The sequence below is a fragment of the Peromyscus eremicus genome, chromosome 5 (genome assembly GCF_949786415.1).
Source record: "Peromyscus eremicus chromosome 5, PerEre_H2_v1, whole genome shotgun sequence".
NCBI lineage: Eukaryota > Metazoa > Chordata > Mammalia > Rodentia > Cricetidae > Peromyscus > Peromyscus eremicus.
Window position 1 is genome coordinate 12880506 of NC_081420.1, and position 71849 is coordinate 12952354.

Here is a 71849-nt window from a genome sequence, read left to right on the forward strand (position 1 = left end):
CCCAAGAGATGCTCAGCCTTTAATCTTGGTAGACATGTCTCTTCTTGTCAATCATAAAACCTAAAACTCTGTTCAAAACAAAGCCACGCCCCTCTATGATCCCTGGAGACACTGGCTTGCTCAGCCTGCTGCTCAATGTCCCTTCTTTCTGGAACAAATGATTCAGGTAACCTTCCAGGTGTGAGGGATCTGGTCCCTCCTCAGCCCAGTGTGAAAAAGGATCCTGAGGCCAATTCTAGGCAGAGACACACTGGTGGTCATGTGTACTGTCCCCTCCTCTAGACACTGCCTGACACCTACTCACCCATCTGGCCAATGCACACTAACCACACCTGCAGCAGCATCATACCTTTGCAAAGGAATTCTTTTATGAAATATTTTCACTGTTATATTTGAGGTGTGGCTTCAGCCACAATAAACTGCCCAGTCCCTTGCCTTGTCGATGCTTCCTGGATCTTCCCTGAAGTCTGGATTTGTCAGGCCCTGTCTGTGTCCTAATGCAATCATACACTTGAGGTTGCAGTGGACGTTATGCCAGGGAGTGTGCTCATTAAGATTTCCTGTTCAGCCAGGTGGCACATGCCTCTAATTCCAGCACTCAGGAGGCAGAGGCAGAGGCAGGAGGATTTCTCTTTGAGGCCAGCCTGGTCTACAAAGCAGCCAGGGCTATACAGAGAAACCCTGTCTGGAAAGAAGAAAAAAGAAATCGCTGTTTAGCTGCAACAAGAGTGGGCACTGCACCGGCACCTGTGCTCAGTGTGGTGTTCATCCCTGCGACCCTGGTGCCATGGGCACCCTTGGCACAGTGGAGGCCGAGGGAGACTAGCTGACTTCATCGAAAGCACTGGCCTCAGCGAGAGTTCTCTACTGCTAACAAAGTGAGGACACAACCTTGGTGCCACAGGAGGGGACCTGGTGAGGTCAAATGGGAAGGACTTCTAGAAGCAGAATGAGAAGAGCCTGGGCTCTTGCATGGGCCAGAAGCCTAGATTAGCAAACATATACCACAGATAAGCAACCTCAGGGCAGAAGGCCCTCAGATCAGGAGACATTTCAGATCATTTTTTGTACTATCAAATTTCAGAATTCTATCTGCTGAATGTAGCTGGCAGGGTACTTTAAAAAATCCCCATAAACTAATTTCACAGCTTTTCTCCTCAAATAATCTATTTCCAAACTTCCTACAACCAATTTGCTGCCTACTGACATGGATGGGAAAAGACAAAGTCCTCCCTGTCCTGCTGACCTGGACATCAAATCCATTCCCACACTGAAACGGAGTGTCAACAGAGGGCCTGAACCGACCCGAGCTCCAGATGGCAGTCGGTGCTTACTGCAGCAAGCTCAGGCCACACGGCCAGCGCTGTGTTAGCGCACCACTTCTGACTCAGTCTCTGCTTCCACTTCTCATCACAGATCACTCACTTCTCGGAGACAACGTTAGTGCACCTGATTTCAGCCAACACAATTCCCAAAGCCAGTACGTGTTTCTTGGCAGGCAGATAGTAAAAGAAATCTTTCCTGACACAGGGCAGACTTGGCCAAAGAGACACAAGCAAAGGTCTGAGGATTCGGCAGTTCCTGGTTCTGGGGCTGGGTATGGTGACTGTACCTGTCAGACCTTAGTAGGGTCAAAGAGGAACAAGTCAGTAAGGAATTCCAGTGGGAATAACCAGTGAAACTGACGTCACTGACCTAAGATCACCAGAGTCTGAGATGAAATTAAATAATCACTCTTTATTCAAAATAAATAAGCCCTCTCACTTGCAGAGAAAATAAGCAAGCAAGCTCTGTCCTCTAAGACAGAAACCATATTCATTGTATGTTCATTAAAAAGATTTGTAGATACCAAACTGAAATCTACAAATTTGATATATACTGCTTCTTTGGAAAATAAAAACTAAAAGGATTAATTTATGTCAAAATGTCATGTTAGAAACTAGTTTTCTTCTGAGGCTCATTTTAGCACATCCTTGGCAGCACAAAGTGGCAGGGCCCCAAGCCCTGAGAAAGGGCCTTCCACAGTCCCCACAGGGAACATCACCCTTGTCCCACCTCCCCTCACCGATTCAGTGGCTCTGTAATGCAGTGTTTCCTAGGCAGCCACAGCAGCCAGGACCCCGTACTCCAGCATTTTCCAGGTCCAGTGTGCAGAGAGAAGCAAAGCTGAATCACAGGCTCTTAGGAAAGGCTCTCACCAGTCTATCTGTGTCCACCTGATGGACTCACAGCCTACACCAGCTGCTTCCTTTGCCCTTAGGCCAGTGAGTTTCCAATTCAACAGTCACATAAACTACATCAGGTCAGTAAAGAATTGAGAAGGAAGTCTTTTTCCTGCCTCCCCCATCCTTACCCAATACACAGACACACAGGCAAGAACTCTTCTTATAAATTCAAGTTCATCATCTGAGAAGTTGACGCCTCCAGTGAGTCTTCCAGCTCCAAGGCACGCTGACTGTATGCTTCCAGGTGCTTTCGCCAAATCTCAACTGAAACAGGAAAACAGGCCAAGTGACAGACACTGAGAGGTCACAGAACTCCAGCAGAGGCAGCAAGGAGGTGGCACGAGTTACAGATGTTACCAGCTGTTCCCTCTGCTCAGATGTCCCTGGCCAGCTCTACTCACTCTTCCCCACTTACTAGGCTGGCTCTCCCCTTAATGACCAGTATCAATCACAGCCCCCAAAGAGCATACCTCAGTGAACAGTGGCACAGAGAATTCACTTGCCCTCCCAAGTTGGTCTTAGGTATAGCTGTCCTTAAACCACCTTTAGCTCAGGTGACATTTAGCTCAAAGTGTAAGACCATCAATGATAACCTTGCAGCTTCTGACATCTGATGATTAAGATCTCAGAAGCAATGGGCAAGAATGATGGATTCAGGGCTGGAGAGATGGCTCAGAGGTTAAGAGCACTGGCTGCTCTTCCAGAAGTCCTGAGTTCAATTCCCAGCAACCACATGGTGGCTCACAACCATCTGTAATGAGATCTGGTGCCCTCTTCTGGCCTGCAGTCATACATGCTGTATACACAGTAAATAAATAAATCTTAAAAAAAAAAAAGAATGATGGATTCAGTCCTGCCTGGACCTACCATGGCCCACTGCAGGTGGTCCAAAGGCATCAGTGCCATGCTGCTCTCCTAACCCCCTGAGGCTCTGATTAACACGGAACTCAGAGGTCCCCTCCCTAGAGCACTCACTATAGTGTGGTTCTTTTCCAGTGGAGGCTAGGGTGTCTTCTTCAGTGGACTGGATGGGGCCCTGTATAGGTGGGCTGGGAGGGGTCTGAGGCCCAGGCTGTCCTGCCAGCTCCTGCTGTCCTGCCAGCTCCTGCTGTCCTGCCAGCTCCTGCTGTCCTGCCAGCTCCTGCTGTCCTGCCAGCTCCTGCCGCACCGTCTCCAACATGGTCTTGTATGCCTGCCGGGCTGCCATGGTCAGCTCAACCATCTTGTGGAACTGGTCCTTGAGCACAAGAGAGCACATTGTAGGACAGTTAGGTGGTGGTAACATGGGTTGTGGGTCTCTGCCTGTGAGTGCTGCCAGGAGATGAAGAGCCTGGACAAATCTTGAGGTATGTGGTGCCTCTTGGTTGGCGATAAACCTAGAGTCAAATTCAGGACCTTCACTTGGTGCTATTATGGAGACAAAGGCTTCTGCTTTCTGTGAAGGTTCTGCTTGGAGATAAATTCTCCTTAAGGCCAACCTAACAGAGGCTATGGTCTGCCTGTTGGTAGGCTTACATTATAGGCCATGACCCCAACTTCTTCCCATGGACAAGGAGCTAAGAGGCTGGGGCCCAACTCACCTGGGCCCCGTCGTAGCTGAAGATCCCCACGATGCTGACAGGCACTGCTTTGTTCAGACTGCGCCCCAGCGCCTTGCGGTTCAGTGCAAACACGAAGGGGATGTTCTGCTCACAGGCGCAATCGATGATGGTGTGCAGCGTGTCGTCCAGTCCACCTGGCCAGATAAGCACAGGTCCACAGACGTGCGGTTGATGCTAACTCTTTCAACAGCAACCTACCCCATCTAGGGTCACAATAAGGTCAGCTGCTCATACCAAATCCCACCAGGACAGAGCGTGTCCCGACCACAAGCAAGAATCAATTCTCTAAGCCGGACACCTCCAAAATGTAAGACTGCACAATTCCCGCTGTGCTCAGGGAAAACCAAGAGTTAGCTAACACCACTCTGCGACAGACTGCTGACTGACTGCCTCACACGTATCAGCTCTGTGTCATCTCCAGAGTCCTTAAAAGACAATTGCTAAGTCCCCACTTACAGACTGAAAAGCAGAGGCGCAGAGAGGCTAGGGTGCCTACCACACTGTGCAGGCCCAGATGCCTGGCTTGCATGGGCTCCTGGCTCCTTACTACCTTGGGCCTGCTTCTGATGAGGTACCAACAAGGCCAACACAGGAAGGAGATGAAGAAGCACCTTGCACAGATGACAGACCTGGTCACTGGGAGCCCAACAGAAGGGAGGTCAGCCAGGGTGCTGGTGTCACACACCTCTATGCTCCAATAACAAGAAGGAAATGAAGAAATTACCCATTTACCTCAGAAATAGAAGACCACAGGGGTAAACTCACAAAGCCCATGAACAAATTTCAGAACACTAGCATGCTAACAGAGCAGAACACCTTGACCCCTGCTCTTTTACATGCTTACCTGAAGTGACTAAACGTCAACTCTACATTGACCTTGAACCTGACCCCTGCTCTTGGTACAGCATGATCTAAAGAGATCAAATGTTCACTCCACATTAACCTTGAACTTTAAAATATTACAGCTTCCTACAACTGTGATTTGAGAAATTTTGAAAACAGTGTGGGTATGGGGAGGGGACACAGGAAACATGCTGCGCATCCTGCCCTGTGCAGCTCTTCTTGGATAGCGGGAAGTGTGGTCCTGGGTTCGCAGGCTCCCCACATGCCTATTCTCACACTGCCATTGCCTTAACCTCAGGAGACTACAGAAGCACAGAGACAGCTCTCTGCAAAGGCAGGGCCAGACATGCAGAACCCCAGGCCACACCTCCGATAGCAGCGTGAGAATGGGCTGAGAGAGAGCTGACAGCCGAGCCTGCCCTGCAAGCAGGAAGCAGAAAGCCTCCTAGGGGCATACGATTAGCCTCTATTGGGAAGTGGAGGTGTTAGGAAGCTAAAAACACACCAGGCAGTGGTACCCAAACCACTTACTTGGAGCTGTGGAAGTAAATACTCCAAGGTCTGCCTATGGGTCAACTGCTGAGGTCGCTAGAGAGCAGGAAGCCCAGCCTCGCCTTTCCCATAAGCAGGCTTTGTGTGACCACTTCACAGTTTAGTCTGTATAGATGTACACTGTAGACAAGAGCCAGAAAACAGTCTTCTCCTCCTCTCCCATGACCTGGAGAGGCCATCTAGCACTACCAAACACACTGCCAGCCTGGCAGGTCACTATAACCCTGCCATGTTTTGGCTGGTGGTAACGGTGGAGCAGCAATGAGCCAGCACAGAGGTGAACTGCTGGGCTGCACATGAAGAGGTCTAAGATTGTTGCTCCAAGGTCTGGGATGTAAATGGTAATCTGAGATCATGGCTCAGGACTTGGCATCAGGATCTGGACCTGGTACCTCAGAGTGTGACTTTGGCTGAGTTGACGGTTACACACAGGAGAAAGGAATGGGACGGGGGACAGCTCATGTGTTCTAAGATATTCCCTTCCCTTCCTGTGTGCCATGCCAGGCTGAAGAGGGTGTGTGGGACATTCTTTCTCATGACTCCTTCCACCACTGAACCCAGGGCACAACATGGAGAGGCAAATGTCTATGATAGGAGGATAGACAAGTTCACTATCACCTCACACACAGCCTTCTTCCAGCCCAGGCCAACTGCTGGACTACTGTGACACCCCCACATTAGCAAGGATGCACAGAGGAGTGAAACAGAGAGAGAACAAATGCAAACAGGATCAAAGCCCCGCCAGGTCTCCGGCAATCCCACTGAGCTCTAGAGCAGCGGCTTGCATGGCAGAGGCTCCCTCTACCCTGCCGTCGTCAGAGGAAAGCCGGCTTGCTGGCCTCAGAGGCGGTTCCCTGGTCAGAAGGGGGGTTAGAGTCAGTATTTGATAGGTGCTCAGTTCACAGGACACTGGGAAATGACTGCTCTGTTAAAGCTGGAAGCAAGCTGCCAACAGCCCACTGACCCTGTGCTGGCTGACCGTGAGGGCGGAATACTCGGTACTGGCACAGGAGCCTGTGATATGGGGTTCTGTCTGTCACCTTTGGACTGTGTCTTCTCACAGTTGGGAGAGATGATGACGCACTTCAGCTTCTTGAGCTTCAGGTGTTTCAGGACTTCCCGCAGCCCCAGCACAAGCCGGCGTTTGGTCTTGGCCTTGACAGGATCTTTCTGGTACATCCGGTCTTGGAAGCGCACCAGTTCCTTGAGCAGACCCGTGACACAAGCATCTACTTCTTTACTAAGCATCTGGCTGCAGTAGCTGAAAGGAACCCCAGGCACAGGGAATGCAGACAGCATCAGACAGAAGCCATGGAGAGACACCAGCTCTCAGCAGGAACATGCAATTCCTGATCTGCTTGCGACACAAAGGGTGGATGCAGCCCTCTCCAAGGGGAATGCCAGCGGAGGCCCTGCCCTGCATGCCTTATGCAGCCCTATCTGGCATTTCCTCTGTGTCACCCTGCTCTGAACACAGGCACCTGGATAAGCTGCCCTGAGGAGCCCTGTGAGCTATGAGCAATGTTGAATGCATCATACCCTGGGAACTCAACTGAAGCCAGGTATGGTGGCTCATACCTGTAACCCCAATATTCAGAGACTGAGGAAATAAGAGTATGAGTTCAAGGCCAAGGCTAGCCTGGGCCACACAGTAAGTCTGTCTCAAAAAAAGGTAAGTAAAACACAAAAAGGAAAAAAGAAAGAAAGACAAGTAAGAGAAAAGAATGGAGGGAAAAGAAACTTCTACGAAACTGAAACATGGAAGGACCCAGTTATTATCACTGCTACTTCACCCCACCCCAACTTCAAAAACAGACTAAGGATACCTCTTCAATCACCACCAGCAAGACAGAACCACAGTACACAGAACCAGCAGATACGCACACGAATAGGATGTCCTCACCCCACCCTACTGCATTACGAGCTCCCCAGTTGATTTCAAGCACAGGATTAAAACACTGTGGCCGACACTCTAGCCTGTGCCATCATACCTCTGCAGGGGGAGAAGTCAGAGTCAGCCCCAACCCGAGCCCCAGCAGCCAATGCTCACTCACTCCCGGAACCTGCGGCTGTGGATCTTGGGGAAGGTGGCACTGTCAGGGGTAGGATGGCAGGCCTCTTGGTCCCTCTTGAAGTCTGTGCCAGTCGGCTCTTCTGACTCACCCTCAATCACAGGTGTAGAAGACACTGATTCTTCGGTCTTCTCTGGACCTTCAGAGAGGGAAACAGAAAAAAACACAATCACTGTGCACCCCTGCAAGGCCTGGCACACAGAGAGCAGCCCACAGAGCAGATGTGTCTTGATGCCAGAGACATACCAGTAATCCACCAACTTGTAGAGCCAGTCAAAAAGAACAAATACAGCCTTAGAGGGAGCAGGAAGACTGGTGTGGACTGTCAGAGCAGCTTTATGGTCTTTCCTATGCCTCCTTCCCCTTCCCAAGTCTGTTCACTCACTCATTTTCATTGTGTTTATTAAAATACAGGAAAGTTACCATTAAGTGTAGAGTTCAGTAGTAAACTCTACCTTTTATGTTTGGAATCTAAAGACTAGCATATTAGGAAATTGTATAAAAAGCAGGGTTAGTTGCCAAGCTAACAGAGCATGCTTTTAATCCTAGCACTCTGGAGGAAGAGGCAGGAGATCTCTGTGTGTTCAGGGCCAAATGGTCTACATACTAAATTCCAGGCTAGCTAGGGCTACATAGTGAGACTATGCTTCAAACAAAAAACCCTAGGGTTAGCAGCATGCACGAGGCTGAGGCCATGGCCAGGCTCAAGGAAGGCCTAAGGTACAGTCAGCTTAAGGCTAATATGAGACACAAGTATGAGACTCTCTCTCAAAAACCAAACAACGCAGTGTTAGAGTTCTGAGTTTTTATGTTAAATACCTGAGCTATATTCCTTTATCAAATAACCTTCTAAAAACAACTAACTTGCCGGGCGGTGGTGGCACACGCCTTTAATCCCAGCACTTGGGAGGCACAGGCAGGAGGAAATCTCTGTGAGTTCAAGGCCAGCCTGGTCTACAGAGCGAGATCCAGGCCAGGCACCAAAACTACACATAGAAACTCTGTCTCAAAAAAACTAAAGAAAAACAAAACAAACAAACAAACAAACAAACAAAAAACCCAACTAACTCCTGCATCTAACTATGGGAGCACTGGGCCTGGGGTGCAGTGCTAGTCTGCCGTGGGTTTGATCCCTAGCACTGCCAAAAATACCCAAAACAAAAAAAACCAACACAACACAGAAAACCAAAACAACTAACACAAACCACAATAAAACACCTGTGAGTGTTGGACTGGGGCTATGTGTAACATACCAAATGGAGTCAGCAATAACTTGGCATGTCCAACCAGTTACTTCCACAGAGCACCAGAATGAAAGCAAGGTAACATCACTAGGGATGGAATTCAAGACCACACTCTCACAAAAAGACACTGCTCTGGACAAGGCCGGGAGCACCCACAAGGCTTAACCACGCAGGTGCTGACTGCAGAATACCTGGAGATGTGTGGCAGGGGCCCCAGCAGCAAGCCCACTCCAGGAAGTGAGTGCTCACGTCTTCCTAGAGACACCAACAACACTGCCCTGGGCACACTCATTTCTACCAACTACTTTGATGTCCTCCCACACGGGGCACACTTACCCAGGCAAATACTACACAGTACTGAGCAGTGTACTGCTCTACATGCAGAAAAGGAGGTGGAGTCAGCATGGCACATACCACAGCTGCACTGTGCTAGGTCATAGCTCTGTGGCTGGTACCATGCTGGGGCAGTATTCCTGGGGCAGGCCTCTAACTAGATGACCTGGGGAGGGTCACTGGGTGGTTTTCTCATGCTGTGAAAAGTTCTTTAGCTACACACATTTGCACTATGTACACTCCCTGACGTACAACTCTGTACAAAGTCTCCTGGAAAACCATACACATTAATTTTTTATGACACCAGGTTTCCCACACTTGGTAAATATAAATAGCCTTGTGGTTGGAGCTCCCAGCATCACACAGGACCAAACCTTGGAAAGGGGCTCCTCTGCCTATAAAACTAGGTTGTGGAAACCACATGCTCCAGGCTCCATGTTAACTTGCATTTTACCACAAGGCCCATGTGGGCTGGCAGAGTCCCAGTTTCTACCACAGCTCACCAGCTCACGGTAGCTCCCACCTGAAGGATTATTTCAGATGCATGCACACAGAAACTGGTACCTGTGGAGTGGCCCTGCTTGGGGGCCTGGTCACTGCTCTCTACATCCTGTGCATCATCATTGGCCACAGTCAGACCCACAGCATTTTCTTGGAGTCGCTGCTGCATTCTCTCTTGCCGTTCTTTTAAAATTATCTTAAAATTAAAAAGAAGCAAACAACTGATTAAAACACCGAAATACTTGTACCTAAAAGAAAGGCTCTTCTGCCTAAGAAATACCCAAGTTCAGATTGCTGAACATGCCTTTGGAGTGATGACAGCGCCCCCATGCCACATCTCTCTGGAGACACAAGGCTCTGAGGCCAGTTGTGTGGTAGAAGGTCATCCACCACAGACTTTTTTTTTTCTTTCTGAGACAGGGTTTCTCAGTGTAGCCCTGGCTGTCCTGGAACTCATTCTGTAGACCAGGCTGGCCTTGAACTCAAAGAGATCCACGCACCTCTGCTTCCCTAGTGCTGGAATTAAAGGTGTGCGCCACCTCCACCCGGCCTACCACGAACATTTAAACAGACAGAGGGCACATAGCACAGGGCCAAGTGGTGAACAGAAGGCCTGCAAAGAAGCCTTCATAGTCTGGCCGAGCAACAGGGGAGAAGCAGCATGTGTGAGGAAGGAAACGCAACTCCCCACGTCTGGGTTTCTGTAGCACCACGAAGGAATAAGAAGAGATTTTTTTTTTTTTTGTCCACACACTCTGTCTTGTTAAAAGGAGAGGGTGAAGGATCATTTGTCAGAGAAAACTGACACAATTTGGTGCAACATTGGTCTATAATATAAACCTTAAAAGTCAAAGATGTGGGCTTGGGATATGGATCAGTGGTGGAATGCTTGCCTACATAAGCAATGCTCTAGTTTCAGTCCCCAGAACCACCGAAAAGCTGAAGGGCTGAGAGAGGCAGGCATAGGGCAGAGTTCATCAGTCTTCCAGGACTTTGCTTCCATGGAAACAGTCCACATACCTTCTTCAGTGAGGTGGGCTTCTTGGCCTTAGGGATCTCCCTCTGCTTTCCCTTCTTCATTAGGGGGGCACTGGAGTCCAAGGGGTTGTGTGGGGTCTTCACCTGACTGGAGCGGCGACCCCTCTCACCCAAGGAGGCATCCTTGGAAAGGACCGGCACTGCTCCAACTGCAACACAGTGGGGAAGCCACAAGGGCCCTGCCTGGAGGCCTGGCCAGCTCAGAGCAGGCTGAGGGTCTGGAGGCCTCTCCCATGCACACTCTGATGCACAGCCTTTCTGGCCTTTGTCAAACCCCCTTTGACACCTTCTCCCAGGCATGGATTCCAAACAGTATTTACTCTTTACTTGGGATCACTTTGGGAAGGTCTGTCTAAAACTGCAAAGATCACACTGCTTGATTTGTGCTATTTTTGAGGTGGTTTGTGTTTACTACTGGTGGCTCCTACGAAGGTGTTTATCACCACACACTCAGCTGGTACTGCCTCCTGTACATGTTGTTTACTGGTTTCTTAGTAACCCCGTTTGTCTAGCTATATTACAATGGCTCTTATAAAATTCTAGTCATGCTTCTAGTGGATTCTTGAGTTTTTAGGACATGTTTAGGCTCTGAATCCTACCACGGGCAGTTGATCTCTCCAATCAATATCTTTGATAACTATTCAACACTGGAGTTTACATTCCCACTCTACCCCACTTCCTGCCATAGCACTATTCCAAGGAAACAGTTTTTCTGTACTCTACTCCCTTCATGTTTTATAGCCTGTTAACATGGCTAATTTCATATGTTGAGCATATTTCTCCTTCACACTCCCTTTTCTTGCCCCTCCCTGCTCCTGTCAGTCCCTTTAATCCCCCTAGATGATTTTACGATTTCTAAAATTCCAAAGGAAAAGGAATGGTAACCAATAAACCCCCATGTGCCCACCACCTTGTTCCGAGAAGTCTCAGAATGTGTCCAAGCACGTCTTGGACACTCATTTATGGAGTGTCATCTTAAAGTAACTAGTGTTGATCTATCCAACCTCACTCATACAATACCTGAGTCACCTACACAACCTGTCCAGGTCAGTGACACTATCTTTTCTAGGTGGCTTCTCATTCTACAACACAGCAGCTTGCATCTACGTTATTCTCACACGGTGTTTGGAACAGGTATGTGGCTAGGCGGCCCCTATCTACACCTGCTTGCTTGCCTGGCACCTAATGGTACCACTGAATCCAGCCCCTCATCTAGACTCCTAAATTGTATAGTTGAAAAAGTTTAACTTCTATAAATTTCTTATCAACAAACCAAAGGGGCTGGAGAGATGGCTCAGCATTTGAATGCTTGCTCTGTAATCATGAGGACTGCAGTTTGGATCCTAGCACCCATGTACCAAGTCAGGCATCCTGTGCACACCTGTAATCCCAGCTCCAAGAGGATCAGAGAGGAAGACAGCTGAGGCTTGATAGTTTCCAGCCTAGCTGAGAAGGAAAGGGCCCCAGGTTCAGGGAGAAACCCTGCCTCAAAAGGAATGGACAGAGTAACAGATAATATCCAATATCATCTTCTAGCCTCCATGTACATGTGCATGTATCTGCACATCCACAGACCTGTCAGAGGAGAGTCCCATTAGTACTGACTGTACCCTGTCCACAGTAGTGCCTGTGGTGGTTTGACTGAGAAGTGCTCCCATAGACTCATATATCTGAATGTTTGGTCCCTAGCTAAGTGGAATTGTTTGGGAAAGATTAGGAGGTGTGGCCTTTCTGGAGGAAGTGTCACTGGAGTGGGCTTTGAGGTCTCAAAAGTCCATGCAGGTCTAGTGTCTCTCTCTGCTTGTTGCCTGTGGATCAGGATGTAAAGCTCTCAGCTACTTCTCCAGCACCATGTCTGCCTGCTTCCCCCGTGATTATGGACTAATCCTCTAAAACTCTAAGTAAGGCTCCAATTAAATACTTTTATAAGAGTTGCTTTGGTCAAAGTGTCTCTTTATACCATAGAACAGTAACTTAGACAATATCCCCACCCCACCCCGACACACAAGGGGGATTCACCCATGCATGCAGAATGCAATATGTATGCATTATGCAGAATGCAGTGAAGGCCCTGGGAACACAGCCCCTCACAAGAGAGTTTCTGCCACAGAATCTCATCATAGAAAGGAGAACTGGGCCAGCCAGTATGAGCACTTGCTCTGCAAGCCTGACCCTGGAACCCTCCATCCCTGAAACCCATGGTAGGATTAAGAGGGATACCTCTTTAACTTTAAACAGATGGTTCTTGATTCTTAAAGACCATATTTAAATGTATTTGGGAGTTTTTGAGACAAGACTCTCACCATGTAGCCCTGGCTAGCCCAGATCTCCCTATGAAGACCACACTAGTCCATTTGAGCTTGTTTCCATCTATGGGGTGAGCAGACTCATTCTTCTGCACCACATTATTCTCTGAAGAAAATGTTCTGTTTTCTAGTGGACTTGGCACAAATGTTCAGGTTCATTTCTGCATTCTCTATTCTCCCTTCACTGTGCATGTCCATGTTTATCTTAGTACCTTTCGTGAAGAAGGAAATTGCTGAGGTGCAAAGGTGCCTACCTGAGAATACGACAGGTTTGGAGGACGGCTTGGCATGTGGGGCATGCTGCTGCTTCTCCAGCGCTGCCAGCATGCCCCCCAGGTCCAGCTGCACTGGAATCTGGCTCTTCTTTCCACCAGTTTTAAAATCATTCTACAAAGTACAAATTTACAAGTTTACTCCTAATACTGTATTTTACACACCATGATTTACATTTTGCAAAAATAAAAAGATAAAATGAACAGATTAAAAGATTATAAAATTCACATTGCCTGCCATTATTACTGTGGTTGGTTATTCCTCCTATTTCTATTTACATCTCCAATGTGGTTTAACAGCATATATGACAGGTAAGAGATCAAAACTTATGTGAAATCTTTGACTGCAGGAGTCTGTGAAGATGGGAATGGCATATCCCTGTAATCCCAGCCAGCCCTTGAGAGGCTGAGGCAGAAGGACTTTTGTAAGTTCAATGCCAGTCTGAGCTCTAGTGTGAGACCGTGTCTCAAAAACCTCCAACAAAAACCCTAAGCTGAAGTGTTTGTGTGAGGCTACCTGGTTAGAACTCTGGCCTGCCCGGCTCAGTACTGACTGAAAAGGGTACAAGGAGGAATGGCCCCTTGGCTCAGTACTGATGGGGTAGGTAGAAGAGCGCTCCCTCTTTAGTTTCTGAGTAGTGTAGCTACCAAGTCCTATTACAAAAGGGACGGGCTGCTTCAGCTTAGTAGTGATCCGGTTGTTCTCCCGGGAGAATACATCAGAAGAAGCCCTCCACGAAGACATTTGGAGAGCAGACTCTCTCAACAGTTTGGGTAGCAGGACAGTTACACCAAAAGCAACAGTGACTGCAACCTACGACTTACCTGCACCTGCTGTTTACTTTCACGTTTCAGTGATTCTACTCTGTGTCTTCTTTCAGAGGCGACTGACAGGTTGGGGAACTCCTCCGCATCCTGAGGAAAGCACACCGTCAGCTTCCTACATGGGTGATAAGCAGCTGCACACAAGCTCTCCTTGACTCACACCGATTTCTCTAAGACCCACCAAAGTTCTCAAGGGTGATTACACACATCTCCACAATGCTACCATGGAAGTTCCAACTTTATCTAACTCTTAGAGCATGTTTTAAGACCACAGTTCTAACACTTTTATACAGATCCAGAGGGATTGCTGCCCAGGACCGAGGTACTGCAGGAGTCCCCAGAACTGACCATACTTCCTTAACATGAGTCTATCAAAAGACCTGTTCTTTAAAAGCAGAGAAACTCAGATATCCAACATCAGCTAATTTAAACATTTGGGGACTTCTGCCAAACAGGGCAATAAACAGACAGAGGCATAAGCCTGCTAAAACTTTTAAAATCACACCATTTTGTTGGAATTTTGTCACCATTTGGGGTGCCCTGGGATAAAGTCATGTGGGAATTAAAAAGCAGAAGCATGACCAGTTCACTGGCCTAAGTGCAACACTCTGCTCTACACCTAACTGCTATTCTGGAATGTTCCAAGACTTCTGGAAATGGCCTTTCCAGTTCTGTGGGAATGTTCTGGGCAGTTAGTCCTGGAAGATCTTGTGCCTGCACAAACAGCAAGGCTCCAAGTCTAGTAGGGGAATGTGAATAAAATAAACAGGCCAGTGTGAAATGCAGTCAGAACTCAGGCTGGCTCTTTAGTGTATTCGAACATGAATACAGGGATCATTGCAGGACAACAACAAAAATTCCTGGAAGTTACTGCATGGGATTCTCCTGGCTAGGGTCTACAAGGAACTTATAGCGCTCTACATTTCCCTTCAGTAGTGAAGCATTTCACAGGATTCATGACAAGAAAAGGAGGCCTATAAAGGCTGGCTCTGCACAGTGAGTAACACAGCGAAGAGAAGAACAGAGGGGAAACATGAAGAGTGTGGAACAGTAGCTATTAAACTCCAGTCAGTTCTCTCAACCATTGGTCCACTCATGAGCTTACTAAGAGTTTGCAAGGAGACGGCCTGGGAACAGGCGGAAAAGGTGACAGGTAATGTTATTCTTTCTTTTTTGTTGAGAGGTTCTCAAGTGGCCCTGGCTATCCTCTATTCTTAAACTCTCTGTGTAGCTGAGGATGACTTCCAACTCCCAATCCTCCTGCCTCTCTCTGCCTCCCAACTGCTGGGAGCAGGGGCATGCACTACCATGCTGGAGGACTGTTAAATTCTTTAGAAGCAGGAAAAGGATTACTAATGGGGGCATCAGAGATCTTCAATTCAGAAGCCAATGTGAGCCCAATCTAAGAAAGCCTCATCTGCACCACACAAGCTCAGAGTAATACATACTTCAATCCTTGGTGGCTCCTGAACTGTCAGGACTTCATAATTTGATTTAGACTTTTCTTTCTTTTTCTTATTCTTTCTTGAGGTTTCATTGTGTTCAAGTTCACCTCCTTGTGATGCTTTGGCCTAGATAAAAACACAAAGAAAAACCTGTGGGGTATTAGGGTATTTAACAGAATCTTTGACCTGTGTCAGAACAAAATGAAAACAAAGCATGCCGCTTTTCTGGAGACCTGAGGGACTGGACATGACTGAGTGCTCACCTTGAGAAGTCAGGCTGTTAGAGAGCTGCTTCAGGTGTCCCATTCCTGCCAGCAAGGCTGGTTTCTGTCACCTGCTTGGCATCAGACTCCCAGAAGCCTCTGAACAAACCACAGCCTGGCCCCAATTCCACAGGACCCACAACCTGCTGCTCCCGCCTGAGGCTGCTGTGTCCTGGTTTGGGGCTCTTATACTTACTGCCCAGGCTTGGATTGGTCATGCTGTCTGCCCCAGCTCATGTCTAGCTGGCTCCTCCACCTGTCTCGTGACTTGCTGGGTTTTCTCTTGAGAGCACTAACCCCTCTGCTGTATTCTGTACCTGCATACTTTCATCACACTTTCAGCCTTTCCCATTAGGCTGGACTGTCAGCACAGGGATGTTTTCAGAACTACCCTATCCCAAGAGAGTTCAGCCATCAGGAGAAAAGCTCAGCAGCTACAGAAAGAATGAACAATCTTACCAACCCAAAGGGACCATCTGCTATGTTTAAGTGAACAAGTCCAGTTTTAAGGGACTGTATTATGTTTTGTTTCCTCACTATAATGCAGCATGAAAACCACTTATCCCTCCTGCCACCATGCCCTTCCCGCCATGATGGACCCTCCAACTCTGAGCCAAAGCAGACCCTCCTTCCTTAAAAAAAAAAAAAAAACTCAATAAAAACCTGTTCATCTATAGAGCACAGATCCCTCATTGTGTATTAGGAAACTGGCTTAGATAGCAACCTGGAAGCTACAACCAATAACTAGACAGAAGGCTGCTGTGCTAGGTCACTGGAGAAGGTTAAAAAAAAAAAGGCATAAGGGCTCACACTTGCAACCCCAGCTCTTGGAGACTGTTGTGAGTTCCATGCTAGTCTGAGCTACCATGTGTGACCCCACCTCAAAACAAAACAAAACAAAAGACTCCTTAAAGAACTGCATGAATTTAAGGGGGGAAAATCTATTCTGAAATCCTGTCTTATAACAGGTAAATTGAATTAGTATTGTGTCAAGTGGTCACAAAATCTGAAATTCAATTATTTTACTACGACTACATGTAACAGTACATGTAACAATTCTTTAAATGCAACTGAAAAAAGCTGAAGGAAAAAGATGCATCAGCTATGTATCAGAGCATAAACTTAGGGCAGCATCTTTTCTTTAAAGAATTCAAGAGCTGTGAGGATGGCTAGGGTAGAGTACTATCATGTACAAGGCTCTCTCGCGCTCTCTCTCTCTCTCTCTCTCTCAACAAATAAAAATATAAACACTCCACATGGTTGCAATCTTTTAAAACACCTCCTTTAACATAGAAAAGCCCTCTTATTTCCTTACAAACATCCCATTCTCTTGTCAAGGCTCATGTCTACAAAGCTCAGGCTGCTTAGTATGGAATAGACTGCAGCACTCTCAGTGAGGAGTTGGGAAAGAAGGGGCCCAGTTGGGGCCACAGCAGATCCACAGACTCAGCAGTGAGGCATGCCTCATTGTCCCTTTTTTCCCACCGTGTACTACATGCAACAGAAACTCTAGCATCCAACCATGCTTAAGTGCACAGGTCAGTGGCACTACGTCCATGCACACATTACTGTAACCGGGCAACTCCAGAGCTTGCTCCAAGTCTGTCACCATTAAGCACTAACTGCCCATTCTTTTCCCAGCCCATGACACTTAACTATCTTAACTGCATTTCAGGAGACAAGGATTCACTCTGTGGCCCAGGCTGCCCCTGAATTTACAATCCTCCCACCTCAGCGTCCCAAGTGTCACCACCCCCAGTCCCATCCTGTCTCTAGTGATGCATACCTTTGTAGCAGGATGAACACACTTCTCCCTGTTGTAAGAATGATCTGAAGAAAAAGCCTCAGATGGCACACTAACAGTTTTAGCATTGGTTGATGAAGCAGTCTTCTTTAGATTCATCACAGAAGTGACGTTTTCAGTTGTTGCTGTTGATCCTGAAGACACTGTCTGCCGAACAATATAACCCATTGGTGTCCAAGAGAACTCTGCTGAAAGATAACCGCAATTACTGAACAATCTCAACAGTAAACAAGAATCCCTTGATTATCCAAAAATGCACCTTGTGTAATTAACTTTTCACAGCATAACAAAAATGATAGTGTCTAGAACACCACCTTGAGAGACTACAGTATCTACCAATTAGCTGTCCAGAACACCCCCAGGACTACAGTATTCACCGACTGTCCAGAAACACCCCCAGGACTGCAGTATCCACCGACTGTCCAGAACACCCCCAGGACTACAGTATCCACCGACTGTCCAGAACACCCCCAGGACTACAGTATTCACCGACTGTCCAGAACACCCCCAGGACTACAGTATTCACTCTACCTGTTTTTCTTCTAGAAGAGTGCATGCGCAGTCTCTTCCCTTTTAACTTATAAGTTAACTATTTACCTATATTTCTTAATTTGGAGGACATAGACAGGTAGGCAAAAAAGTTTTGGCTAAACAACAACAACCCACAAAATATTCATGTGGCAAACACAGAATTAAAGAGTGAAGACCCACTTTGGGCCTACTAACCTTGCTCTGTACCTTTAACAGCAGAAGTCAAGGATTTGTAGACCTGTGCTGTCACAGTGACTGGCAACTTACTTCACACTACAACACAATGTAAGCACACTAAAGCTACTCCTTAGCTGCCCATGAAGCTCTACATATACATCAAACAAAAGGACATCCATCACCACAGAGATGACAAAAGCCTGTCAGCCACCTGACCCACACTACAGAGCTACTGAGACAGCCTTGGCAGTGAAGAACTGTCCTGGGATGCACCATACTAAACCCAGGAACACAAGAGCCCATGTACCAAGGAATGGTCTGGACTTTTTGCTAGGACAAGCTTCTGTAACCATCTCAGAAGTACGATCCCCTCAACACTCTCTGAATACCTGGCTTCCTGCTCAGGCTCCTGAAAGCCCACCAAGTTACAACCGTTTTCCAGGCAGGAGAAATGCCCAGTAGTCCCCCTAATTCTTCACTCTCAGGAGTGGACTCTGTGGTGCTTCGAAGGCTGCACGGCAGTAATGGTGGAAGAGCCAAATGCCAAACCGGACTCACGGAGCTATGTACTAAAAAAGTACAAAACAAGGCTACTCCCGCTATAGTCTTTTAATTATGGAAAAGGTTATTTCTTTTTAAAAACAACTGTATTTCAAATGCAATGCATTTATTATTTTACGTGGAGGGCCTGTTGTTTTATGAGACAGAGTCTCACTGGAAGACTAGGTTATCCAGAACTACTGCGACCAGGCTCCCCTTGAACTTGTGGAACCATCTTGCCTCAGTCTGCAAAATGCTGGGGTTACAGGCCTGGCCATAAAGTAGTATTTGTTTTAAAATTTGATCTAATTTTGAATATTGCCAATATTAACAGTTACCACTTAAATATATACATACTCTAGGACTCTGACATTTTAAAAGCATACTGCATCATATAGTTCTGAAAGAGGTCCTTATTTTGGGATTCATAAAATTCTCATTTACCAAGACTTCTTTTCATTTAGAATATGGCCTCTCATTGTACACCAAGTCATGGATATGGGCTCCTATATTCTAAACTAACACTGATGAGAGGTTTTTTGTTTTTTTTTTAAAATTTATTTTTTGGTTTTTTGAGACAGAGTTTCTCTGTGTAGCTTTGCGCTTTTCCTGGATCTCGCTCTGTAGACCAGGCTGGCCTTGAACTCACAAAGATCCGCCTGGCTCTGCCTCCCGAGTGCTGGGATTAAAGGCGTGCGCCACCACCGCCCAGCTGATGCTAGTTTTTAAAATCTCACTAGCTGTCTTAAAGGCAGCTTCCAAACTAATAACATTTAATGACACTGGTGTGAAATGTGCTTAGAAAACAGCACTTTGTGGTCACTCTTACCTCGGGTACATGAAGGGGAACTGGCAGCAGCATTATCAGTCACAGCTCCAGCTGTGCGACTGCTCTTCACCATTTCACCCTAAAAAGAGCCCAGCCAAGATTAGGGAAAAGTCATTTACAACAATACAGAATTGTACACCTTTTAGAATGGTCAAGTTATACAACAGTGACAATCTGAGGTGGGATGCAGAGCAGCAGGATGCTCACTCATTGCTGGGGAGGCTCCATGAGGCCACTGGGGGCAAAAAGGTAACGGCCCACAACTGAACTGACAACACAGATCAGTGCATATTATCAAGTGAAAGCAGCTACAGAACACGTGACTCCAAATCTTCCATGTTCCAGAAAAGACATGATCAGGTGCTGGGGAGAGATTAACAGGTGGAACACAGATCTTTAGGGCAGTGAAGTTATTCTTCACAACACAATGATAGACACATGTCAATCTATGTCTGTCTACCTGCAGTGACCCAGATGTTAATTAGGAATGTCAGGGGTAAGAGGCGTGCCCATGAAGTTGCATAACTGTAAGACACCACAAAGGCAGGCTGACATGGAAGCTGGGGATGAATGGGGCAAGCAGTACACAACTCTGTCCCTGCCTCTCCGTTTTGTGATCCTGAAACTGCTCTAAAACAGTCCAGTTAAAAAAGCACACAAAACCCAGCCTGTTACTTGCTTTCTGTTTCAAACAGAAAGGAATCACTTAATTTTTAAATTCAGCTTTCTCTGAATTCTTAAAATCTATAAAAACATGCTACTTAAAAATTCCAAATATCAGCCAGGCATGGTGGCACATGCCTTTAATCCCAGTGCTCAGAAGGCAGAGGTAGGCAGAAATCTTGAGTTCAAGGTCAGCCTAGTTTACTTCCAGGACAGTCGGGGCTATAAAGAGGTATCCGGTCTTGATTAATAAAGAAACAAAAAATTCCAAATATCTAACTACATTATACTACTTTAAATAACATACAACTTTTATATACCATCAACAGTGAATAAAAATGTTACATGTGGTGGTGTATGCCCACAAATACACTCACAAATAAATGTAAAAAACCAAATAAACAAATTATACACCCACACACCCCATAAACAGCTTTTCAGGACAGTATCCTTACATATCCATAATTCTTAATACCAATGGTCCAGCTGGGTGTGGTGGCAAAGGGCTTTACTCCTAGCACTTGGGAGGCAGAGACAAGTGGATCTGTGAGTTCAAGGACAGGCAGAGCTACGTAACAAACTTTGTTTCAAAAAACAACAACAAAAAACCCTCCAAAACTCAATAGTCTTAAAGTGAATGAATGTTCATATACCAAAATAAAAAAAAAATCCATCAAATCAAAATAAAACATCTGAAAAGTTAAGAAAGTCTGTGCCCTCTCATGAAGCAGGCTGCCTCGTCTACGGACTATGGGCACGAGATGATGGGTGATGCAGGATGCAAGGACATCCAAACACACACCAGAGTGATTAGCAGATGGATTCGTTGTAAATGTACATGTAAATGAGCTGCCATGTGGTTGCTGGGAATTGAACCCGGGTTCTCTGGAAGAGCAGCCAGTGCTGGTAACTACTGAGCCACTGCTCTAACCCTTAATATACTTTACAAATTTATCCATTTGCCGTTTTATTATTTCAGTATGTTCAGTAACCTAAATTATAATTATTAGAACATAGCCTAGGCTAGGGATATAGCTGAGCAAGTGAGCATTTGCCTATCACTTATCAGTATCTGCGTTTATCCTCAGCAACACACACACACACACACACACACACACACACACACACCCCAAAACAAAAGACCTGTGCTTTTCCTAAATATAACTGTCAGCTCACAAAGACCAATGAAAACTACAAGCAACTTAACTTATTCAAGATGGTTTAAATGAATTATAGGTAGCAATAGGATAGATCCAAAAGCAACAGTTGTTGTCAAAAAATACTTAATAAAACGTGAAAAAAAGCCCCCAAATGATTTTATTTATTTATTTATTTATATACGTATTTTTTTATTTATTTTTGGTTTTTCAAGACAGGGTTTCTCTGTGTAACAGTCCTGGCTGTCCTCGAACTCACAGAGATCTGCCTGCCTCTGCCTTCCAAGTGCTGGAATTAAAGGCGCGAGCCACCACAGCCCAGCTCCCAAAGGATTTTAAATATTAAGAACATACATGCAGGGGCTGGAGAGATGGTTCAGTGGTTAAAAGCACTGGCTGCTCTTCCAGAGGACCCAGATTCAATCTCCGGCACCCACATGGCAGCTCACAACTGCCTGCAACTCCAGTTCTGGGATATCTGGCATTCCCACACAGACATACATGCAGGCAAAACACCAATATACATAAAATTAAAAAAAGAACATACATGCATATCCCTAATTGGGAGCTGTCTTCTACTTCCACTGTGTATTACCATTGTTATTGTGGAGGAATTTTAAGAAATCTTGTTTGTATGTTGCTGAGGCTATGGTGTGGTGCATGGTGGAGAGGTCAGAGGACAACCTCAGGTTTGGGTTCCTGTCCTGCAATGTTTGAAACAGGGTTTCTTGCTCACCACCGGGAACCTCCTCCAGACTGGTTGGCCAAAGCTTTGGGTGACTCTGTCTCTGCTGCCCATCTCCCCAGGAGAGCCCTGGGATGACAGACACGAGCTGCAGCTGGCTTTTACGCTGCTTTTGGGGATTCAAGCTGAGGTCTTCACTCGGGCCTGGCAAGCCCTGTACCCACTGAGCTGTTCCACAGCCTCCCGCTGTGCACAGTGTTCTTTAAAAATGATTGAGTGCAGAGCTGCAGAGATGGCTCAGCAGTTAAAAGCATATACAGCAACTGCAGGAAACCTGAGTTTGGTGCCCAGCCCCCATGCAGGCAGCACACAAACATCTCCAGCTCCTGGGGATCTGATGCACCTGCATTCACATGCACAATTCTATGCACACACACAATTAAAAAATTAAAAAATAAAAATAGATTAAGTGCCAGCATAGTGCTTCATGGTATTTCAAACAATTACTTTTTTTTTTTAAGATTTATTTTATGTATATGGTATTCTATCTCCATGTACACCTCCGTGCCAGAAGAGGGCATCAGAACCCATTATAGATGGCTGAGAGCCACCATGTGGTTGTGGGGAATTGAGCTATCTCTTCAGCTCCCAATTACTTCTTTTTTTTTAAATCCTTTTCCTGTTATTTACACGTATTAGTGATATAAAGAAAAAGGGGGCTTTTAGAAGAATAAAAGGCCCTTACTTGTAACTCAGGATAGTATGGCAGTCAGTCAGTGTGTAAAGTTTCTTCCATTAACAGAAGAACTTCACTTCATTTTCATGCTCAGCTATGTGACACTATGTACAGGTGACCTTGACACAGGTGGTCAGTCTCTCCCTGCTGCTCTCTCTGTCCCTGTTACAGTGGCACAGTACCCTATAGTACTCTGAGGTGCTTACAGAAGCACCAGTCACTGCTGAATTCAGCAGAGGCCCAGGCGGCAGCCACATATGGCCTAGATAAACTATGACTTGAACTATGATTTCATACAGCCATTAATCTGCCTTACTGTGCACATTCTTAACAAACCACTGTGTGATAATACAGTAAGAGTCCACACCTAGGAAATGCAACAGAATGGCATATTTTCTCATGTATCAGCCACTGCAAAGCCTTTAGCTCTTTGGACAGGTGCCTAAGAGAATGCCACGGACATGAAAGGATCCCTTCCTGATAAAGAGGGAAATGGGAATATGCGTGGTTTATATTTCCTCTTCCTCTTTGTTCCCTGCTGTCTGGTACCCTTCTCTTTCCCTTGAGTAGGAATTGCCATAAATCACTTGAGGGATTTAACTTCTGGCTGGGATCTGAAATGTCATCCCAGAGGCTCACACACTGAACACTGTCCTCTGAACTGGTGGCGCTGTTTTAGGAGACTGTGGAACCTTTAGGACATAGAAACTAAATGTTGGAAATGGTCACTTTTCTGAAGGTTATAAGCTGCTCTGGTTCAGATGTGCAGTTTCCCCGTCCATATAAAGCGAACAGACCACCGCCTTCCATCACACCATGCCCATTACACCTTCCACTATGGTGCCCTGCACCCTCTGAAACCGTGGCCTAACAAATCTTCCCTCACTTCTATGTCGGGTGTCTTGGTGATAGCAAGAAAAAGTAACTAACAAAATAATCTGCCACTTTTTAGTCCCTAGAATTATGAATGAGTCTTTGGAAAACAAAACGCTTTGATTTGGTAGACTAAAACTTTGAGACCATTGTAGTAACCACTCATTACTCATCTACTGTTATTAATGAGATAAGACTGAGATATAGGTAAAAAGCCTAGACATTTCAGAAGCTACATCAAGGTAAGTTTTAAACATCAGTATTTCCGTTTTTAAATTCCACATATTTATTTATTTGTGTGGGGGAGGTGGTATGCACAAGCCACCATGTGTGTGTGTAGAGGTCAGTGGACAACATGCTGAGTCACCTCATCCGGCTGCTTTAAATGGACTATCAGAACCTCCTCCTGAGGTGCTACACTTGGCTTTGCGCTCCCAGGTTTCAAGAAAGCACATCAGATGACTCTTTGGAGACAGCAGCTCCAGATGTGACAATCTGGTTATAATCAGGTTGGCCAAGTGCAAAGCCAAGGCCTCTCCCCAGTACCTCTTCCCTCACAATGTGATCTTCACAACCCACAGTAGGATTTAACATACAAAGTGTTTCAAGTGACAGAACACCAAGGCAGGCATGGGCAGAGGATAGAGAAAACTGAGACAGACAAGCCCTTCCACTCACCTCTACCATCTCTGCAACTGGCTTGCCCACGTCTCCCAGGAGAGACGTGTTACTGGCAGCAGAGCCAAGAGGCCCCCACCTGGGCTGCTTCTGTGTCTCTGGCATACTATTGTTCTTTGGACTCTGCAGCTCAGGAAAGTCCAACCTGCTAAATTCAAATTCAGGTTTGGAGGTAGATGCACTTTTTGCAAGGATTCTGGACTTCCGGTCTGTTCGTTTGTGATAACCATCTGTAATTACAGAATGAAAAGTTGGGATAGAAGTCAGGATACAGCTTGCACTCATTAGCACTCAAACCTGAACTTCAGAGAAGCAGGTGGATGCAGCAGGCTGCTGTTAACACACTCCAGCTCGCTCCTACTGCTAACCTTCTCTACAGCAGCGCTAGATACAAATGGTAAGTGGCATCACTGGAATGCACATTTCTGGAATAACTCTAAGCTGGTGGAACTGCCAAGCCTGATTGCACAGCTGAGCACCTAATAACTCATGTTTCTGAGTCGGGCAAACTTAAGGGAAGTCTCACAGACTTCCTGTAAGTAATTAACTTCCCCCTTCCCATTTGCTGGAGCAAAGTGGATAGAGACTGCTGTATAAAGCTTTCAGGCTCTTTCCCATACTTCAATGCCATGGATAGTGAGATAGTTGCCATTCCATGAAGCCCCTCATCAAATTATAAGTCCGAAGTAAGTACATTTAACGCTGACATTTCCACACTTTCATGTGCCAGGTAGTTCATGAGCAGAGTAGATGAGAATAGGAAAATTTATTAAACCAAGTGATAGAATTACACATTTAAGAGCATAGCCTTGGTTAAGTACACAAAAACAAAAGCTGTAAGCCAGGTGAAGTGGTACACACTTTTAATCCATTTGGGGAGGCAGAGGCAGACAATCAACCTCTGTGAGTTCGAGGCCAGCATGGTCTACATAGTGAATTCCAAGACAACAAGAGTTACACAGTGAGACCCTGTCTCAAGACCAAACCAAACCAAACCAAACACCAACCAAACAACAACAACAACAAAAAAGCAAAAGCTGTAAATAATTATAGAAATAACTGTGAGGGCTGGAGAGATGGCTCAGCAGTTCAGAGCACTGACTGCTCTTCCAGAGGGCCTGGGCTCAATTCCTAGCACCCCCATGGCAGCTCACCATTGCCTGTGACTCCAGCTCCAGGAGATCTGACACTTTCACACAGACAAGTATACAGGCTAAACAATAATGCACCTCGAATAAAAATAAGTAATTTTTAAAAAGGAAAATGAATAGTTGTGTCTATGGTCAAACGGTACTAGCAGATGATTTACAGGAGGAACAGACGCGCTGGGGAAGAAGAGATCATAGAAAATGCTTTTCCTAAGTACAGTGGTACATGTCAATAACCCCAGCACCTTGGAGGCTGAGCTAGGAGGATCGAGAAAGTTCAAGGCCAGTCTGGTCTATAGAGTAAGGCCTGGTCTGGAAACTAAAAACAACACAGGTACCAGGTAGACTCCCAAGCTTTCAGCCAGGTGGAAACAGCAATTTTCCAGCTGGGAGATGCCCGTGTAATCTCCAGTAACCAGAGTGCCCAGGTTTGGTACTCTAAATTAGAGTCAAATCTTCCCACTACTTAGTGCTCCTTCAGAATGGAAAAGCGAGTTCAGGAGTGAGCATGGACACACACTGTGTAAAGAATACACTAAGGGCATGTTCTGAACCTTGAGGTCATCACCTGCATGCTATTTGGTGGTCCTAATAGGCTATGAAACCTTCTGAGTATACAGCGCAACACATACCACACTGTAACAACTCTTCCCATCCTCCACTATTGCCTGAGAGAAATGATGTCTAGAAACCACAATAAGTCTGATGGCCTCAGCTAGGCCAGACTCCAGGGCACATTTCTTGGAGCAGTCATGATGAGCAAGCCCACAGGAATGGTAGTGTTTTGGGAAGGTGGGACAGACTGGCATTATACAAGTTTGTTAGTTTTACCTGGTTTCAAACTACTCTCAGCACGAGTGGAGAGCTGACAGGAACCTCTAGCTGGTCTCATCTCAGATGGCACTGCACTGTCAGCCCCTCTGCTGTTGGACTTCTGCCCGTCACATGTTTTTCTCTCATCAGAGGATTTTTTCTGCAGGAGAGATTTAAAAAAAAAAAAAAAAAAGTATGAAATAAGAAAACTACTACCACACTGAGAAAGAAACTTTAACACAGCAAACCAGTAAGTATTCACAAGTCAAGCATTTAAGGAAAGAATAGACCAAATCATTTATAAAAAGGCTGATTATCACAAAAAGGTAAGCAATACTTAAATATCACATCTTAATCAAATGATCAATGTCAGGACACCACAAAACCACAGCATTGCCTCACCTTAAATACACCTTTTGCTTCCTGAGGAGGAGGGCACATGTGCTCATTTCGGGGCTTTGCTGTCCGAAAGCCTGGGTGACACTGTGCTTGGCTGTAATCATACTGCAGGGCTGGCCCTGAGCAAACACTCTGTGCAGTGTCAAGGGCATAAGCAGAATAGGCAAATGGATGCAGTGTTATCTCAGAAGATACGTACTGCGCTGGAAATGCAGGGGCTCCAAAGGCCATGTCTTCAGGGTAAATTTTTTGTCTAAAAAGTGTAAATTTCAGTTGCAGATTTCATAACACAAACCAAGGACTTTCATTTTTTTGTAAGACAATAATTTAAACTTTCTAATTTTTTTTTTTTAGGATCATTTACTCTAGCATTGGAAACTCCCCTATCAACAACCAAGTGAGGGCTAGAGAGATGGTCCAGTCAGTAAGGTGCCTGCACACAAGCACAAGGACGTGAGTTTGGTCTTCAGAGCCTGTGAAAAGCAGTGCATGGCAGTCTGCATCCGTGAGTCCAGCCTGGAACGGGGAAGGGCAGATCCTTGAAGCTCACTGGCCAGCCAGTCCAGCTGACAGATGAACTTCAGGTTTAGTGAGAGTGTCTCAAAGGAAAGAAGAGACCAGGGAAAGACTCTCAACATCAACCTCAGGCTTCTGCATGATTGTGCATGTACCACACATACACAACACACATGTGCATGCACAAGCATACATACAGCCAAATAGAACCTTTTTCTTTATGCAAAGGCTGCTGCTGATCTTCGGTTTAAGACTAATGAACTAGGGTTGGGCAGTAGCACTCAAAGGTAGACAGCATTCATAAAATGCACAAGGCCATGCGTTGAATCCACACTACCACAAAAAGTAATTTGAAGTTGAAAGATGAGTTTACACGCAAGGCCAGCACAGGAGGACATGTGCCAATGGCTCTGCACCCTACTGCTGGTCAAGTACCTGACAAGCACTCTGCAGCCCGGGACTCAACAGCCAAAGGCCATTCCCTTTGCTGAGGAGTTGCCCTACAGCCTGCACAGTCCTCTCCAGGACCTCAGGATCCTCCCCGCTTAACCCTCCACCACATCCTACACTGTGCTGTGAGGGCCAGAGTACAAAGTGGATCTGACAGCACAGAGGCCAGGAGTCACACAGATGGGCACCTTAGTAATCACTCAGTAGACTGAGGATTAAACCTGAGGCCTCGTGTACGTCAGCAAGAATGGACCATGGAGCTTTATAGCTCAAAGCTTATTTTTACTTTGTTTTGAGAAAGGGTCTTGGTAAGTTGTCCAGTCTGGCATGTTACCTATTGACCCTTCCTCTGTCCCCTTCCCATTTACCCTTTCTTCTTACTATTTCTTTTTCCAATACAAATGTGAATTTGTTTGGTTCAGTTTTGCTTTGGTGGCTCTTAGGATCAAGCCCAGGGCCTGATGAATGGCAAGCATTTACGGCTGAGGGGCATCCATAGTTTTAATTGTGGACAAATGAACTCTGCAATTGCACTTTCTAAGAAGTACAGTAGCTTCTGTCCTTCTTGATTGAATTTTTATAGCACAGAATAGAGTTAGCCTATAGACTCAGATCTTTCTGGTCGAAGAACCTCCTTTCCTATTCTACAAGATGTTAATATGAGTGTTTCAGAATATGTGGAGGTATGTGATTACCACTGTCTCCAGGAAATAATCCTTTTTCATAAGGCAAGGCATTCAGAAAATACATACTCAGTCACCGGTGATTCCTGCACAAATGGATAGTAAGTGGCTGCACAGCCTGGGAAGACACAGGCTTCGGAGGACTCTGACCACGCCACACTGAGCCCAGCAAACTTAGGGACAAATGGTTTGACATCAGCTGACAACTTGATGCTATCCTGAGGAAGAAAGGGTGGGTTGGGCTGTAACACTCTGAGATTCGCTAAACGCAGATAAACAAAAAACAAAAGAAAGGTGCTCTATTCTAATAGGCCCAAAGCTGACTAAAAGGTGCACAGCAAAGACAAAAATTTCTTTGGCAACAGTATCTCCCTAATGCTTTTTTTTTTTTTTTTTTTAGAAAAAGAAGTTTCCTGGACCTTAAAAGTGAAATGCTGACCTTGAATTAAAGTCGAAGCAAATCCAACATTGTTATGTAATAAGAACCACAACTTGGAATGATTCTGGGGATTTAAACTTGGAAACGGTCATTTTTACCTCTCTCATCTTTATACATGAGATACATAAGAATCCTGGACCTACTGTAGCCAAATACACCCAAGGAATGCTCAAAACTGTAGTTTAAAATACACTGCTAACATTTATTGACATTTAATTTTTCAACAAAAAGCATCAAATATTTAATTTGTACTTAGTAACCACATATAACCTTTGAAGAAAAAAAAATCATCTCATGCCCGTGAGTCCCTGGAATTCAAAACTGAGCTTTGTGTTGCAATAAGGAGTACGGTTATTCTGACTTCATTACCGTGCTTGGCCAATTTAGAGCGGAATTCTGCGACCGCCGGTGCGCCATCTAGCGGTCACGCAGGGGGCGGACCCGGGTCTGAGGAGCCGGGGGCGGTAGGTGGCCTCTGTGGCATCACTTCGCTGGCCGAGCCGTGGGAGGGTCGAGCCGCCCCACCCCCTCAGCCCTGGTGGCCCCGCGCGTGTGCCTAGGCCCGCAGCCCGCCCCTTACCTCGCCTTCGGGCTCCCGCGGCCGCTCCGACGCCATGGCGGCCACGGAAGAGCCCGCGCCGTGAAGCGAGCGGCGGGCCCAACCAACGACTCGACGTTTCCGCCTACTGGGGCGGCAGCGCCGGGATGTACGTCACCGGAAGGCGACGGAAGCCTTTTTATGCCGGAAGTGCTTAGCGTCCCGGGTCAAGGGGCCGCACGTGGGAACAGAGCAGGTGCTTTTGGCAGGCCTAAGGGTGCGGCTGAGCTCTGCTCCCAGGGACCGGGCTCCAGATGGGACGTTAGGAGGGAGGCCTGTAACATTGGGCAGTGTGCAATTTCTAGGGCAAGATAGGATGTCAAAGCATGGTGCTGGCAGACAGATTTAGAAACCCCAACTACACAAGGGCCGAATGTGTTTAGTTGTCTGAGAAACTGGTGCTGCCTCTGGAGAACAGGAAGCTCAGCAAAACGCACCACAAAGAAACTAAGAACACAGAACTGTGAAGAGATCTAAGGACAGAAGAAAGTCGCCTGCAGTGTTAGGCGTTCGGCAAACAGCCCTGGAGTCAAAGTGCAGGCTTAGCACAGAACACTAGCCCCTTATTTGAAGCAAGATACCCCGACAGCTCCAGTTCTTGTTCAGGTAGCCCCCCCCCCCCCCCCCGACAGGATTCCATACCACACACACCGAAGGCCATGGCTCAGTGAGTGTGAAGTCACCCTTGTTAATCTAATCAGGGTCCTATGTTACTGGCCATTCATTTTTACATTTCTAATGTGTCTGTGCTTAATTTCTTGGCCGACAAAAATGCATACAAATGGTGTTTCAGTGCTTCTTAAAACAGTTCTCCCTGAAACCACTAGTGTTTTGTAGACATTGTGGACACAACCAATGTAGACAGCTATCTTGGAAATAGAATGTCAATAAAGCTGAAAACGTACTTTGACTCTAGATTAAATATCCCCAGTAATCCCATCATTTGGAGCTTGATATTTCTTTTTCAAGTATGTTTATTTCTTCCAGGGGTAAAATTATTCAGACTCAAGTCAAATTAATTTCAACAATAGTGATAAATGCAACATACAAACTTTATTTAACAAAAGTAACAGGTAAAGTAAAACAGGCACTACTTATATTAAGAAAAAAACTACAAGAAAATTTATGTTTAACAACTTAAAATAACCTACTTGCAGTTGCATTGAACTGAGCTCTGTTGCTGTGAAGAATACAGCTCATGCACAGGTATGATGAAAGATTTGTACATTTTTCAAGTATTCACTGAATACTACCATATATACACATATACATTAAATTTGAAAAAGATTAGGTGATCCCAGCTGTACTTCATTTTTGTTGTTCTTTTGGAAGAGGTCGTCTAAAGAGAAGAATATGCGGTTCTGTGGAAAGGAAATATTTATCATTAAGTTTCATGCCAACACGTCACTATTTGAAGTGATTAAAATTGTCTCAAAATAATACTGAACACAGGCAAACTATGTTACAATAACATTGCTCCACTATTTTTAATCTTTAGCCTACTCTGGAGAGATGGTTTCTACCTGTAAAAATCTCATTCCAGGTAAAAGAAATGTTATCTCTTTGAGAAAAGGACATCTCTCATTCAAAGTAGCTACTGGATCTCATGCTAATGCACTTCAGAAAAATCACCTGAAAGTTGGATATATATGTATGGTAGAGTGGTGGTATATAGTATATATGGTGGTGGATGTATTTGCCTAGCAAGTACAAAGGTCCAATCTCAGCACACAAGCCACCAGAAAGCAAGGTGTGGTGGTATACTTGTAATCCCTGCACTTAGCTAAGAAAGGATGTAGACTTTAATCTCAAAATATAAAGATAATTGAATCAGTAGAGTTCACCCAATACCTCCCAATTCAGTATGAGGAAGGCCAGCAATCTAGTTAGATAGATACAGATCCATTGCTTCTGTAGTAGGGAGAATCTTTGAACTCTGAAATATGTGTCATAATCCCTAGAAAGTTTTAACAGACCCAAGAGTTTAACAATACTGTTTTTTCTTTACAAGTATAAAAAGGTAGCTTTAATTTTATCTGTTTTTATAGTATGTCTTCAAATTTTGTTTCCAGCATTAGTTCTTAATTGATAGTTCCAAACTAGAACTTAAGATCACAAAGCTTCAGTCTAGAAAACTTTTGGTTAATGCCATACTAGAATAAGATACTTTTTTTTTTTTTTTTTTTGCTTTTTTGAGACAGGGTTTCTCTGTGTAACAGCCCTGGCTGTCCTGGAACTAGATTTGTAACTAGGCTGGCCTTGAACTCAAGAGATACCCCTGCCTCTGCCTCCCAAGTGCTGGGAATTAAAAGTGTGCACCACCACACCCAGAGAATAAGATACTTATGATACAGGAAGAATTTGTTTATATGCCTATCTCATTTAACCTTAATATGGTAAACAATCCCCTAAAAAGGACTAATGAAAGATGTACTCACTTCTAATTGCATCAATTTCTATATATGCACAGGATTTAAACACTTGTTTTATGCTGATTAAGTAAGTCATCTTTACAAGTAGATGGTGTGCCACTGCTGCCCGGCATTACTTTCATTCTTGTATCATTTTACTATAAAACAGGACATTATCCAGGGAGTAAGGAATCGGTCATTTACAAAATAGTTGAGCTATTACTTTTAGTTAACACTGAATGTTTGGGTTTTTAAAAAGTTGACCCTCAACAACTATTTTTATTTAGTTAGTACTTTATAGCAAAGCTTACCTGGCTCATGAATCATGTAATGAACCCAACCTAGACTCTGTTGGACACCAAGTCTCCTCCACTCCTCTTCAGACATTAGATGAGTTTTCGGTACTTGTTTGGAGAGTTCTCTGGGTAACATGACATGCCTGTTAAAAAAGATTCAGCCAGATTAGTGCTGTGTCTTTCCTACCATTATCACTTTATACAGGGACCTTTTAAGATACTGAAAATGTGAAGTCATCTCTCTAAAGCAACTCTGGATTACAATACAATTTGTATCAATCTTGGGTATTCCCTATAACCTATACTTTTAGCTTTTGAAGGCTTATGTTCAAGTATTAGGCCAATAGTAAGCTGCACAGAAATGAAAAGCATTTTATTCTTTAGGGTTACCTTTCTAACAGAATATTTATTATTATTGATGAATCTTCCAGGAATAGAGTCACCCTCTCCTACAACTTTTGGTTATGAAACAACTCTTGGTCTACAAAATATAGGCAAAAATATTCAAGTACTGAAAAGTATACTCAAAGTAAAAAATATACCCACTGTCCCCTGTTGGACAGACTGATGGTAGCTGGATAGCCAGAGGCAATTATAGAAGTGAGCTGCATAGGAAGGAGGAAGGAAGGAGTCTAGTCCTAGGACTAGTTGTCACCTTCACCTCAACCTGGGATTACTAAACTTTTAATAAAAGGGCGGGGAAGAATGGACAAACTAAGACAATGTATTTTCTGCTACACAATACTGGATCTGTATTAGATACAAGTTCTTGTATATATTCCATAGTTTGCTTTATGCTTCAGAATTAAGACTCAAAATACTAACTCATGCCCATGGACTTCATACAGATCTTTAGTTTCCCAGTAGTTACTGAAGCAATTCCAGAACTTTAAGGTAGACACCTAAATAAAAGTTTTGTTTTTTTTTTTTTTTTGGAGCTGAGAATCCCAGATGAACACATAGAATTTTTCCTTTTGTTTTATGTGGAAAACCCACAACAATCCTTTTTCTTGGTAACAAATTTAACATATAATTTAATGAACAATAAGCTAAATCAGTAATGTAGAAATATTATACTTGGAATACCATTAAGATTATCAGCCACCACATCTATCACCAGTGACTCGGCTGTTTCATGGGGGTAGGGGTGGGGCACATTCTACTTTTGGGCAGGTTGGCCTCAAAACTCCTTATCTTTTTGCCTTAGGCTCCCAAGTACAATAATTACAACATCCAGTCAGTTTGTTTCTTTCTAATGAATTGACCATTAGATTTCCAAATTTCTGAAATGGCCAACAGACCATAGAGAGACATTTCTTTAGGCTCCTGCTTGAAACCAACAGTTCCAGCAAACTGTTGGCCTTGATTCAGGGCCAAAACAAATACATACAATTCTAACAAGTACAAACAAATCTGTACCCTTGCCTGAATAGAGCACTTAATTATCACAAAGTATCTCTTTCTAAAACCCTAATTGTCAGCCTCATTTTACCCTTTCTGGTATTAAGTTTATACAAAATCAGCAATTAGCAATTTTTTTGACCAATATAAGCTGTGAGATGACAGAGTGTGTAAATTTAGTTCTGTATTTTTGGACATGGAACAACTCAGTCCATAATCCTTTCTAAGCACCAACAAATTGTCCACAACATAGATTTTAGGATATGGCTTATTATTTCAATGCAAATAAACCTTAAAACAACTTTACGGCATAAGATAAATGACTACAAAATAGTTATGCTTACTAACACAGTACACTCCCCTCAAACATTCCCAGGCAACTATATAAATATTATTATGAGGGCTGGAGAGATGGCTCAGAGGATAAGAGCACTGACTGTTCTTCCAGAGGTCCTGAGTTCAATTCCCAGCAACCACATGGTGGCTCACAACCATTTGTAATGAGGTCTGGTGCCCTCTTCTGGCCTGCAGTCATACATGCTGTATACATAATAAATAAATAAATCTTAAAAAAAAAAAAAATTCTTACTCATACCAGTTACCACTCATTCTTGAAATAGATCATAGTGGAGGCAAGAAGGGTTGCCAAATTTCAGTGCACCTTGTACTATTTTTGAGATGGGAATTTTGTGTAACCCTGGGAGACCTTCAAGGCCTCATCCTCAACATCTAATTTTTTTTTTTTTTTTTCACACAGGGTTTCTCTGTGTAGCTTTGCGCCTTTCCTGGAACTCATTCTGTAGTCCAGGCTGGCCTCGAACTCAGAGATCCGCCTGGCTTTGCCTCCCGGAGTGCTGGGATTAAAGGCGTGCGCCACCACCGCCCGGCATCTACATCAATTTTTAAGACTGCACAAAATACCTTGTGATCTTATATTCCTATGTAGTCTCAAATATTCAGATAGAAGTTGCTTCTACCTAAGTCATGTCAACAGGTTGCACTTCACCAGGGGTCGATTATAATTGTAAATTTTTAAGTAGTGTTAAACTCACATGATGACTCTACCTGTATTTCATTACTGACCACATTAAGGAAAACTATTTCCAAAACCTAGTTTGTTTGGGGAAAAAAAAGTGTCACATATTACCACTTTATAAAAGCACCCAGAGAGAAATCCTCAATTTTCCTTCTGTAAAGACAGACTCTCATGCTGAGCATGGTGGTGTACACCTTTACTCCTAGGACTTGGGCGGCAGATGCAGCCAGATCTCTGTCTACACATCAGGTTCCAGGACAACTGGAGCTATAGAGAACATCTCAAAAAAAAAAAAAAAGGATAGGCTCCCACGACAACCCACTGTTTGTTCATAGTAACCACTCACTGACAAAGACAAAAACACTAAGCTTCTACCCAACACACATACTTCTACTATATCTAAACCATCCTAGATTCACACCTGTGTCAGATCACCAGCACATTCTCTTTCAAGAGCACCTCTCTAATTCCTCTTGTTTTGTAAAGGTTGGTGAATGCTCAAGCCATGTGTGGCGGCACACCCATAATCTCAGCTACTAGGAAGGCTGAGGGAGAATGGCAAGCTTGAAAAGCCACTTAATGAGGACCTGGTTTCAAAATAAAATCTCTTGGGCTCTCGATTCCATTCCTAATACAGCAGTGGGTAGTAGACCAGCTCCTACTTACATTCTAACAAATTCCTTCAGACAGGTCAGCAGTTGCTTTCAAACACGTACAACTTATAGCCCAAGTTTAAAAACTACCACACTCTGGCAGTATGTCCTAAAGGAATCTATACAAGCCCATAAGCCTTTATGCTAAACACTTAGAATTATTTGCCAAATTTAGAAGGCAGTACAATAACTTTTTTTGATTATTGGATATCCCCAAGCTGGGCTCTGGGTTACTATAACCACCGAACATTAATGCCAACTTATCACATGCTTACAATTACTATGTAAAGATACTAACTAAATTTTATAGCTAAGAAAAAACCCACGAGATTTCTTAGTTAAAAACATTCAAGTTCAAGCATTACTAAATTGTAAGACAGACCAAAGAAAGTTTTCCGGCTGTGAAGACTTCTATACTAAGGGCGTGAGAGAATTGCGGGGAGGGGACGGTTAGGGAATCCACTTTCTAAGTGTCTTCCTTATCCCTCAAACAGCATGCTGGAGACTAACCTTTTTAAAGGGGCAGCAAACGGAAAACACGGTCACTGTTTGGCCAAAGGCGGCACAAGTTTTACCCACCTGGGTAGCTTGGCCGTGTCCCAGAATGCAACGCTTTAGTCCCAGCCCAGTAGGACCCAGCGGCGAAAAGGTCTTTGAAACCACACCCCAGGTCGGCCTGAATACAATAAAGCTAACTGTAACCATCCCCTACTTTCCATAATGCATTTGCTTATTACACTAACGTAGGCACTACTCTCTAGAGCATCTCAGGGTTCAAAACCCCAAATCCCCCCAAAGCCCCAAACCAGGCCAAAACACATTAGCAGTTGAAGGTCATGGCGGGGGTGGGGGGCAAAGACCTTCCCAGGGTAACCTCGAGGTTTCAACTTGAAGCTCTTTAATAACGCCCCAAGTTACTGCTTCTGCAGAGTTACCCCAACAGACACTCGCCAATCCCCGTCGGGTGCACCTCCCGGGACTTCCTCTCAGGGCCAGACCGGGCGAGCGCCGAGTGCGGTCGTTAGCTCCCGGATGAGGCGCTGCCGAAAGAACCACCTGACTCCCCAGCTCCTCCGAACCCCGAAGAAGGCGACACAAAGCGCGGCTGTCCGGACGGATGGAGGCCTCTAAGGGACCCCGAGTCCCGACCACCGGGTCTGACCTCCCGGCGCCGCCCTCCTCCGCAGGCGCTGCTCACCGGTACTCGTAGTGCTCGTCGAAGTACTTGTCCGAGTAGTAGATCTGCTTGTGGGCCATCCTGCCGGTGCGCGGAGGAGAAAACAGGAGCAGGAAACGGGGCGCAAGGAGCTCCACGTCCGCCTAGGGCCGGCGCAACGACTCCAATGAGGCCAACGACCGCAGGCCCAACGCTCTGGATTTGAATCCGACAGCCCGCCGCCGATTGGACGGAGTCACTGACCAATCACGGTCCACGTAGGCCGCGAGGACAGGTAACCAATCAGAGACCTGTTGCGGGGTTACGAGGGCGGGAGTAAGGCTGGGACAGCGCTGTGGAGATGAGGGCCGGGCGATCCCTAGAGTTACGAAAGAAGGGCGGAGCCGAGTCGTTATGGACCTCACAGCGCGTGCGCAGTGGCTTAGAACAGGCCGTTGGGAGGGTGGGGCCCGAGGTGAGGTATCGCGGGGTTTGGGGAATAAGGCGGGGCTGGGAGGGAGACCTCCCCGCGCGGTGGGCTGGCCTGCGGGCCTCTGGGGTCATTAGCGGAGGAAGCTCCTTTTGCTCACCCTGCCCGGCGTGCGGCAGTGAGCCAGCCGGCTCCCAGCCGCCTGTGCACAGAGGCGGTCGCTCACCTAGCGTGCTGCCCCAAGCAGGGAGAGCCCAGGTGTGGAGAGTTCTGGACATAGGGTGCCCTCCGCCGCCCCCTAGAGCACCGCTAATTACCGGCCGGTGCTATCGAGTCCCAGCTTAAAAAGATGTACTCGTGTAAAAGAAAGTTTCTGGAAGAAAACGTGCTAGGATGTAAGTAGAGACTTGTCGAAGCAAGTTACAAATAACCGTTTTCTCCAACGAGCCTGTGTCAGTTTTTCTGTTCAATTCCGTTTTATGCGAATTGTTAGTTGCAGCACGCAGCGGAATAAAAGGAGTCCCGTGATCTCTCTGAAATACTCGGGTGGGGCTACTGGGGTAACAATCTTACCCTTGCCTGCTGGGCACGGTGGCCCACGCCTTTAATCCCTGCACTCTAACGAAGTGTGACCCTATCTAAAACAATAAAGACAGACGTCAACACGATAGGTAGCCTCACTACTGCAAATTTATTGTGGTGTTGAAGGGTGGTCAGCTGCCTGCGTAGTCATTCTAGTGACAGTTTCCCTTACTTCACTCGGCCCGGTTAAAAAGAGAACACAAGGTCTTCTGACTTCTTACACTACTTAGAAGTTATTGTTGGTACTATAATAATAAATATGCTACTTGCCTCCCGACGATATCACATGGGATGACAGGTGGGATTAAAACTTCAACATGTGAATATGAGGAAGTAAACATACACTCCGTAACGCGGGTATCCTTGAGATCTGAGAGTCTTGTTCTGAGAGGTCTTAATTACTGTCTAGAAGTAAGTTGATTGAATCCTTTGGGTTTCCTGCCCACCAGTTACTGCACATTTGCCTACTTGTTTGCCTGTCTGCACTATTTACTCTCCGTGCAACGAATGTAGGTAGCATATTTATTTTATTCATTACCCATGTCTAGAGCATAATAGAGTCCTTGTACATGGTGAATACTCAATAATGAACTATTTTTTTAAAAAGAAGAAACTTTAAATAAACCGTCAGCTTAGGAATACATTCCTAAATAGGCATAATAATGTACTATGATAGTAAAGATGTGAACCGGGCAGTGGTGGCGCATGCCTTTAATCCCAGCACTTGGGAGGCAGAGGCAAGTGGATCTCTGTGAGTTCAAGGCCAGCCTGATCTACAGAGCTAGTTCCAGGACAACCAAAGCCGTTACACAGTGAAACCCTGTCTTGAAAAACAAAAAAGATGTGAACAAATTCAAGGAGATAAAGTTGCTAGCTTACGTAGAATCTGGGAAAGAAAAGCTTTATAAGGGATGTATTTTGAAAAAAAAATAGTCAGGCATGGTGGCTCACCTTGTTATCCCAGAGTTCAGTAGGCTGAGATAAAAGGTTTATCTGTACCAAAGACTCAGGTTTAGCAATTAGTATTTTGCTAATGTTTCATCCATCTCCTCCCTCCTACTCTCATACCTTCCCCCCCCCCCCCCAATTTTGGAACAGCATCTAACTATGTAGTTCAGGCTGGCCTTGAACTCATGTTCCTCCTGCCCCGTTCTGGGATTATAGGCAAGTACCATTGTGCCCAGCTTTAGGAAACACACACACACACCATTATCCCTGAAGAGATTTGGAATGTTTTGGTATTATATGCTAAAAATCAGGGACAGCAAATATATTTTTGATAATATCACTGTGTAATTTACCACATCAATACTATAAAGCAAAAAAGAAATACCATTATTATTGTCTTAATAGATGCAGAAAAATAATAAAATTCACATACTTATAATTCAAACTCAATAAATCTGCCAGGCACTGATTAATACTCAGAAATTAGAAGAAGGGGAAAGCTTGTTAACTGGAAGAGTATCCAAAAAAATATTAACATAATTCTAGCTGGGCAGTGGTGGTGCACGCCTTTAATCCCAGCACTCGGCAGAGGCAGGTGGATCTTTGTGAGTTCGAGGCCAGCCTGGTCTACAGAGCGAGATCCAGGAAAGGCACAAAGCTACACAGAGAAACCCTGTCTCGAAAAACCAAAAAAAAAAAAAAAAAAATTAACATAATTCTTATGGAGAAACATTATAAGTATTCCCTTAATTTTTTTATTAGCTTTTTTAGCAGCTGGACATTGTAGGCAGTGTATGCTCAGTTTCCTTTCAGAATAATCACAGGGGCCTCTTCCTCTGTCCCTGTGTCCTTAACATCCACCATAGTAACAAATTTCAGGATAAGAGCATGCACTTGAAGAGAGTCAAATGTTGGTGTTACCGCCTTTACTCAGCAGAGTAGTCTAAAATAACATTTGCTTTGAGGCTAGTCCTTAGGAGGCATACTAGCATCTACTTTCTCCCTCTGGAGGACTTTTCTCAGGAATGCTATCATCAGGAAGACATAGAGAACTAATTTGACTACCCTTTGATTAGTACCAGCTGCCTTGAACACAGCATATGAAATGAAGCAGTGGTGTGGTGATAGACAGTATACCTTAATACAATTTGCCTGAGGATCAGAGGACAGAGCCAGCCACTAGATTAGACATAGAGGCCAGGCAGTGGTGGCACACACCTTTAATCTTGTCACTCCGGAGGCAGAGATCCATCTGAATCTCTGTGAGTTCAAGGCCATACTGGGCTACATGAGAGAAGCAGAGCCAGGCAGTGGTGACACATACCGAGATCTTATATCTTTGCTTGGGAAGCACACATGCCTTTAATCCCAGGAAGTAATATGGCAGGGCAGAGAATGGTATATAAGGCATGAGGAAACAGGAACTCACTCTCTTTAGGCTGAGGATTTCATAGAGGTAAGAACTAGTGGCTGCTGCTCTGCTTCTCTGATCTTTCAGCTTTAACCCTGGTATCTGGCTCTGGGTTTTTTTTTTATTAAAAAACCATCTAAGATTTGGCCCAATTCTATGAGGGCCTGAGTTCAAGTCTCCAACACCCATGTAAAAAGCCAAGTGTGGCCATGCACAGCTGTAACCCAGCACTGTTTGAGGAAAGGAGGAATGGATACAGGAGTATTGCTGAGGCTTGCAAGCCTCCAGTCTCGGAGGAATAAGGTCAAGAATAATTGAGAAGGACACTCAGTATCCTACTTTGGCCCCCATATAAACACACACACACACACTTTTAGGCTGGAAAGATGGCTCTGTGGGTTAAGTTGTTTGCTGCTAAGCCTGACAACCTGAGTCCAGACCAAAGAACCCAAATGGTGAAAGGAGATAATCGACTCCATGTAACACAAATTGCTAAATGGTCTTATTAATGAAAAATCCGGAGCCAGATATTGGGGTGAAAGCTGAAAGATCAGAGGGATAGAACAAGCCAGCCACAAGTTCTTACCACTAGGAAATCCTCAGCCCAAGAGAGTTAATTCCTGTATACTCATGCCTTATATACCTTTCTGTGCCCTGCCATTTTACTTCCTCTCTCTGCCCAGCTACATCACTTCCTCTTTCTGCCCAGCTCTATCACTTCCTGTCTGTCTGTACAGACCTCCAGACCTCTATGGTTAACTAATGCTGGGATTAATGGCATGTGCCACCACGCCTAGCTCTGTTCCCAGTGTGGCCTTGAACTCAGAGATCCAGATGAATCTCTGCCTCCTGAATGCTAGGATTAAAGGCGTGCGCTACGACTGCCTGGCCTCTGTGTTTAATATAGTGGCTGGCTTTGTCCACAGATTCCCAGGCAAGCTTTATTTGTTAGAGCGCAAATCAAATATCACCACAATTCCACAAAGTTGTTCTCTGACCTTCACTCAGGCCATAGCACATACTCAGCTTTTGCTAGATAAGTGTAAACAAATAAAAATAATTAAAGCTCTTTCTGTGTGCACTGTTACAGAGTTCTTTTACCTTCTGTTCATTAGTGTGTCAGTTAGAATGGCTCATTACCATTATTTGCTGTTGTTGGGTGTATGGGTAATTAATTATACAAAGTGATGGGCTTCATCATATTTTCATACCTGTGTATCAGACTTGCTACTTTGCTCATTCACTTCACCATTACTTTTGCAACGCAGCCTTCTTGACAAGTTGCAATTTGAAGATAAATGATAAGTTTCAATTAGATAAAGTCATACCATTTAACACCAGACTGACTTACATTTGCTTTTTTGTACTTTCCTCTTCTCTAAGTCTGGCATAAAGTCTACATTAACCCCATAAAATGAATTTGTTTTGTGCTCTTTTATTTGTGCTCTAACAAATGAAGCTTGCCTGGGAATCTGAGGACAAAGCCAGCCACTAAATTAAACGTAGAGACCAGGCATTGGTAGCACATGCCTTTAATCCTAGCATTCGGGAGGCAGAGATTCATTTGTTTTTCCTCCTTTTTTAGTATTCAGACCAACTTCCTTAGAATGTGATTTACTTTGGTTTTATGTTAATATATAGCTCAATTTTTTCTTTTTTGATTGTGTTGAGACAGGGTCTATCTACGTAGCCTGGCTCTCCTGGAACTCAGGATTGGATCCACTTTTCTCTACCTCCCAAGTTCTGGGACTAATGGTGTGTGTCATCACTCCTGGCTTAGCTCAGAATTTTATTGCTCTCTTCCAATACCTTTCAAATGCTACAGAGTTTGGAAAACTTGGAATGTTCCATGGATCTCATCATACCTGTGAGTCTATACATGGTTAACTATCCAAAGGCTACTTCTATAACAAATTAAGTATAAAGATGGGGAAGGGAGCTAAAATTGTTTTTCATTGCCACCTAACGAACTACCTCCCAAGAGTAATGACTTTAAACAGATTTTTCCCCTTCACAGTGCTTTTACCTGCTGAGCCATCTCTCCATCCCAAGAAGGAGCTTCTTATAAAATAGAACTCTGGTTTTTAATAAACATTATCAGAACAGTGGGGGAAAACTTCATAGATGCTCCAAATAATCCATGGCCAGTATATGGAGAGCTATCTATATGTCTACTTTAAGTTAAGGTGCATGTTGTTACCATGTGCAAATATGATCACATCCTGTGTGCTGTGATGTGAAAAAGATTTCAAAACTGCTACTGTTGTACCCAAAGCCCTCCAAAAACCATCAAGAGACCAAATCTGATGCAAAAGCAAAGAGTCTTTTTATTTTGTGTTAACTGGAGTCTCTTCATCTGTCTGCCGCAGCAGCAGAGCAGGAGAGACCCTGAGTAGCAATGGGGCAGGGTTTTTAAAGCAAGCAGGGCTTGGGGTCTACAGACTACATAGGAACAGACTCAGGATTGGTTTATGCAAGTGGCAATCATGTTAGTAACTTTTAATTGGCCGGGGTTAGTTGGGGGTTACAGTTATCCATTTTGGAGCAGGCCTGGACAGGTCCCAGGCTTTGTCCTTGAGCTGCCCTGGAGGCTGGCTGGCCTAGCACTACTGACTGTGGGGGCTGGCTCAGTGGCCCAGGCTTGGTGTGTCCTATCGTCCTGTCCCTGCTGGCAGGGGCATCAGTGATTAATGTAGTTTTGGTACCTATCTTGGATCTTGCTTTGTAGACCAGGCTGGCCTCGAGCTCACAGAGATCTGCCTTCCGAGTGCTGGGATCAAAGGCGTGCACCACCACTGCCCAGCTATAGTTCTGGATTTTGTTTGTTTGTTTGTTTTTGGTTTTTTTGGAGCTGAGGACCTAACTCAGGGCCTAGCGCTCTACCACTGAGCTAAATCCCCAACCCATATAGTTCAGTTTTTAACCTTTATCCTAGTGGCTAGGTTTTCTTTCATTCATTCATTCATTTTTTAAAATTATAAAACAATAAAAAAATCTTAAAACAGCCTTTATGCATATGATAGAGGTCCTTAAAGAGAAAAATGAATAAATCCCTTATAGAAATCTATGAAAACACAAACAGTGGAAGGAAATAAAGCCATTCAAGACCTGAAAGTGGAAATATAATCAATAAAATTCAAACTAAGGGAAATCTGGAAAGAAAAATATAGGAACTTGAACAGGAACTACAGAGGCAAGCTTCACCAACAGAATACAAGAGATGGAAGAGAGAATTTTAGGCATTGAAGACATGATAAAAGAAATAGAAAATACCTTAGCCAAAAAAAAATAAATAAATAAAGTTAAATCTAAAAAACTCTTGGTGGAGCCTGGCGGTGGTGGCGCACGCCTTTAATCCCAGCACTCGGGAGGCAGAGCCAGGCAGATCTCTGTGAGTTCAAGGCCAGCCTGATCTACAGAGTGAGTTCCAGGACAGGCACCAAAACTACACTTGAGAAACCCTGTCTCGAAAAACCAAAAACCAAACCAAACCAAAACAAAACAAAAAATTCCTGATGGTGGTGCTGGTGTTGGTGGTGCTGGTGCTAGTGCTATGGTGGTAGTGGTGCTGCTGGTGCTTGTGATGCTGGAGGTGCTGGTGGTGCTGCTGCTTGCCTTTGATACCAGCACTCAGGAGGCAGAGGCAGATGGATCTCTATGGGCAGGTTCAAGGCCAGCCTGGTCTACAGAGAGTTCCAGGACAGCCAGGGCTACAAAGAGAAACCTTGTCTCAAAAAACAAAACAAACAAACAAATCATAGAAGAAACTTTCCCTAATCTAAAGAAGGAGATGCCTATCAAAGTATAAGAAGCATACACCAAAATAGATTAGACCACAAAAGGAAGTCCCTTTGGCACATAGTAATCAAAATACTAAACATATAGAACAAAGAAAGAATATTAAAAGCTGCAAGTGAAAAAGAACAAGTATATAAAAGCATACCTATTAGAATTATACCTGATTTCTCAATGGAGACTCTAAAAGTCAGAAGTGCCTGGACAGATGTCCTGAAGACTCTGAGACCACAAATTCCAGCCCAGGCTACCTACTATAACCAGTAAAACTTTCAGTCACCATAGATGGAGTAAATAAGACATTCTATAAATAAACCAAATTTAAGCAATATCTATCTACAAATCCCACGGAAGGTGCTAGAAGGTAAATGCCAACCTAGAAAGGTCAACTACATCTAAGAAAACACAGGGAATAAATAATTGAACACCAGCAAAGTAAAAATGATGAGGGGAAGCATACCCATCTACCCACCATCACCACCACAACCACCACCACCACTAACAACAACAACAAAATAACAAGAATAAACCATCATTGGTCATTGATATTGCTCAACATCAACAGTCTTAATTCCCAAATAAAATGGTACAGACTAACAGAATGAATGTGAAAACAGGATCCATCCTTCTGCTGCATCCATTAAACATATCTTAACATCAAGGATAGACATTACCTCAGGTTAAAGTGTTGAAAAAAAATATTCTAAGCAAATGGACCTAAGAAGCTGGTGTAGCCATTTTAATATCTGACAAAATAGACTTAAACCAAAACAAATAAGAGATAGCAAAGGAAAGAAAAATCCACCAAGAGGACATTGCAATTACTAACATCTACAACCCAAACACAAGGGCACCCATATTTGTAAAATAAACACTCTACAGCTTAAATCACATACTGACCCTCACACAGTGATTGTGGGAAATGTCAATACAATACCCCACTCTCACCAAGAGACAGGTCATCCAGACAAAAACTAAGCAGAGAAATGCTGGATAACTGGCATTATAAACCAAATGGACCCAACAGATATTTATAGAGCTGACTTCCCAGTGAGCTTAGACAACACAAGACAAACCAGCATAATGTACATATCAGTTATCAATATGCTTAGCCAGAGTTGCTGCAGTGGCTTGCAAATGGTTTCTGTTAGTTATTAGGTGGTGCTGTTTACCGTTCGAGAAAAGTCACGAGGCACAACAAAACCCATTCTAAGAGTTTATTAAGGGAAGGGAACAGAAGGGGGTGCTTAGGCCTATGGAAAGATTATGCTGGAAGAGAGGGGAGGGGTATGTGGGGACCCGCTTTTAAGGAATTCCCCCACACATGCAAATATGGGCTTAGCTAGCTACGCCATGCATGCGCATAGATTACATGATCATGTTGCGCGCAAATTGCAAATTCCGTAGGATATAAGGCCCTGAGATGACTAACTGTTTTGCCAGCACTTGTGTGGTCATAGAGGAGTGGCTAGAAATTCTATCAGTTTCTGTCCAACTTCAAGGAGAAATAGAAATGCTAAAAAAATTGTTTCTTTTGAAAACAGATTTTTTTTTTAATTAGGAAGATGTAAAAAAAAATAAAACCACTTATTTTTAGGAATTCAAGTGACTTCACGTAGGAAGTTTCTAACTACCATCAATGAATCATGAGTGTGGTATTTGTAACACTTTATTTCTGTAATGACATTTAGAATTGAAACATTACCTGTGAAGCAATACAATCTTTCTTTCTTAAAAAAAAAAAAAAAAATGTGTTTAAATAATGAAGGGCACCTCCACACAGCGGGGGCTCCCTCCTGAACCTGGGGTTAGGCACAAACCACACAAAACACTGGTTTTCACAGAGAGACCTTTTATTAAGCAGGGAAGAAAAGTTAAAGTGTCTGCTTTCTGACTCAGGCAGAAAACAGCAGCAAATGACCTTGCAGGTGTCATTTTTAAGAACAGGAAAACGGGGAGGTCTGTGTTAGAATAAGCTAGGGTATGGTGGTAGAGGAGATGGGGATGAGGGAGAAGGGGAAGGGGACAAAGGAAAGTGGGCAGGGGGATTTGTCTCAGAGGGACAAAGGACTGTTCTGGATAGAGGGGAGACAGACGTGGCACATGGGCAAATGGCAGTTTATAAAGATAAAATGGGATGAGGTGTTTAATTTTTGTTTGTTGGTTTGTTTTTCAAGATAGGGTTTCTCTGTGTAGCCCTGGCTGTCCTGGCACTAGCTCTGTAGACCAGGCCGGCCTCGAACTCACAGAGATCCGCCTGCCTCTGCCTTCCGAGTGCTGGGATCAAAGGCATGAGCCACTACCGCCCGGCAAGGTGTTTAATTTTAATTGGGCATATTGATTAGTGAGCCGAAAGGGGGTTCTGGTTGCTGGACTGTCTGTCATAGCTGGACCTGGGCAGGCAGCCTCAGGAGGAGGAAGTGGCCAGATAAGGGAAGAGACCTTAGTGGCTAGCTTTAGGAATGTAATCTAATCGGTTTTTTTTTTTTGTTGTTGTTTTTTTTTTTTGTTTTTTTAGCAAGGCAAAAGGAGTGGGGGAGAAGGGCAGGGCCTGCCACAGCCAAGCTCGCCACATTCAAGCTGGCCAGAGTCCCTTCAGATAAGTTCTCCCTGTGTAGCTCCGGCCAGCCTTTAACTCACAGACATTCATCTGCCTCTCTTGAGTGCTGGGATTAAAGGCATAATCCTTTCTTTTAAACAATGTGTTGCAAATATAAATGTGTATGCTAAGATAGGTCTATTCTGTGAGTTCTGATTTTTTCCCCCCTCAGAGGGACAAAGGATGATTTGCAAGTTTTAATTCTCTGCTTCAAAGTCATTCCAGAAGGTAATTCTAGAAAATATATACAAGTTAATGGTAATTTGACCAACTGCCTTGATTTAAATCCTGTTGAGGGTGAGGCCTAGTAGGAGAAATTTGAGTTGTGGGGGGTTGAATTAGTTACTTTTGGTTGTTTGTTTTTTCGAGACAGGGTTTCTCTGCTTAACAGCCCTGGCTGTCCTGGAACTCAATTTGTAGACCAGGCTGACCTTGAACTCACAGGGATCCACCTGCCTCTGCCTCCTGGATGCTGGGATTAAAGGTGTGTGTGTGTGACCACACCCAATTAGTTTTCTTTTTTTTTTTTTAAATTTACTTATTTTTATGTGCATTGATGTTTTGCCTGCATGTATGTCCATATGAGGATGCCAGGTCACCTGGAACTGGAGCTACATATACTTGTGAGCTGCCATATGGGTGCTGGGAATTGAACCTGAGTCCTTTGGAAGAACAGTCAAACTCTTAACCACTGAGCCATCTCTCCAGCACCTCCCCTCCCCCCTGCAATTAGTTACTTTTCTTAAGGCTGTGACCAAATCCTGACAAGAAGCAACTTAAGGGAGGAAAGAAAGGTTCTTGGGGGGGAGGGGGAGATTCATGGTACTCAGTTCACTTTCTTCTTTTTTCTTTTGTTCCATCCAAGGCCCCAGCCTTTGGGTTGGTCCCACACAGGGTAGTGTGGGCCTTTCCTCACAGTTAGTCCTCTCTGAAACACCCTCACCGGCCGATCCAGAGGTGTGCATCAGTCTCCTAGGTGATTCTAAAACCAGTCACGTTGACAATGAGGATCACCCCTTCCATCACAGGATGAACAGATTAATGGACTTCTTTCTTTTCTTCTTCTTTCTCTTCCTCCTCATTCTTAAAAAAACAAAACAAAACAAACAAAAAACCTTCTATTTATTTTTAATTAGATGTATGTGTGTGTTTGGAGTGGTATGTAGGTACTAGCATGGGTCCCGGTAGAGGCCAAAAAAAAAAAAAAAAAAGGATGTCAGAATCCCTGGAGAAGAGGTTGTCAGCCACTTGATGTGGGGAATTGAACCCAGGTCCTCTGCCAGAGCAGTCTGCGCTCTTAACTGCTGAGCCATCTCTGCAGCCCAGTAGATGCCTCTTTGTGTGAGTTCTCTGATGGGACTGGATAGCCTTCCTGCAGGATGTGTTGTTATAAAGTGAGTCTGGCTTCCCTTAGCTTTCTGTGTTCCTCTCTGCACGTGACCAATGCGAGAGTGTGTGGGTGAGCACAAACGGTTCAGAGCAGCTGCCCAGTGTTAGTTTCTTCCTTCCCTTGCTGCTGAGACGGAATGCCCGACACAAGCGCTTGAAGGAAGAAAGGGTTGAACTGGTTCACAAGAGAACGCTGGGAAGTCGCCATGGTAGGGGCTTGAAGTGACTGGTCACATTGTATCCACAGTCAGGAAGCAGAGAGAAAAAGAAAAACTTGTGCTCAGCTCTGTCTCCTTTTCATTCAGTCCAAGACCTCAGCCTATGGCAGGGTACTGCCCATGTTTGTATTGGGTTTTCCCACCTCTGTGCACCTAGTCTAGAAACTCGTCTCCAGAAGTGCCAGGGGTGTGTTTCCTTAGTGAGTCTAGAGCCTGTCAACTTGACAAGATGAACCTACCCTCAAAGCAGAGGCTCTCCTGCAGTGTGGCCTTTGAACCCGTGTACCAGCAAAGAGCATCCAGGAAGGAAGAATGGGAGCTAGGTTACCAGGACCAGAGTGCTTGGTGAAGGGTTTGAGTTCTGAAATAGTAAGAAGCTGTTGTGGGTATGAAACAGACTGGTAGCCTGATGTGATTGACCTTTAATATGCAGAGCTGAGTGGCTTTTGTTCCTTTGTGGCACCACTGTACACATGAGGGACACAGATGACTTCGGGTCATACTGTTTCCTTTGACATGGCCATAGCAAACCATAGCAAATCCATAGCTGTTATAGAAATGATAGGATAACAAGGTAGATTTGAATCTACTTTTAAACCAATAAAGCAACTACTAGTTTTAAATATTTTACATTGATATGGATTTTTGTATATTGAAACAAATTTAAGATTATTTTGGTTAGAACATACTGTACATATATGTGTACTCTTGTTCAAGATATTGTACCTATACACCTCATCTAACAATGTAATATAAATTTCTAGTCCTTGAAAGTTATTATTACAAACTATTTAGGATAATAAATGCAGGTTAGTAGTTAGTCACTTTTATAATCAAACTTGTAGTTATGTTAGGTATGTTTTCAAAGTCAAACAGATATATTTTAGATAGACAAGTAGCCTTCAAATACTTCAGAGATCTACAGAATGTGGCATTTAAATGTTTTAATAACAAAAGCTTTTTCTTTTTTTTTCTTTCTTTCTTTCTTTTTTTTTTTTTTATGAGAATGGGACATGTCTGCTCCTGGCAGTACCAATCTACTTCAGAGAAGATGCTGGGCATTGAAGAAACTCTATATGGAGCTTACTTTCTTTGTGGCAAAAGTTAGCCATTGGGCAAGAAACTGCCCTTGCCTTGACTGCTGACAGTATGTGTCCAAGTTAGACAAGCAGGACAGAAAAGAAAGTGCTGCAGAACTTTGCCAAGACAAGGTGGGACAGTCCTTCAAAAATCCTGCTTCACAGATAAGTCTGTCAGATATGCTAGGCCTGTAGGCCAAAGATGGATGCCCCAACATTGCAGAGGAACCTTGGGTGACTGTCCAGGAAGCCAGCTGTTTCTGTCATTTCTTATTTTTGGAAGTCATTTGCTCTACAGTTCTTGTTTACTCAGGTAATATTATAACCTTCTCAAGTTCTCTGATGGAGCTGAAGACTTTATAGTTTTAGTTTTCCTTTTTAACAAATTCAGAAAAGACACTCACAAAAGAGGTGTAAAGTGTATAAGGTTGAGAAAAGTCAAAAGATAGTTTTGGGTTGGTAATGCAAGTTAGGCTAGAAAGTGAATTAGATACAACACTTTGGACTCAACAAAGGATAGATAGGATAGATAATGGAGTATTTTCTCTGAATCTGTCAAATGCTAATGGACTAGACATTGTTAATGTAATTATTGCCTGTATATTTATATAAGTTATTGTACTTATTGTATATAGTTTTTCTATGTTAGTTAAAACCTTCACTTTTTAGACAAAAGGGGGGAAATGTATGATATTTTGTTTGTCTTCTGACAAATAAAGCTTGCCTGGAGATCAGAGGGCAGAGCTAGCCACTAGTTAACCATAGAGCCAGGCAATGGTGGTACACACCTTTAATCCCAGCACTTGGGAGGAGGAAGCAGGAAGATCAGGAGTTCAAGGCCATCCTGGGCTACATGAGATTGAACCAGTCTAAAAGAGAAACAGAGTCCAGTGGTGATACACACCTTTAATCCCAGCACTAGGGAGGTGGAGACAGGAATATAAGGTGGGTGGAGACAGGATCTTGGTGCCCATTCAGACTGAGGATTCGTAGAGAAAGCATTTTGCCCAGGTCTGAGGATTCATAAAGGTAAGAAGTTTCTGGTGGCTGCTGTTCTGCTTCTCTGATCTTTCAGCTTTCACCCTTGATATCTGACTCTGGGTTTTTATTGTTAAGACTCATTAGGATCAGGCTTTACACAGTCTTAAAAATAAATAACAATCCTTGTAAGAAAAACAAAAATTGGGTGGGGGTATGGAGGTATAGGATCATGAAGAATAGGGTTGGGCAGGTTGGGGACAGGACAGACAAGGGAGAATAATGAAAGAGATATCTTGTTGGGAGGACATTTTGGGATTAGGGAGAAACCTGGTGCAAGGAAACCTCCCCAGAATCCACAAGGATGACCCCAGCTAAGACTCATAGCTATAGTGGAGAGGGTGCCCAAACTGGCCGTCTATTGTAATCAGATTGGTGACTATCCTAATTGTCATCAGAGAGCATTCATCCAGTAACTGATGGAAGCAGATGCAGAGATCCGCAGCCAAGCACTGGACCAAACTCAGGGAGTCCTGTTGAAGAGAGAGAGGAAGGATTGTACAAGCCAAGGGGGTCAAGGTCATGACAGGGGAACTCACAGAGACAACTGACCTGAGCTCCTTGGAGCTCACGGACCTTGGACCAACAGTTAGGGAGCCGCATGGAACCAACCTAGGCCCTCTGCATGTGTGTGACAGTTGTGTAGCTTGGTCTATTTGTGGGGCTCCTAGCAATAGGATCAGGATCTGTCCTTGGCACTTAAGCTGGCTTTTGGGAACCCAATCCCAAAGCTGGGTTGCTTTGCCCAACCTTGGTGCAGGGGGAGGAGCTTGGTCCTGACTCAACTTGATGTGCCCTGCTTTATTGACTCCTGTGGGAGGCCTGTCCCTTTCTGAATGGAGATGGAGGAGCAGATTGGGGGTGTAGAAAGGAGGTGGGAGGAGGGAACAAGAGGAGAGGAGGGAGGGGAAATGATGGTCAGTATGTAAAATAAATGAAAAAAATTTAATAAAAAAAAAAAGAAAACCAACATTTACTAGTGGATGTTTACAATTATTGGTAACAGCGTTCAAATCATGTTCCTTCGATCCTTTGAGTAAAGCCTAGTCAGAGTCAGGTGACATTTAGGGACAAAGACAGCAACACTATCCTAAAGCCTTATGTAAAATGTGTTTGGGATGAAATACTGATCTTTAGCCACCAATCTTCTGCAAGCCTGAAAGCAGCCAGCAGAGGGTGGAGTGCCCCTGATGTCTATCAACAGCCAGGTTTAGAAATAGGACAGCCCGCCCTTCCCCTCCTCCTCCCTCTCCCCCTCTCTTCCCCTTCCCTCCTCCTCCCTCTGAAGTGTGGACTAATCCCTAGTAGCATTCCCTCTGGGCATCAGTTTCCAACCCATCAGATGTGTGGCTCCCAAGATTCCTAATGGCTTAGCCACGAGGAGAGCCTGCTGGCCTGAGCCAGCACTGGTGACAGAAGATAACCAGATTCTGCCAGACAGGTAGCAGAGGATCATAATGAGTTATCCTGTGCGTTGGCTTGTCTCACTAACAGCTATTAAAGTAGCAAATAAAGTACTGCAAACATAGCCAACAGGCTGAAAAATAGAAAAATGAGAAGGTATGTTTTTTCACATAGCATCAAAGATACTAGAAAATTGTGTGTTCTTCCTCAGAATAAGTGCTATTAAAATATTGAATTATGTGTATTTAATATCAATATCCAACAAAGAATAACATAGTTTTGACTTGTTAATACATCATAATTAGGTGTATTCCAGAATTTTAGTGGCTCAGTAAGCAACTAATCCACAGGACTTAAGCTAAGAATGTCTGTTCACTTTGGTGCATGCATATATGTGTGTGTGTGTGTGCGCGCGCATTCATGCTTGTTATTTCAGGATAAGTATAAAGTCTTTAGTTTCCTGAGCAAAAAGAAGGAATCGTGTTTTGTTTCATTTTGTTTGAGGTTCAGGCTCATGCTAACCCAAACCAGCCTGGAACTGTCTGTGTGGTCCAGACTGGTCTTGAACTCATGATCCTCCTGCCTTAGCTGCCCAATTGCTGGGCTTGTAGGCATGACCTCCACTCCCCACTAAGAAAAATCTCCCTGTTTGATTTTTTTCTAACAATTAGATCCTATAAATTATGTGTGTGTGAAATTTAAAACAAAAACAATGAGAACTGAGGAAGAATATCGAGGCAAAAGTAAAAAGTAGTCATTCATTTCGTGACTCACAAACCAGCACATGGATAAGTACTGCCAACGTGGGCAGAGCAGGCACTGGAGCCCTTAGCATCCCACAGACACACTGATTTTGGCAACCACCCATGGAAATGGATGCCTTTGTGGGAGGCTGGGAGTTCAGCAGAGAGGCTCCAACTCCTCATCAGAGTAAGAAGAAAAAAAAAGGAGCAAGCATATCAGAGGGGGTAGAACAAGCAGGTTCACTGTCTCACAGACCTGCCCCCAACTGCACAACTCAGTGACAAGAGCCTCCTCCAGTCATGACTTCTCCCACAAGGGAAAACAAGAGCATATTAAGTGCCTGGTTCCCAACCATGTGGGAGTCCAAGAGACCCGGTTCTTTTTGCCTATTCAAACACCGATGGCTTGTCATGAATAAACAGTCTGGGGTTAGCTAGGAACAGGGGAAAGAGGTGGGGTTCATAGCAACTGGGTCATGGAACTCAAGAAAGGATGATGGGTCTTACAGCTACCTTGGAAGCTCTGTCAAGAGGCCCAGGCATACACCTCCTAGAATGCATCACTTGCAGATACTCCTGCTCAAAGCCTCTGTGTGCCTTGGCAACGCTGCATGGACCCCAATAGCTACTGTTCTAGATGTACCCTTGTAAACTAATACTGATCGTCAACTTGGCAAGGCCTAGCGTCACCTAGAAGGTGAGCTCCTGGTACTATGAGGTACTATGTACATTAGGTTATCCTCTGGGTGTATCTTTCAGGGATTGCCTAGATTAGGTTAACTCAGGTAAGAAGACTCACCCTGAATGTGTGTGACATCTTCTCACGGGCTGGGATTCTAGACTTAAAAAAGAGAAAGTGAGGAGAGGAGCGCACCATCATTCATCTTTCTCTGCTTCTGGACTGTCACTGCTATGTGGCCAGCTGCCTGACACTCCTGTCTCTATGCTTTCCACACTGTGATAAACCAAACTGTGAGCAAGAATAAACCCTACTTGATGTTTTTCTGTCAGCTTAGCAGCTGCACACTGATCTACTGATATTTTAATTATTGTCTGAGGCCTCAAGGCCTCACAGTCAGCACCCCACTGGCCACTCAGGCTGCAGCCCATCAGGGCTTCTGGTCCCAAGGCCCTGGCTCTACCACGGCCATGATATGCAGGTTTAAATGAAGTCTCTATCATTCTATTCATCAATAAGACTCAGGAGTCAAAGGCTGGGGTGAAAAACCTGCTATCTCAGAGAGGTTGAGTAGCAACTAGCTGACCTTGGTTTTTGGCCAGAGACTGCAAGAGATGAGTTTCTTCCCTTATTCCAGAACCCCCTACCCCCCAAAAAAGTGCCAAACTCAAGTCTCTGTCCTTTCCTTTCTGTGCATCATCTCTATCCAAACTGCTGGTTTTTCTGCTGCAAGCTGCAATAATATGAAGTAGAATTTCAGCTGATTATGACAAGCTAATACCTGGAAGAAGCCAAGGGCCTTCCAGAGGCCAAGCCAAGGCTCAAGGAGTCTTGGTGATACTGGCTTTTGATTATTAGCCATTTTTCTGCAATGAAATTTCTTGCGTGCTATTGTAGCTTTTTCATTCAATTCCTTCTCTAAGAACAGTGTGTTAATCATTATTGGGCACCATTTCCCCTCTACTAAAGGGATATTTAGATAACCTTCTGTGCTAATAGCCAGAACCCTAGTTTCAAGCCTCCCTGTAATTATTGTCATTAGCAGCATCTGGCCAGGACCATCCCTGGACAGATGAAAGTATCTTATCAAAGATACCTCTGTACTCTAAGAACAGACCTAAGCATCCAGACTGTCTGTTTGGGAAGGCCTGGCGGATGTGCTAATTAAGCTTGACTTCCTCCCTTTCCAAAGTCTTATCTCTAGTTTTAGATCTACCTTTAAGTATTAACTCAGAACTAAAGGATTTCTATATACAGGTACATCAAGCTGACTCAGGCTGCCCAGCCACCAAGTGCATTCCCCTGCCCTGCCAGAAAACCGTAGTAGCTAAGATAGCTTGGACAGATAAGGGGCCAAAGGAAAATAAGGCAGTTTTATTGTCACTCGTCACTTGCCTTAGCCAGAGCATTGCTATTGCATGGGTATATAACTGTAAACCTCAGAGACTTGAGGAGAACATTACTGAGGAACTGGAAGAATGAGATGGAAGATGAGGAAGAGCCTGATGGGGCAGAACTAAGATGACGGAATTAAGATACCTTTTAGAGGGAACAGCAGAAAGATGCAGGGAGAAGCAGGCCAGAAAGGAGCTAAATAAGAGCAGAATAAAAGCTGTGTAGAGGGAGAACTGAATCAAATGAATAAAGTGAGTGGATTAAAGAGTTTCGTGCACATAGATTTATTAGAGTATCCCTCAGATTAATCCGCCCCCAGTCGTGTCTCTTCTGCGACTCTGAGAGAAGGCTGTGGAGGGGCTGGACCCCAATAGCCTTCGATGCTTTTCTGTAGCTAATTCTAGTCAGTCACTGGCTCCATCTCCAGATTCAAGGTTTAGCTTTAGTGGCAAGTCTCGGGAGTGTGAGAACGCGATTAAAATATCCCACAACAGTTCTTTCCATTGCTTTGGCCAGGTATTGTATCACCGCAATGAGCTAAGTATCCAACGCAGTGTGCATAAGCTTCTGTGTATTGTCTGCAAGCACATGCAGGCAACCGCTTAACTCTGCAGAACTGGGAGCAGGCAGTTAACCTTGAACCCTCAGGGCACTGCTGTAAGGAAAAGAAACAGCTCGGAACTTGGCTTAGCTTTGTGAGACTCGGAGGAGGCATATATTCCCAAGACATTTCCCAGCTGTGAATCTAAGGGGTAGAATGGATAAATCCATAGAAAAGACCAGAGGAATTCCCAGAATCCCTAGCTCAGGTAAGTCAGTCTCTTCCAAGGCCGATCAGTAATGACCAGAGATGTCAGCTTTCCCAGATGTGAAGGTAGCAACACGAGATTTTAAGAACACAGAAAATCAGAAATGCCAGTGAGCTGTACGGGAACTGTGGTGTTTGAATAAAAATGACTCCCATAGGCCCAAAGGGAGTGGCACAATTAAGAGGCATGGCCTTGTTGGAGTAGGTGTGACTTTGTTGGAGGAAGTGTGTCACTAAGGGTTGGGCTTTGAGGTCTCAGAAGCTCAAGCCTGGCCAGTGTGTCACTGTCACTTCCTGCTGCCTGTGGATCCAGATGTAGAACTCTCAGCTACCTCTCCAGCACCATGTCTGCTTGCATGCCACCATGCTTCCTGCCATGATGATAATGGAGTAAACTTCTGAATTTAAAGTCAACCCCAATTAAATATTTTATTTATTAGCATTGCCATGGTCATGGTGTCTCTTCACAGCAATAAAACCCTAACTAAGACAGGAATGCACAGAAAACATGATGAAATCAGTCCATGGGCAAAATGAGAAGTTCAGCAAAGAGAGAGAATTCTTTCAAAAAGAATTAGCTTAGACCTTTTGGAGCTGGAGAATACAGGGAGTAAAGTTTAGAAATGTGATGGAGAGTTCCAACAGCAGGCTTGAGTAAACAGGAAAGTGACTCTGTAATCTCAAAAAAGGCCACTTGAAGTTATCGCATCAGTCAGAGGGGGAAAAAAAAAGCAGAATCCAGAAGAGTGAAGAGAGTTTATAGGATTTCTGAGATCTCACAGTGTGAGCCAGTATGTGCATTTTGAGAGTTCCACAAGGAAAGGAGAAGTCAGAAGAAAGCTTGTTTGAAGAAATAATAGCCCCAAACTGATAATCTTCAAATCTTGAGAAAGACTTGGGCATCCAGGATCATGAATTCAAAACTCTTAAAATAAGATTACATTAAAATATATATGCATATGTATATATACATTCATATAGATATAATTATCAAATTATTAAAAGTCAGAGGCAGAATTTAGGAATTGCCAAGAGAAAAGAATCCTGCCACATACAACAGAACCTTCATAAGGCTATCAGCAGATTTCTGAGCAGAAATCTTATAAGGGAAAAGAGATAATATAATCAAAGTGAGGAAAAAACAAAGAGGAGGCAGGGGAGGTGACTGGGTCATGAAAAGCCCATGTGGCTCTTGCACAGGACCTGAGTTAGGTTCCCAGCACCCATGCTGGGCAGCTCCCAATGGTCTGTAACACCCTCCAGGGGAACCTGTCACCCTCTTGTAGCCTCTTTGAGCACTTACACTCACATGTATCTACCTATACACAGACAGACACATATACACACAATTAATAGGGGAAATTTAAAAACACACATGCAAACAAATGCCCAAACTTTAAGTAAAACCAACAACACCCCTTGCTCCCTGACAAACATACATACTATACCTGAAGTGAAGAAGAGCTAGACTTTCCTAAGTAGATGATGGAATTCATCATCACTAATGCAGTCATACCAGCAGTGCTAGAGAGTTCTTCAAGTTGCAATGAAAGGACGCTAATTTGTAACATGAAATATGAAAATATAAAAAAAAATATGGAAGTATAAAGCTCACCAGTAAAGGTAACCACATAGTCAAATTCTGAATATTCTAGCACTATGAAGACAGCACGTGGCTACCTTTCACTTTAGCATATAAGTTAAAAGACTAAAGTGTTAAAAACAGCTACAGCTAGGTGAACACAATGGCCACCCAACCCCAGTATCTGGTAGCTGAGATAAGAGTTCTTGAGTTTGAGACCAATGTGGACTGTGTGTCATAATCTTGTCTCAGCAAAAAAAAAAATCAGGATAAAGCAAAAACCTAGACACATTATGTGAAAAGCTTAAAATTGTGACATCAATAAACGGTAGCAGGAGAAGTAAAATGTAGAATTTTTATATGTAATTGAAATTAAGTTATCAGCTTAAACAACATTGTTGTTAACTGTGAGATGTTGTGTTTTTGCTTCATGGCAAACATGAGAAAACCTTCCAATGGGTACACAAAAGATAAAGAGAAAGGAATCAAATCATACCATCACACATAGAAGAAAGAGAAGGAAAAAATTTATCACACATGGAGATACAGAGACACACACACGTGCTCGTGTGTATCATATGTGTAGGGATGCCTGTGGAGGCTGGAAGAGGGTGTCAGATCCCCCAGAAATGGAGTTCAGATGGGTGTGAATTGCCTGGTCCAGGTACTAGGACCCTAGGAACCAAATTCCAGATCTCTCCTCTATAGGAGTAGCAATATTCTTAATAGCTAAGCTGCTTCTCCATCCCCAAGTTAATTTTTTTAAATAGATAAAATTGAAAAATATTTTAAAAGAGGTTGAGATTGAAGGCAGGGGAGTGGGAGAATTCACATAAAAATTATAAACAACCAATATAACAGAAATGCCACCAATACAACACTACTACAGTCATGAACCAACAAATTAGATAATATAAACAAAGTAGATAAATTCCTAGATATGTAAACTATCAAACTGAATTATAAAGAAATGAAAAAATATTAACAGACCAAAATTGAGTAAAGAGATTGAATGACTAATTAAAAAGTCCTTGACAAAGAGTGACCCAGGACAAGAGATTTCACTAGTCAACCAATGAATGTTTAAAGAGATCATTTCAGTTCTTCCCAGACTCTTCAAAAACTTGAAGGACAGAAGCATTTCAAACTGTGTAAGGCCAGCATTATCCTGATACTAAAGTAGACAAATACATTACAAGAAAAGAAAGCTAAAGGTCTATATCTTTGATGAACATGGATGCAAAAATCCACAACAAAATACCAGCAAACAGAATTCAATGGCACATTAAAAGGATCATTGTCATAACTGAGTGGAGCATGTCTCTGGAATTCACAGATGGCTCAATATACACCAATCAGGAAACACAACGCACCACGTAGATAGAATAAATAACACTGGTCATCCAAATACACGTAGAAAATGTGTTTAGTGAGTTTTTTTTCTTCTTTTTTTTGAGGCAAGTTCCCTCTTTGTAGCCCAGATTGGTCTCAAACTCACTATACTGCTACCCAGCCTTCTAAGTACTGGAGTTACAGGCACATGCCAACTAAAATTCAACATTTAAAAAAATATATAAAACAATAAAATAAAATAAAAAAATAAAAATTCAACAAATTAGTAATGGAAGGAATGTACCCCAGCCAATTATGGTACATCATGCCTGGGGTCCCACCTCCTGGGGAAGCAGAAATAGGAGAATTTCTTGAGCCCATAAATCCAAGGCTAGGATGTAGCAGGAATCTTAGAAGGCCTTACTAATAAAATCAAACCCAGCCGGGCGGTGGTGGCGCACGCCTTTAATCCCAGCACTCGGGAGGCAGAGCCAGGAGGATCTCTGTGAGTTCGAGGCCAGCCTGGTCTACCAAGTGAGTTCCAGGAAAGGCGCAAAGCTACACAGAGAAACCCTGTCTCGAAAAAACCAAAAAAAAAAAAAAAAAAAAAAAAAAAAAAAAAAAAAAAAAAAAAAAAAAAAAAAAAATCAAACCCAGAGCCAAGTATTGCGGTGAACACTGGAAGATCAGAGAGACAGAACAAGCCACAGCTAACCTCACCTGGCCAACTTCTCAGCTGATCTTGTTTCCTCAGACTGGAAGCCTCTGTGTCCTCATCCCAATGGCTCTCAGCTGAACTGCTGCTAGAAAGCCTGAAGCTTAACTAGCCAAATGCCTCTAGTTTCTGGTCCTCACTCCTTATATACCTTTCTGCTTTCTACCACCACTCCCTGGGATTAAAGGCTGCTTTCTGGGATTAAAGGCATGAGTCACCATGCTTGGCTGTATCCTTGAACACATGGATTTCTGCCTTTGGAATGCTAGGATTAAAGGCTGTGCTACCACTGCCTATCCTAAGTATCTAGTGGCTTTTCTGTTCTCTGACCCCAGATAAGTTTATTAGGGTACACAATATTTTGGGGAACACAATACCACCACACTAGCCTATACAATGTAGGAAGACTAACTAAAAAGATGAACAAATGGAACAGAAAGAGAGAGAGACAGAGAGGTGGGAAGGGGATCCAATGAGAGAGAAACGTATTTTAGTATGAATCTTGAATCACAACCCATAGCTAACACTGCTCAACGACAAAGAGCTGAAAGCCTTTCCTCTGTGATCAGACATAAGATATGAGCTTCTCCTTAGCTTTGTATTCACCATGGCACAAGAAGTCCTAGCCAGAGCTATTATGTAATGAAATAAAAACCATCCCAATTAGAAAGAAGTAGAATTCTTTTTCAGAAGACATGAACTGTAACACTAAAGACATCACCGAAAAACACATAGAACCAATAAATGAATTCAGTAAATTTGTATGAAAAAAAAATCCAAACACAAAAACCAGTTGTGTTTCCATACAGTTATCATAGGACGAATGTTTCTCGGGTCCCACCAACACCCCCCCCCCAATCCTGTGGACCGCTTATAAAATAATGATTTAGAAGCTTATATTAATTATAATTGTTTGGCTATTAGCTCATGCTTATTACTGACTAGCTCTTACACTTAAATTAACCCATAATTCTTATTTATGTTTAGCCACGTGGCTTGGTACCTTTTCTCAGTTTTGTCTTTACATCTTGCTTCGTCTGTGTCTGGCTGGTGACTCCTGACTCAGCCTTCCTCTTCCCAGAATTTTACTCATCTTCTTGCCCTGCCTATACTTCCTGCATAGTACTGGCCAATCAGTGCTTTATTAAGCCGGTATACAAAAGCATTATCCCACATCAGAGTAACAATTAACTATTCAGAAAAGAAAATTTGAGAAATTCCATTTACAATAACATCAAAAACAAAACAAAACAAAACAAAAACACCTAAGGATGAACTTACCTGGGAAGGTGAGATGTCTGTACTCTGGAAACTATAAGACACTTCAGTGAGAGTCACTGAAGATTCACATAATGGAAAGACAGCCTACGCTTACAGATTGGAGGAATTAATATCATTACAGTGTTAATACTGTCCAAAGGGGCTAACCTCTGTGCTAACCTGTGCTAGCATTGACTCTGGCCAATGTAACATGCCAACATTCCAATGGCATTTCCCACAGAAATAAAAACAAATAATCAACTTAAAATTGCCATAAAACCATAAAATACTCTGTGTGGTCATAGAAATCTCAAGTAAGAATAGAATATTTCTGTTTAGAAATAAGTCACAGTAATACAAACAGTTATCTAGTGCAATGGGAAGGAAGGGAGAGTCCAGATGAAAATGCTCACACTTATATCCAAGGGATTCTCAACAGCAATGGCAGGACCATGCACAGAAAAGGCAGAGTCTCTCTAGTGAATGGTGTGGGCAACAAGGAGAACCACAAGTCCTGGGTGAAACTGACCTCCTCACATCAAGACAAAAAATAACCAGATGTGGATTAATAGGCATAAGGCTTGGCACTGTAAAACTAGTCAAAGAAAACAGAGAAAATGTTTTATGCCATTGGCCTGGGCAATATTTTAAAAATATAATCCCCAAAGTGTAGGCAATAAAAACAAAAATGACAAATGGGATTGTATTAAACTAAAAATTCACTGTGTGGCAAAGGAAAAATTAAACAGAAGACAACCCACAGAAAGAGAAAAACACAAGCTAGGCACCCAAACAGTGGGTAATGTCTAAATACAGCAAGAACTCAACTTGATAGCAAAACCCACACAAACTAATTAAAAGGGGACAGAATTTGACAATACATTTCCCCAAAGACATGCATATGAAAAGGCGATAAATATTACTAACCAGAGAATGCATACCAACAAACACTACACATAGTAGACTAACTTTGACCAGTAAGATGAAGGATAATAGTTATCATGTAAATACAATGAAAGAGGTATTAGCTCACAGCTCTGGGGGGGTCAAGAACATGGTGCTGGCATCTGCTCCATCTGAAGTGTCCTTCTGGCAAACAGCCCTTAATGGTAAACATGTATACAACAAGACAGAAAGCAAGAGACTAGGGAGAGGCCAGGCTTTCTCTTTTAAGGACCCATAGTCTTGGGGACTAATCTCCTCCTGGGAGACTCAGCCAACTCTGTGAGGTCCAGATCCATCATTACAAGGGTAGAATCCCAGTGATCTATTCACGTCCCACTCACCCACCTCTTTCTTAGAGTTTCTGCCCCCTCATAGCCACAGAGGGACTAAGCCTAGTGGGAACAAACCACAGCAGATGCCAACTGTTGGTGAGGGAACCAACTTTTGTGCACTGTCGGTGGGAAGGTGGATACCATTATAGAAAACAGTATGAAGAGTCCTTAAAAAGTTAAAAAAAAAGGGGGGGGGAATTGCTATATGACCCAGAAAGTTCCAAGAAAATGAACTTGGGGATTGGATCCCTGCAACCTGTGTTCAGTGCAGTGTTATTCACAGTAGCTGTGGTATGGACTTGTGTGCCAATGTATAAATAGATGACTGCATGAGAAAATATTCTGTGGAATGTTATCCAGCCTTGAAAATGGTGGAACTATTCCATGTGTGAAGACATGGCCGAGTGTGGAGGGCACTGTACTAAGTTAAAGAAGGCAGACACAGAAAAGACACACGACTTTGGTTATATATGGAATTAAAATATATTGGTCTCAAGAAAGCGGACAGTAGAATGGTAGCTGTCGGGGACTGGAGGAGGAGGGATAAGGTTGGGACTGAAGGCAATCCAGTTTCAGCTGTGCAAGATGAATGCATTCTGGATACCGAATGTCTAGATGGCCATCTGTAGCTGGTGTTGCTGGACTGTGCACTTGAACTTGACTTGAGGAAGGATCTCTTAGGCATTCCTTACCACATACAAAGAAACAGCAACCATGTGAAGCAATGGATGTGCTAATGGTTTCATTGTGGCAATTATTTCAAAAATGTACATATACACCCATCAAAATATGGCATCATACAGCTTAAATATGTATATTTTTTGTCTATTACATTTACACAAATCTCAAAAACACACTGTCTTGGAAAATAGAAGCTAGGTGAGTGTGGTATCTAATCAATGTGACCCAACAATGGGAGAGTAGAGCAAAAGAAAATGGCAGGGAAGATGCCCATCACAGTGAAGGGCTCAGAGCACAGGCTCCCGAGGTGTGCTCCCACAGCAGCAGCAGCAGCATCACTGAAGTCACGAGGTTCTCAGGATGCCAGATCTCTGGAGCAGGAACTCCATGGCAACACCCTGCAAGCCTCCACGGGAGCAGGAATGGTCTGAGAATCATCACCAAGAACACAACAGACAGAATGCCTCTCCTGTTCTATCGCCCTAAGCTCAATCTTTGTGTTTGGAATAGGAAAATACTCATTCTTTTTAAATAAAATTTCATCTGGAGTAAATCTCAGCTATGAAAGGGATTTAATGTAGATACACAATTAAAGGGGGAAGAACGTTGACACATGCTCCCTGCACCCAGTTTAGGAATTTGGATGCTCCTGGGTGTCAGAGCTGTCTATTACATCTCAAAGCAATTGCTTTTAGGGATAGAGGCCATTGGGTAGTGAGATATTTTTACAAAATCTGTTCTGGGTGAGAGGGCTCAGCAGTTAGGAGCATTGCCTGCTCTTGCACAGGATCTGGTACACACATGGTGGCCCACAACCACCTGCAACTCCAGCCCCAGGGGGATCTGATGTCCTCTCTGGCCTCCTCAGGCGCCGCATGCCTGTGGTACACAGACAGACAGACATTCAGACAAAACACATAAAAGGTTCTCTCTCTCTCTCTCTCTCTCTCTCTCTCTCTCTCTCTCTCTCTCTCTCTCTCTCTCTCTCTCTCTCTCTTAAATAAAAGCACACAGTATTGGTTAGATTTAAACCATTGCCAGGTTGAAGCATAGCTTTGATCTGTCCCACGTGTTCTTGTTTACAGCATCCTCATCTTCATGTATGTTCTACACGAATCAAATTTCCCTAAAAACTTCAGATGCCATACTGCTGGTGATTTTAAGATCGGAGCGGATTAGTTCCAGTTATCCAGAGCTTCCGTGTTATTCTTTTCTTTCTTTCTTTTAATTCATAGGGTCCTCATTTAAATTCTCTGATTCACGTCTTCCTTTAATTTTTTTTTTCTTTTTGCAGAAATGTCTGGGGCTCAGGCAAAGACTGATTAAACTAGCTATACAAGCATTAAAAGTTAATGCCTTTGTTTCATTTTTACCCACATACCAGTGGTTACCATGGTTACCAAGAAGGGTTCAGGTGGTGCCAACTTGCAGATGTGCTAAAATGTTTTCCTGGCTCCGTCTCTTAGTTACTACAACATTAGAGTCTATAGTTTTCAGGGAAAACATTTTTTTTTTTTAATATCCCAGACTAATTTGGGGGAGCTAGTCTCCAGTTTTATACCCTTAATCCGACCAGCTCACTGGAGGAACAGAATAGACGCCCAACACCGGGAGAATTTAGGAGCGGGCGCCCCTTCTTCCTGTCCGTGCGCTAACTAGTTTCTCATCAGGAATCACCCCATTTCGAAGGTGCGACGGCATCCCGTTGTCCAAAGTCTGGGATCTCTGTAGGAGTCTTCGAGTTCCTTTAGCTGAAAGCCCCAGGCACCAACTAGAGAAATGGCTATTTCATGGAACCGGGACCCAGAGCAGGCATGCAGCTGGAACCACAGGAAAGCTCCCAGATGTTACCTTCACTGGTGGTTCCCTGTGATTTCTTTAAATTTAATGTGTAGAATATACACAGCTGACAACTGACCTTTAACACACAGCACAAGTACACGTGTGTCTTCCACAGCTTCCATCACCTTCTGTCTACCTCCAGAACACGGTCTTCTTCCACTGACCTAGTCCCTCTCCTGTTTCCGGCAGCCATTTTGTATTTTTATTTTATTTTATTTTATTTTATTTATTTATTTTTTTTCGAGACAGGGTTTCTCTGTGTAGCTTTGCACCTTTCCTGGAACTCACTCTGCAGCCCAGGCTGGCCTTGAATTCACAGAGATCCGCCTGGCTCTGCCTCCCGAGTGCTGGGATTAAAGTTGAGACAGTCTTATGTATCCCAAGCTAGCCTCAAATTCACAATGTAGCTGGAGATGAGCTTGAACTTCTGATCTCCCTGCCTCCACCTCCCACGTGCTGTGATAACAGGGGTGCGCCACTGAACCCAGGCCTGGTGCATGCTAGGCAAGCACTCTAACCAACTCAGTTAGGTGAAGTGTGATCTTAATTAGTCTTATCAATAAAAAACCAGGAGTCAGACATCAGGGTAAAAGCTGAAAGATCAGAGAAGCAGAGCAGCAGCCACCAGAGAGTTCTGGCCTCCCTCAATCCTTGGACCAAAACGGGGGGCAAGATCCTGTCTCCACCTCCCTAATGCTGGGATTAAAGGCATGAGCCACGACTGCCCTGGTTCAATCTTGTGTAGCCCAGGGTGTCCTTGAACTCCTGATCTTCTGGCTTCATCCTCCCAAGTGCTGGGATTAAAGGTGTGAGCCACCACTGCCTGGCCTCTATGGTTAACTAGTGGCTAGCTCTGCCCTCTGATCTCCAGGCCGGCTTTATTTGTCAGAACACAAACAAATATCACACAACAGTCAGGCTCTCTGGCGTGTTTTGTTTTGTTTTGGTTTTTTGTTTTTTTTCTTTCCTTTTGAGAAAAAGTTTCTCTGTGTAGTCCTGGCTGTCCTGGAACTCCCTTTGTAGACCAGGCTGGCCTTGAACTCAGAGATCTGCCCTCCTTTGCCTCCGTAGTAGTGGGACTAAAGGCGTGTGCCACCACTGCTGGGCTACCCAGCCTAGTTTTTAAGGCTAATTAACATTGCACTTTGTGGAGGTGCCTCGTTTTGTTGGTTCATTCTTCTATCAGTGAACACTGGGGCACTTCTGCTCCTGGGCAGTTGCAAACAATGTGGCTGGACATACGGATGTGAGGATCTTTCTGAACCCCTGCTTTCAATAGTGCTGGGTATATACCCAGAAGTGGAATTAAATTAAGTGCAATAAGTAATTTCATTATATATGTGTGTGTGTTGCTGTTGTTTTTCAAGACAGGGTTTCTCTGTATATCCCTGACTGTCCTGGAATTTGCTCTGTAGATCAGGCTCACCTCAAACTCAGAGACCTGCCTGCCTCTGCCTTCTGAGTGCTGAGATGAAAGACATGTGCTACCGTGCCCAGCTCCATGTTTGATACATTTTGAGGAGCTGCCATGCCGTTTTATGGTGGCTCATGTTTCTCTGCATCCTTACCAACCCTTAGCATTTTGCCTTTTGCTGTTACACTGGCTTGACCATTCTTGTGGGTGTGAAGTACTACCTTAGTGGTTTTGATGGACCTCCTCCTAGTTGTTAGTGATGCTGAATTTATTTTCAGGAGAGTATTGCTTTTGCAGAGATGTCTGACAAGACCTTTCCAGTTTTCATTGTGCTGTTGAGTTGTGGGAGTGCTTGGTAGAGTTTTCCTGTGTCTCCTTTATCAGCTACACAAGTGGCCAATGCTTTTTCACTTCTTGAGATGTGTTTTCACCTTGTTCAGAGTGTCATTTACTAAGTATCAGAGTTTAGTGTTGATGAAATTCAATTTACTTGTTTTCTTTTGCATGTTGCATTTTTCTTTCATAGTTAGGAAATCATTGGCATTTAGTGTCATACTTTTCCCATTATCTTTTAAAAATAGATTTATTGTTGTTATTATCATTGTTATTAGATTTATTCTTTTTTTTTTCTTAAAGATTTATTATGTATAAAGCATTTATGACTGCAGGCCAGAAGAGGGTGCCAGATCTCATTACAGATGGTTGGGAGCCACCATGTGGTTGCTGGGAATTGAACTCAGGACCTCTGGAAGAACAGACAGTGCTCTTAACCACTGAGCCATCTCTCCAGCCCTAGATTTATTCTTATTTTATGTGTATGGATGTTTTGCCTTCATGTATGTCTATGCGTTATGGATGTGCATTACCCAAGTAAGCCAGAAGAGGGCATCAAACTCTCTGGAACTGGAGTTATAGATGGTTGTAAGCTACAGTGTGGGTGCTGGGAACCTAACTCCTGTTCTCTGCAAGAACAACAAGTGCTCTTAACCACTGAGCCATTTTCCAGCTATTATTATTATTATTATTATTATTATTATTATTATTATTATTATTATTATTATGTGTATGTCATGTGTGTTGAGGGTGCTTAGAAGTCCAGAAGAGGGGATCAGACCTCTTGGAGATGGACTTATGGAGATGTGGGTATTGGTAACTAATTTTTAGTTTGGCTTTAAAATTTTTTTATTAGGGGTGTGTGTGTATGTGTTTGTGTGTGAAACACAAAGTTTCTCATTGAACCTAGAATTCACCAATTCAGCTAGTCTGTCTAGCCAGCTTGCCCAGGGGATCCCTTGTCTCTGCCTCCCAAATGCTGGGATAACAGGCAGACTGTCACACACTCTTGGCTTTTATGAGGGTTTTGGGGATCTGAACTCTGGTCCTTATGTTTGCTATCTGAACTATCTACTTAGAAAAATATTTTTTTTCACAGTCCTGGGGTTTGGGCCTGATGTGTGCTAGGTGAATGCACCTCAGCCTGAATACTGCTGTCTTAATGGACTGCTTATAGACTCAGTGGCCAAGGGTTGAGGCCACTGGACAATTAGGATTCCTTACTAAAAATCATTATTACAACAATAACAATTCTGTTATTATAATTAGTTACTGTTGTTTTGAGACAGTCTTGCTATGTACTTCAGCTTGCCTCAAACTAGTAATCCTCCTGCTTCAGCTTCTTGAGTGCTGGAATTATAGGCATGCGACACCACATATTTTTCCCTTTATGGGCTTTTGAGACAGGGTCTTGCTCTACATCCCTAGCTGGCCTGGAGCTTGCCACATAGACCAGTCCTAAACTTGCAGGAGGCATTTCTCTTTTTGCTTCAAAAATGGTAACCATATTATGCTCCCAGGTATGGCATTGGGCAGAGCTCAGCCATCTCTGTTTCCTGTCTCCTATGATGCTGACTGGAGAAGGATCCAGCATGTGTTCACCTGGCTGGCTGTGCCACTGGCCATGCTGCTGGCCTTCCTGGAGCTGGTATGGGGTCTCCATGGCACCGCTTGGACTTTCCTATATCATGGGCTCCAAGATCATGGTCTCAAGCAAGGGAAAGTTTGTCTGTGATTCCTCTCATTTCAAGCCACCCTTCCCCCTGTCTACTCTTCCAGGCCTGAGCATAATACCTACCCTGTCAGAGCTTGCAACAACTTGGATTTTCTGGACACAGTCCTCGGCCTTCTGCTCTGACCGACATCTTTCTTGACTCCTGCAGCACAGCTTCCTGGTGTTCGACTCTGGCTCATCCCCGTTGTTAGCTTCCACATGTTAGGCAATAGTTTGAGTCCCATTTCCCCTGTGATTCCTTTACTCTCGTAGTTCAATGTTCCCTTCCTCTGAGCTGATGCTGCTTCTGAAGGATCTTGCTTCAACTTTGCATCTCTTACATGGTGCAGGAATTTGTAAATAGTGATGAAACAGTAGGGCCATTGTATATAACCAATAGAAAAAGTGTGGGTTTGGAGCCTTAGTTCTAGGGTTCCCTTGACCATGTGTCAAGCAAGAAATTCACCAGCTCCTCTCTTGGATTTTTGACAAAAGTCACTAGACTGGAGGACTTAAAACTCCCCGAGATCTATGAACCCCCACAGTCTGCACAAACAAATGTGATATTCATAGCATGTTCCTCCCATACAAACTCTACATATTATCCACTCTACACATTCATACCCCACATCCCATAATCATATACCCCACACTCACCCCACTTACACCTTTATACTCATACACCCCATACTCACCCCACTCACACCTTTATACTCATACACCCCATACTCACTCCACTCACACCTTTATACTCATACACACCACAGTCACCCCACTCACACCTTTATATTCATACACACCACACACACTCATCTCTCATACTCATAAATCACTTATATTCATATATACCTCCCACTCATGTATATCAATACTCACACATTCCACATGCTCATACACACTTATGTATTTATACAGCCTACACACTCATGCACACCCACACACTCACAGCGTGACCCATACACTACTCAACACTAACACACTAATACACACCCTCACACTCACACATCCATACACTCATGCATGAGCACTATAACACACAGACGTTTTACACAGGTGACATTGTGTCAGGTTGACTCATTCACAGACCATGCTTGCACTTGGCAATGTCTTAGGATGTTAAATCTCATTCTGCAGCACCTTCTAAAATGGCTGTCTGGAACTTCAGAACACTGATACAGTATAATTTATTTAACCAACTCTGCTTTGGACATGTTTCTGGGTTTTTATTATTTTAAAACACTCCCTCTGGATATTCTTGTATCTAAATATTTAAGTACATGCCAAATATATTCATAGAATAAGCTTACAGAATTAGAGTACCAAGGACAGCTATCGAGTGAGCGGCAGCCATTGACGTGATTGGGCTGTCTTATATTCCCTTCAGCAGAGTGCATTCCATCAGTTTCTAGACACTCTTACACAATTAGTTATTCAGGTTTTTTGTTTGTTTGTTTTTTAAGACAAAAAAGTAGACTGGCATTATGGGACAAAGTGTGCTTACAAAGTGTAAGACTTTTACATTCTTTGTATATGTAGATGGTGTGGAAGGGTTGGTGGAGCCATGAGAACAGAGCCCTAATCTGATGGGGTTCATAAGAAGAGGAAGACCCCAGAGTGCTTCTCTATCTCTTTCTCTCTGTGTCTCCACATGCAAGGAAAGGACACACGAGGACAGAGCCAGAACATGGGAATCCAGGGCTCATTAATTCCGGTCGGCTGTCTGGCCAATGAACTCCAGGTATCAGTCTGTCTCCAGACTGAGCCAGAGCTGGGGTTACAGAGGTCTTAGCCACTTGCGCCTCAGAGAATTTAATAAATAGAGCTATTGGGGCCTTGTACGTAGATAACAGTAGACACTCTATAAAATGCAGTGTAACATGAATTGGGGCCAGACGTAACACAAATTGCTAAATGGTCTTATTAATAAAAAAAAAACAAAACAGAGCCAGATATTGGGGTGAAAGCTGAAAGATCAGAGAGACAGAACAAGCCACCGCCAACTTAGCTCACCAACTCTTTAGCTGATTCTGTTTCCACAAATCCTCAGATTGAAAGCCTCTGAGTCCTCACCCCTGAGGGTCTCAGTTGAACTGCTGCTTAGCTCCTGTTTCCTCACACCTTATATACCACTCTCCACCCAGCCATGTCACTTCCTGGGATTAAAGGTGTGTGTGCTTTCCAAGCAAAGGCATCAGATCTCAAGTGCTGGGATTAAAGGTGCATGCCACCACTGCCTGGCTCTGTTCCCAGTGTGGCCTTGAACTCACAGAGATCCAGACAGATCTCTGCCTCCCAAGTGATAGGATTAAGGGTATGTGCCACCATTGTCTGGCCTCTATGTCTAATCTAGTGGCTGGCTCTGTCTTCTGATCCCCAGATAAGTTTATGAGGGTACACAATATATTGGGGTATGCAATATATCACCACAATGCAGAATGATGGTGAACATTTCATCATGGCTGTGATGTTTTTCAGAACTGATGGAGGGAAAAATTCTGGTTAAGGAACTCTTCAAATTGTAAAGGCTGTTTATGATGGCCACAACCACCCAGAAGCCTTTTGACTGTGTATGTGCTGAGATCTGGGGGGAGCTGCATTAGTACCCATGAAAATACAGAACCTGGCTGCACCCCTACCTTTCTGAGGTCCTCACCTCCTCACTCCATCCCTGTGGTCTCCTCCCTTTGGATTCTTTCTACGGGAATAGGAGACAGAGGAGGGGATCGGCTGCAGCAGAGTGATCCTTTCTAAGACTCTTCCCCTTGAATGAGGGCTCAGGGCTGTCACAGCTGCCCTGCCACCAGCCCCAGGGCACTGTGTCAGCCTCAGGTTACCAGGCCATCTTGTGCAGAATCTCTGTATTAAATTTTTCTATTTACTTCAGTGGAAGATCTCATCCTCTTTCTTTCAGGGCTCTGACCAACATGGCTGACTGAAGAGAAGGCCGGTGATGACTTTTTTCTCTGAGACCCACTCAGACTGAGGAACAGACATGCACAATTTTGTTATGGTGCTGCGGTGAGAATGCCTGTGTACTGATGTTGGTGAAGATGGGTAATTAGAATGGGATGGTGCCGGGCTTGGGGACACGGTTCAGTGGGTAAATCACTTGCTATATAAGCATGATGACTGGAGATTGGATGCTAGTCCATGTCAACATCAGAGTGGTTGGTCCATTTGTAATCCTAGCACTTATAGGGCAGAGACAGGGCATCCCTGGAGCAAGCTGGATAGCTAAATTAGCCAAATTGGTGATTTGGGGGTTAAGTGGGAGACCACGCCTCAATATATAAAGAGAAGAGTGATTGAGGAAGATATTAGATGTCAATCTCTGGCTTCCACACACAGGCACGCACTAATGTGCATCCACACTCACAAACACTTATGCCCCATACATGTGGGCACACTATATGCATCACTTGCACACACAAAAGGAGAGCACTTTGGCATCAACCTCTGACCTTCACACACACTTGCATGGATGAGCACACCTGTATACATATGTGCACACATGCATACACCACATGTGTGCACTCTCATACACACACACACACACACACACACACACAGAGAGAGAGAGAGAGAGAGAGAGAGAGAGAGAGAGAGAGAGAATGAGATGATGCATGCTCTGAAATACATGGGCAGTACCAAAAACGCGCACTCAAAGAAGAAACAAGAGAACTGTTTATGTCAATCAATATGGCCACACACATGGATTTCTACACACAAACACACACATGACAGCACTTCAATAGAGCACGTATTCCTAAGTCTGTCACACCCTTGTGGAGGGCCTTGAGGTAGATAAGGGAGGAGGGGATAGAGAGGCAGGTGGCTCTGTAGGGTATAGCAACATAAGTAAGACAGGAGCTGCTTCCTCACAGACGGACTCTAATTATACCCCGACACCGGAGAATGTAGAGAACTGAACTCGCTTCACTGGAAGCTCAAAAACCACACTCTATAAAGACCTGCCAGGTGCTGTTATAAGTAGCCCATCAATCACAAAATGTCTGTGGTTTTCTTACAATATACTTCTTCCAGTATTTTTATTGCTTTTGTGTTTTGCAGAAGCTTCATGCTGCCCAGAGAAACTGGAATGGATTCTTTCACTCTGTGTTATGGCAAAACACGTGTTACCATGGTTTCTGAAAACAAAATTCCAATGAGCAGATGGAGTGGCTGAGGGGAGCGCGTCTCATTGGTGTAGAAAAAGGGAGCAGAACTCAAGCTAAAATAGATGCATTTCAAGAAGTCCTGCCATGCAGAATTACACTGAATCAGTGCCAACAGTATGGCGGTGCGCTAATTATTGTGTCAAACATTCTTAATTGATATATATCTCATAAAAATTAGCAAATTCAGTACCAACGTTTAGTGTACAATATGCTTTATTTTAGTCAGTAATATTTTTAAACTTAGTGAATGTTGGATAGGCATAGATGGAGCGAAGGGATCAATTTAGAATTCACTGTGAATGCTGATGAACTATGGAACGTTCTGAAATGTTGAAATGAATCGATGGAGACTGTCTCAGTCACCAGTAGGATCTGAATTGTTACTTAGGTAGAGAACTTGGAATATTCAGGAGTCACGAAGTGAGAAAGAAAGTTGGTCGCCCATTATCACCCACACTGTTTTTCTCAGTGCCATTTACTTTTAGTGACCACGCAGAGGGAGGGCTGTATTTCCTTGCCTCCTTTGCTGCTGTGTGTGGTCATGTGGCTAAAGTCACAATGCAGGCCAGGATATTGTACTTTGGTATGTTTTACACTCTGTGTGTGTGTGTGTGTGTGTGTGTGTGTGTGTGTGTGTGTGTGTGTGTTGTGTATTTGTGTATGTACTGCTGTTTGTGTATGTGTGTGGAGGCCAAGAGTCAACATCTGATGTCTCTTATCCCTCTCCACCTTAATTAATTAACTAATTTATTTATTTATTGCTTTTTCTATGATGGAGTCCTGGCTGTCCTGGAACTCTCTTTGGAGACCA

General features: G+C 43.9%; 2 protein-coding genes and 1 non-coding gene across 9 annotated transcripts; all 3 read right to left on the reverse strand.

The window, feature by feature from the left end:
- Positions 1–1717: 1717 nt before the first annotated feature.
- Secisbp2 (SECIS binding protein 2) lies at positions 1718–29331 on the reverse strand. Of its 7 annotated transcripts, none has more exons than XM_059262951.1 (18): positions 29222–29331; positions 28272–28420; positions 26557–26806; positions 26173–26314; positions 24194–24423; positions 19402–19480; positions 17307–17509; positions 15261–15383; positions 13813–13902; positions 12970–13102; positions 10392–10558; positions 9435–9567; positions 7276–7432; positions 6262–6482; positions 3806–3960; positions 3394–3462; positions 3201–3327; positions 1718–2489 (listed from the first exon to the last, which is right to left on the reverse strand). In XM_059262951.1, the coding sequence occupies exons 1-18, from the start codon at positions 29255–29257 to the stop codon at positions 2386–2388; spliced, it is 2568 nt and encodes an 855-aa protein (XP_059118934.1). In that variant the 5' UTR covers positions 29258–29331; the 3' UTR covers positions 1718–2385. The 7 variants fall into 7 exon arrangements, with proteins under 7 accessions (XP_059118934.1, XP_059118931.1, XP_059118930.1 ...); XM_059262948.1 differs by having other exon boundaries at positions 3201–3296; positions 3351–3462; XM_059262947.1 differs by having other exon boundaries at positions 3201–3296; positions 3351–3462; positions 17307–17512.
- Positions 29332–30273: 942 nt separating this feature from the next.
- Cks2 (CDC28 protein kinase regulatory subunit 2) lies at positions 30274–36428 on the reverse strand. The gene is made up of 3 exons (XM_059262278.1): positions 36235–36428; positions 31962–32089; positions 30274–30600 (listed from the first exon to the last, which is right to left on the reverse strand). Exons 1-3 carry the CDS (start codon positions 36291–36293, stop codon positions 30548–30550), a joined length of 240 nt encoding a protein of 79 aa, XP_059118261.1. The 5' UTR covers positions 36294–36428; the 3' UTR covers positions 30274–30547.
- On the reverse strand, positions 33187–33323 carry LOC131912139 (small nucleolar RNA SNORA2/SNORA34 family). The gene has a single exon (XR_009379546.1). It is a non-coding gene; the product is annotated as a small nucleolar RNA SNORA2/SNORA34 family (small nucleolar RNA).
- Positions 36429–71849: the final 35421 nt, after the last annotated feature.

Coding starts and splice junctions, on each gene's coding strand:
- Secisbp2 (XM_059262944.1), bottom strand. CDS start 29,058: ATGGCGCACCGGCGGTCGCAGAATTCCGCTCTAAATTGGCCAAGCACG. Junction 17,513..19,401: donor TTCCCCTTCATGTACCCGAG/GTAAGAGTGACC, acceptor GTTATCTTTCAG/CAGAGTTCTCTTGGACACCA. Junction 15,384..17,306: donor GTGTTCATCCTGCTACAAAG/GTATGCATCACT, acceptor GTTTTTATCTAG/GCCAAAGCATCACAAGGAGG.
- Cks2 (XM_059262278.1), bottom strand. CDS start 36,293: ATGGCCCACAAGCAGATCTACTACTCGGACAAGTACTTCGACGAGCAC. Junction 32,090..36,234: donor GACGAGCACTACGAGTACCG/GTGAGCAGCGCC, acceptor CTTTTTTAACAG/GCATGTCATGTTACCCAGAG. Junction 30,601..31,961: donor TTACATGATTCATGAGCCAG/GTAAGCTTTGCT, acceptor TCCTTTCCACAG/AACCGCATATTCTTCTCTTT.